General features: G+C 37.7%; 1 long non-coding RNA gene across 3 annotated transcripts; it reads left to right on the top strand.

Annotated features, from left to right (window-relative positions):
• The first annotated feature begins 13,265 nt into the window (after positions 1–13,265).
• Positions 13,266–44,843, top strand: LOC143658011 (uncharacterized). Of its 3 annotated transcripts, XR_013163066.1 has the most exons (5): positions 13,266–13,366; positions 15,443–15,575; positions 29,806–29,938; positions 35,313–35,384; positions 44,587–44,843. It is a non-coding gene; the product is annotated as an uncharacterized LOC143658011 (long non-coding RNA). The 3 variants fall into 3 exon arrangements; XR_013163065.1 differs by lacking the exon at positions 29,806–29,938; XR_013163064.1 differs by lacking the exons at positions 29,806–29,938; positions 35,313–35,384; positions 44,587–44,843 and adding an exon at positions 20,752–20,859.
• Positions 44,844–72,089: the final 27,246 nt, after the last annotated feature.

Raw genomic sequence — 72,089 nt, 5'->3', positions numbered from 1 at the left:
GGAAAACTCAAGAGAACAGAAGTTCTTAGGAAGAGGTGGTTATCTCAATTAGGCACAGAGTTTGACTATAATTTTCCTAGTCAGCAAAGAAAAAAAGTCATCTTGGATTACAAGGTCATATCATTACCATATTTTAAACCCTTAATCAGGTGCTTTGATTAAAAAATAACCCAAATACTGATTCATTTATATCATAAGAAACTTATGTTGCCTGATTATTGAAATTCAACTAAGAATGCTACCAAGTAAGCATGCTGACAAGGTTCTGTAGTATACCATGCATGTTGGATCATTTCAGTGGAACTGAAGGAAAAATTACTCCAGAGGCAGAACCATGGAAGGTAAGGTCTGGAAGCCAAGAACGGACCCACCCATACATGTAATGAGGGTGAGTTTGCCCCAGAAGCAGAAGGCAGGCCTCCCGCTTTGTTGCAATTATAAGATATTGCCTATTTATGTAGAAATTCTAATAAGGTATGTATAATTCCAAAAAGCATCTTTATATAATAATTAATAAATAATAGACTGATGATAAAAGATGACAGAACACAAAAATATTTAAAAATCTAAAATTGTTTCTTAGTCCATTTATATTACTTTTTTCTTCAAAATTCACTCAAATAAGATGCCTCTTGCAACCTTTTTAGGTCTGGATTAGAGACGTTTCCATGTTTCATTTTCTCTTCAACCTGATTAAGAATGTTTTATAGAAATTGAGGTAACCATGTTTTCTCTGCTTCCTCATTAATTTGTAGTATGGAGATCTATATTTTTTAACTAATATTTTGTGACTTATTTTACAGCTCTTTCTAAATTCTCCCCTTTTTTCCCTGGGTTTTCCCCATACCACCACTCCTTCTTTAGAATACTCACTGGATTTCAGAGTTGTGTTAAGGTTCAAGCAATTGGAGATATTTTATAACAAACCATATTCTCCTAAATCATCCTATAAAGCCTTATTTTTTCCCTTTTCTTTTCAAAACTATTTACATATGTGTTTTGCAATCACACTTGTTGAAACTGAAAACAAAAAAAAAAGTAACATTTCCTAACCTGGGAAAAATGATGTATTATATTCATCTGTAAATAAACCTTGACATTAAACATAACGACAGATTTATCATATGGATACTATTAATATGCAATGGACAATAGCTTGGCTTACACATTTTTAAAAGATGTATAAATATTGTTCAAACAACTGATTGTTCTAGTGGCATTATAAAAACATAGGTTATACCAGTAAATGTTACCTCAGTGAAAATATTCTAGGTGTGGCTGATAGCCTAACTTAATACAAGGATGAAACTTGATATATCTACAGGAACCTAGAAGGAAAAAAGATACATCTTATGCAAGCATTCAGCAGGTTGCAGTTAAATCATAATTAAATTCTTAAATAGGTGTCTATAGAGCCCAAAATCAGAATATTTAATAGAAGCTAGGCCCTCTTCTGAAATTATTACCAGAAAAGAATGTTATTGTTACTAATATCATGTCAGAGAGTTCATCTCTATGCATATATACATGTATATGTGGTATATTGGTTTGCTAATGCTGCCAGAAAGCAATATACCAAAAATGGAATGGCTTTTAAAAATGGAATTTAATAAGATACAAGTTTATAGTTCTAGTGCTGAGAAAATACCCAAACTAAGGCACTAATAAGAAGTTACCTTCACTCAAGAAAAGCTGACACAGTCCAGAAAATCTCCATCAGCTGGGAAGGCAGGTGGCTGGCAGTTGCTGTTCCCTTGCTCCTGGGCTGCATTGTTTCCACTTTTGATGCCAGTTGTTTCCTCTCTAAGCATCTGTGGGCCTTCACTTAGCTCCTCCCGGATACAAGTCTGGGTTCTGGCTTGCTTAGCATCTCATGGGAAGGTACATGGTGACATTTGCTGGGTCCTGCATCTCCAAATGTCTGGGTCTCGTGTTCGCTCTGTCAGCTCTGAATCAACTGCTATCCAAATGTCTGCATCAGCTCTGAGGTTTCTTCAAAATGTTTCCTCTTTTAAAGAACTCCAGTAAACTATTAAAGACCTACCTTGAATAGGCGGAGTCACATCTCTGTCTAGTCAAAAGGTCACACCCACAATTGAGTATGCCACATCTCCATGGAAATAATATAATCAAAAGTTCCCACCCCACAATATTGAATAAGGATTGAAAGAAATGGCTGCCCCATAAGATTGATTCAAGATTAAAACATGGCTTTTCTGGGGTACATATTAGCTTCAAACCAGCACATTCCACCCTAGGAGCCCCCCAAAAGACATCTTTCTTCCATATACAAAATATATTCACTCCATCACAATATCACAAAAGCCTTAAGCCATTTCAGCAATAGTAGAAATACCATTCAAAGTAAAAAACTGTACAAAATATCATCAAAGTCTGCTATAGTCAGGGTCTGTTCTAAGGCAAAAATTTTCCTCTGGCTGTTGACCTGTGAAACTCAGAAAAGGTTATTTGCTGCCGATATACAAAGGAGGGACAGTCATAGAATATATGTTTCCATTGACATAGGGAGAGATCAAAGGGTCACTAGAACCAAACAGTTCCAAAAACCTGCAGGGCATACTCCATTGGATTTCAGCATCTGAGAGTCATTTATCCTTGGGGCTTTAGAAAGCAGCAGTCCCACCCTTTCCAAGGCCCTGTGCTTCAGCCTTGCTCTCTCTCCAAACACTGGGGTGAGTTGCAACACTGGAGCATGTTGGGGAGACCAGCTTTTTCTCAGCTTCACCCTCTTCAAACATTGGGCCTGGGATCTGCCATCTCAAGGGCACATGCTCAACCTCTCCATAACAATGGGGTGGCAGCCAGTCTCCCCTCCCATCCCCATTTTATGTGCTCCACACTCTCTGAGGCCTGGGGTGGCACAACACTTCCTGAGCAATAAAGTGGGAGGCCTGCCCTCTGCTTCTGGGGCAAAGTCACCCTCTCCATGTATATGGGTGTTTCACCTCCAGGCTCAAGATTTCCAGGCTCCAGACCTTAGCTTCCATTGTTCTGTCTCTGAAGGCAATTTTCCTTCAATTTGTCCCTTTTCTGTTTCTTTTAGTCTAGACTTGCAGTGGGTCTGTTCAGACAGATACAAAAAAAAAAAGTGTTGATTTTCCATCTAGTACCCAAGGATCAAAGCCATTAGGCAGTAGGGTTTTCTACAAATCCTTTCTGGGAAACTCCATCTACAGTCCTCACTTATCCTGTGATGGCTGACTACTTTCATGTTTGGTTAATCTGCATGTGGGTTAATATTCACTGGGGTCTCCCTTTCTGCAAATCCAGAATTTTCCAGACCTTCAATTTCTGGTTTCTTTGTGCCCAAGAGTTCAGTTCTCAACCTACCTCTTTCCTGTCGCATTTTACTATAAGCTGCAAGGAGAAACCAGACTGCATTTAGTTTGGACATTTCTTCTGCTAAATATCCAAGTTCATTACTCTCAAAGTCTGCTTTCCATCCACAGAGAACACCTTCCTTTCAGTTTGCAATGACACATTCATCATTTCTGTCTAAAGCCTCATTGGAGTTATCTTTAGAATCCACATTTCTATCAACAGTCTCTTCAAAACATTCTAGGCTTTCTCTACCAAGATCTTCACAATTCTTCCAAAATTATCCCCTATTCATTTAAAAAGCTGTTCCAACATGTTTAATATTTGCAAACCATAGCAGCATCCGACTTCTCTGGAACCAAAATCTGTATTACTTTGCTAATGCTGCTGGAAAGCAATATACCAGAAACTGAATGGCTTTTAAAAAGCAAATTTAATAAGTACAAGTTTACAGTTCTAGTGCTGAGAAAAGGTCCAAATTAAGACACTAACAAGAGGTTACCTTCACTCAAGAAAGACTGACTGATGCCATTCAGAGAACCTCTGTCAGCTGGGAAGGCATGTGGCTGGCATCTGCTGGTCCCTTGTTCCTGGGCTCTGTTGCTTCCATTTCTGATGCCAGCTGTTTCCTCTATAAGCATCTCTGGGCCTTTATTTAGCTCCCCTGGGACACAATTCTGGGTTCTGACTTGCTTAGCATCTCATGGGAAGGCACATGGTGACATTTGCTGGGCCCTGTATCTCCAAACATCTGGTCTTGTGTTGTCTCTGTCAGCTCTGTAACAACTGTTCTCCAAGCATTTGCATCTACTCTGAGGTTTCTTCAAAATGTTTCCACTTGGGTGGTGCAATGGTAGCTCAGCGGCAGAATTCTTGCCTTCTGTGCTAGAGACCCGGGTTCAATTCCTGGAACCTGCCCATGCCAAAAAAAAAAGTTTTCTCTTTTAAAGAACTCCAGTAAACTAATCAAGACCCACCTTGAATGGGTGGAGTCATGTCTCCATCTAATCAAAAAGTCACATCCACAGTTTGGCAACATCTCTGTGGAGATGATATAATCAAAAGTTTCTGTCCTACAGTATTAAATCAGCATTAAAAGAAATGGCTACCCCCATGTGCCAGTTTGAAACTTAAGTATCCCATGTTTTAATCCTGATTCAATCTTGACCAGACAGGACTGCTTTTAATCCCAATTCAATATTGTAGGGCAGAAACTTTTGATAGATTATCTCCAAATTGCCTTACCATATTATCCATCTCTGTGTGTGAACTTTTAATTAGATAAGAACTTTTAATTAGATAAGATGAGCTTTTAATTAGACCCACCATTCAAAGTGGGTCTTGGTTAGTTTACTGGAATCCTTTCAAAGAGGAAACGTTTTGGAGAAAGTTCAGAGCCTAAGTGGCAGAGCTGATGCAAACACTTGGAAAGCAGAAGTGACAGAGCCCACACAGCCAGAGATCCTTGTAGATGAAGAAACAAAACACCCCTGGGGAAGCTGTTTGAAACCAGAAGCCAAAGACAGATGCCAGCCACGCAGATGCCAGCCGCTTATCTTCCTAACTGACAGAGGTGTTCCAGACTCATCAGCCTTTCTTGGATTAAGGTATCTTTCCCTGGATGTTTTAGTTTGGAATTTTTATAGGCATTGAAGTGTAAACTTGCAACTTTTTAAATTCTGTTTTTAAAAACCATTCCATTTCTTATATATTGTTGTCTATAGCTTTAACAAACTAATACACCCCATACGATTGGATCAAGATTAAAATATGGCATTTCTGGAGTACATAATGGCTTTAAACGTGGTAAGCACATAAATGTACATAAATGCCAATGTGGTAATTCAAGATGTAGTCCTGTCAAAATTAATGTAGCAAACAATGTCTTCACCTGAAACTAAAATGAGGACAAAATGAAGAGAGAAAAAAATTAAAATCTCCCTGGCAAGCTGAGATTAATAATGGGCCATTAAGAACAAGAAGACCTTTTTGAGAAAGCATCATGAACGTGAACCAAGCTAGTCTTTGATTGCTGATGATATATCCTTTGTAATCTTCTGTCTTCCATCGCCACCTGCAAAAGAGATCCTACAATTCCTGTACTCTCAGTATTGTTCAAGTCAGACAGAAAACTCTATAATTCCTTTTGACAGAACCAATTTTTTCCCTGTTCTTTCTTTCTCTGTAGGGGTCACAAATACGACAAACGATTATGAATCTTAAGGTGAAAACATAATATGCATGCAGAGCTGAGCATTTTTTACCCCAGGGGATTATTGATTTGTGCAGTGACTTTTGTCCTTGGTAAGTTTCAATTTTCAATAGCGTGCAATTCTTAAAATATAAGCCAAACTCCCTGGGTTTTTCTTCAATTATCAATGCTTTATCAGAAAGCTTATCTTTCTCCATATGATTTCATTTCAGACAAAATGAGAGTTAAAAAATATATATATACTAAGAATAGTGGGCTAATGTCAAAGTCAAATTAGCTTTAGATTAGTCTTACAATTAGTTCTTATAAAGTTTAAAGCCAAACTTTTAATATGGTCACACAATATCCTAAACCAAGTTTTCTCAACCTTGTTACTATTGCCATTTTGAGCTGGACAATTCTTCACTAGGGAGGGTTGTCCTGTGCATTATAGGATGTTTAGCAGTATCTTTGGCTCCCACCCAGTGCCACTGCTCTTAAGTATTCTGTGCCCTCTCTTACAAGTCCCACAGAAAACTAAAAATTCATATAGCTAGAAGTTCTCATCTGATCCAGGATCCTTCACTGGGCAAGATTGTTTATTGTTGTTGCTGTTTTTGTTTATTTTAGTTTAAGTCTTGTTTTCCTAATTTTAAAACACCTTAGTTATCCTCAGTTCTTCTGGCTCAACATTTATTTTTTCTGATCCTAAAGTCCAGTAGCACGATATGACAGTTCCTTCGGGAAAACTGCCATATGTCTCTCAAGCAGGGTTTCACCCTTTTGCCTGCCATTATTAACCCCTAGCATCCTTTCACCTTCAGCAGCTCAAACATGCCTCTCCCTCCCTCTACTCTGTTTCTAATCTGCTGGTTTTCCCAGAAGTGAACATGGGTTGCCAGTAGCTCATTATGTTAGTTAAGGTGATGGTAGCTGCTGTAATACATAGGCCACAAATCTCAGTGACTTATTACAGTGGAAGTTTACTTTTCACACACATCATAATCCATTCACATACATTTCTGGTTAGGCAGCTTCCATATGATCCTCTGGGATCAGACTCCTTCCATTCCATGGCTCTATCTTCTCCAGATCCCTAGAGTCCTTTCTTTACATTTGATGAATAGGCAAAGAGACCATGGGGAAAGCACATTCGTGTCTTAACAATCTCAGCTCCAATGTGGCATATTTAAAACGTGCTCTAATTCCATTTTCTAGAACTCAGTCACTGACTACACGTAACTACCAGTTGGATTGGAAAATGGAGCTGGCTGAGTAGCCATTGAAAATTGATAGAAATAGTGGTTTATAATGTTGGCTGAGCCCCCACTGCCACCTGATAATCTTGTATCCATTGTGGTTTATAGGAAGAAATCCCAGTTTCTGTCATAATTGATATAACGATTATCTCCATTATTCTTCACCCTTTTTAAACTAGGATCTTGATAGAATCTCCTTAAGCAACTTTTGACAGATGAGCACTCATCCTACTTTTACTTTTTATTAAGAAATACTTTCAAACCTACAAGACAGTGGCAAAATGAATACAAAATCCATTCAGAGAATTCCAACATACTCCCCACCCAGATACCCAGATACACCAACTTTTAGCATTTTGCTGCATTTGCCATATCATTCTGTGTCCATCTATTATTCGTCTATCTATCTATCTATCTATCTATCTATCTATCTATCTATCTATCTATCTAATCATCTATCTATTTATCTATTTTCTAAACATTTGAGAATAGGCTGTATACATCATACTCCTTGAACTCTTAATACTTCCATGCCTTTTATCTTAAATACACATATAACCCTCTTAAACATAGTTATCAAGTTCAAGAAATTTATTATAATATAAAATGTGTATTACTGTATTAAAATTAGTATATCTTCTAATTTTTCATATGTCTCAATAATGTCCTTCTGGGCATTTTCTCTTTCATTACTAGATCCAGTCCAGGATCACATATTGTAGTAGTTGTTATCATCTCTTTATTCTATCTCTCTCATTATTTAATTGTGGAAACGCATATATATATATTAACTTTCCCATCTCAGTCACTACCAAGTATACAGTTCAGTGGTATCAATCACACTGACCATGTTCTGCTACCCTCACCATTATTCATTAGCAAAATTTCCCATCACTACAAACAGAAACCATTATGCATTAACTCCCCACCCCCCACCCCTACCCCTGGAAACTTCTCATTTATTTTATTTCTCTATGAATTTGCATATTTTAGCAAAAGCCCTGCCCTCTTTTCCAATAAGCTCTACTACCCTCTAGCATGACCCTTTTACAGTATCTCTCCAGGCTAATGTACTATTCTCTTGGCACTCCTGACTAATCCTTCATTCTAGGCTTTTCCATTCCTAACTATCACTCTTTCAGTGTGCACTCTGTCCCAGTGGTAAGGTTTCTCCTTGATTAATCCTGTTCTGCCACTAATTTCCTACCTTATTAATAGCATCCAGTAGACTAAGCTTTTTATAGATAGAATTGAAATAACTGTATACTTCTCATTTTCCTAAACTCAATACCATGCACTCTAATCTACAGCCCATAAATGTGTTCAATACTTATTGAGCACCTATTATGTGCCAGTCCCTATATTAGATTTGGGGGATATAGTAATAACCTAGTTAGCTATGGTCTCTGCCTTCTTCATACACATAATTTAAGAGTTTACAATGTTTTTTACTTTCCAGATTTACCCATTTAAATATACCCTGGATGCCTATATTTTCTCTATTAGGGTTGGTTATGGGCTTCTGTCACTCTGCCCCTTTCTCAAGACTGCTTCCTGATAAACATGTTTCACAAACTGGTGACAAGCTGGTACATCAATGAATAAGCACAGTTCAGTGCATTATTTATGAAATTTAATTCTACTCCATTTGGCCTATCCAGTGTAATGAAAGGAATTATTTAAGGAATTTAAAAGATCGTGGAGCCCAATTTTACAGATAGCCTCTCAAAGTCAACTCTGTCGCAATCCATGTAAGAGTTACTGTATTTTAATGGAAAAACATATACAATATCTACTTATATTTTAATTTTCGAGTGATTGATAAGATTTGCTAAACAAAAGTAAACACAGATTGTGCAAAACTACAAAACTAAAGGGAACTAGATCACAGCTTTCAAGAGTTCGTGCACTGAACTGCAAAAGCAATGCAAATGTGATAGCTTTTATTTCTAGACCCTGAAATATTGGAATGAATTCAATTTAGATGGGTGTCTCAAATCTGACAAATCCTCTCACAGAGAAAAATGGAAATTCCCAGTATGATATTCTGTTTGGCATTGTGAAATGCCACCAATTTTTTGATAACATTAAATTTAAGCTTAAAGGAAATATATTAATAAAGGTTAAGTACTGAGGTCTCTGTGGGTTAGTATTTTCCTTAGGTATTAAACCCTCCAAGCACATGGGCAAGAAATGTTGGAGGTGGTTGAAGAGGTTTTAAATTTTCTTTTGCAACCAATAATTCATGGAGAAAGAAAGGGGAATCTCAGAAGTAAAGGGATTGAGTAAAAGTCCAACAAGGGATATAAATGATCAATATGTTTCCCGTGGCTAATCTAATAGTAAATTCAGGTCCAAGGAGTTAGACATGGTAAAAAAAAAAAAACAAAACAAAACTATGCTGTTAATAAAAAGAAGAAAGAAAGAAAAGAACCTACAATGATGATTTATTTACGAGTTCCCAGGGATTTAATGAAAAATATTCTTGTGCATAATTAGATGACTTTTATTACATTTATTCCTCAGCTTTTCCATTCAAGACCATCTAGGGAAAAGATAGAAGAATCCAAACAATTAATGAATGTGTTTCTTTTCAATACATTAAATCTGAAATTTTGACTGAAAATTTCAAATGGAGACAAGTAGGTTTTCTTCAGGTAAGATTATTATTTCTTCTTGATTTGATTTACTGGAAAGTTAAACAGAAAAGTTGATATTTCTGAGAATAGTTTCTGAAAGCACACACAGTGTTTAGTAATGTCTAATGGATAATTAAATATATTTATATAAATATTTTACATGTTTTTGAAAAAAATTAAAGGATTGGCCTAAATAATTAGACATAAGGACAACTTTGACTGATATAATTTGCTGCATTTCCATGTCTGCTCTCTCTGAACGTAACAAGTCCAGAATATCCCATCGTGTTACGAAGTTTTCAGAAATTTCCGTATACCTTTTATACTTTTGACATTCCTCAAGCATCAGTTTTACTTGCCTTCACAATTCAAGTGCTTCCAACCCTGCCTCTGCCTGCCCTGTGCCACGGGCACTGAATGGCTATTAGTAGACAATGAGTACAATGATGACCTACCACATCAGTTTATGTAGCTGATTTCTTTTTTCTTTTTTTGTATGCTGTATGGTGAGGGTGACATTTCATTCTTTTTCCATGTGACTATCCCATTATTGCAGCACCACCTGTTGAATTTTTATTATTATTTTTCGGGGGAAGTGCATGAGCCAGGAATTGAACCCCAACCTCCCGCATGGCACATGAGAATTCTACCACTGAACTACCCTTGCATTCCCGGCTGATTTGTTTTTTAAGTGGAGGCACAGCATTTTGCTGAGAACTTGCCGGTTATTGGGCCCACTGATCTTTTTTTTCAGCCTAAGATAGTGTCTTCATGGCAACAAAGCTTTTAGAAATATTACTGCAGAATTCAAAACCTCTACTAATGAGCACAAATGCAAGCCACTGGAACATGTAGGACTCCAAGAGGTAAGATTTTTCCTGGTCATAATGCTGGCCTTTGTGTGTTACTGCGGTTGAAGGTATTCAAAGAAAGACTGTATGACACTCTGTCAACTGGGTTGGTTAAAGGATGTTTCATGGTATAGATGTTGGAACTGTTTTACTTTATTTTATTTTAATTTTTTTATTTGGATCTCGGGTTCAGAGATTATTCACAGCACATGGACAGCATCATCCATTTAGTGGTCTACTTTTTTCTAATCTTATTTTATTTCTTTTCATTTTTTCTTTTATCCCCAATCCTCATCTCTATCTTATTCCCTCAAATAGCTACCCACTCCAGTGTATTTATGTCCTTAAATATGCATCCGTTCTTATAAAATGTGAAGACTTTGTGAGTATATATTTTAAATGTGCATAGTAGTATTATGTATCAATCTCATTTAGTTTCTGTGTTAGACATTGAACACTATTTATTTGAGACTGATCCATATTATACCTAGTCCTAATTGGTGGTTTAAAAACTTTTGCTTTTATCTATAAAACTGAAATTGCATAGACCATCAGGTATGACAAATAGATGCAAGCAAAGCTGTTTGGGTGGGGTAAATGTGTGGGGATCTGGAGCCCCACTCAGTCTGTTTGGTTTTCCCTTAGTCCCTAAAGTAGCCCCTTATACCTTACTTCTGACTCAGGGGTTCCTTGGAATACAGTATGGAGATTCTTTAAGAAGAAGCTTTCTCACTGTACTGTCTGCAAGCCCCTTTTCCAAGGTCTGTCCTTCAATGAAATCCAGTACAAATTTTAATTTATTTGAGCTTTCTGCTATATCAGTTGTGAGAAAATTCTTGTTTTGGAGTCTTCAATGGATCCACTTAACCTTCAATATACATTTTTAAGTTGTGGATTTAGATGGTCCTTAATTCAGTAGACACAGGGAGATGCTGTGGCACCTAGACAGACATTGTATCTATCAGGCTAATAAATAGAGGGCTTTGGAAAAGAGAAGACAGTGCTAGGTTTTCTATTTATCTACCCATCTATTTATCTGTCTGTCTATCTATCTATCTATCTATCTATCTATCTATCTATCTATCTATCTATCTATCTATCTATCTTTCTATCTAGAAGAGTTTTACCTTTCCTTCTCCAAGTAAGGCCAAATATGGAAAGTTAACTCTTGATGAGACATCATACAGAGAGAGATATTAATAAAATTTTATGAGAACTTGAACATCAAACAAATATTGTTTTTAATTTTAAAAAATTAATGAAAATCTTTCAAAAATGTATTCTACATTTTTCTTCCTTTTTGCATACAGAGTAGTGAAGAGAAAAGAATGAACAAACTTAACTTCCATGCTTTGAGAAATCCAAGGATTGTTTGCTTCTTCCCTAAATTGGCCCAAGCTGCTAAAATTTAGAATTAGAATGTTTACCTTTAGTATGCTAATGTCAATTTGTCTATCATTAGCAGCCGATCTTTTCTACCACTCCTAAATTGTCACTTCTAATGTGTTATGAATTGAGAAAACAGATAAGTGAGCTTTTAAAAATTGGCCCCAAATGACACAATTCTACTTGAAGGCATGGGTACCTTTCTGAATAAAATGTAAAATAGTTAATGTTTTAACTCTGTGACAACTCCATATTGGATGCTCAACTTTTTCATTTACTTTCTGGTTCTTATCTCTGCCTTTTGGACTTTATAGAGTTTGCTAGATGAGAGTTTGAGGGACCAAGTCAACTTTCATTATGTATGTTTTTGTAAAAAACACATATTTGAAGACAGTGTAGTCTCTTATCCTTCTACTTCCCTTTGATTGGGATTAATTTGACTTGAAGAGACATTGTTTTCAGCATCACTAAATTATTTTTGTTTTATTGGTTCTTGGATAGGTCTCAAATTCACTCACAAGAAGCTTCTTAGATAACAACTGGTTGTAAATTATTGCTTTTATCATGATATCTAAAAAAACACTAATATAAGAAATCTGTCTTTATTCATCCGCCCAAAGGCTCTCAGTCCAAATAAGGTAGATATTTTGTTGGTATTTTTCTTAATACTACTTGTACTAGAGAAATGTCTTTGGTGAATAAATACCTTTTTAAAAAAAAATTATTGACAAATCTTCATATGCATACAGTCCATACGTGGTGTGCAATCAATGGTTCACAATATCATCACATAGTTGCATAGTCATCACCATGATCATTTTTTAGAACATTTGCATCACTCCAGAAAAAGAAATAAAAAGGAAAAAGAAAATACTTATACATCCCATACCATTTACCCCTCCTTCTCATTGACCAGTACTATTTCCATCTATCCAATTTATTTTACCCCTTATCCTCCCTATTATTTATTTTTTATCCATATTGTTTTACTCATCTATCCATACCCTGGATAAAAGGAGCATCAGACGCAAGGTTTTCGCAATCACACAGTCACACTGTAAAAGTTATATCTTTATACAATGGTCTTCAAGAATCAAAGCTACCAGAACACAGCTCAACAGTTTCAGGTACTTCCCTCCAGCCACACTATAAACTAAAAAGGGATATCTATATAATGCACAGGAATAACCTCCAGGATAACCTAATAGATACCTTTTTGATGACTTTTACATATTGAGAGGTAGACTTAATTATTATTAGTATTTTGAATAACAGTAATGACAGTAAAATTGAACAACTGTCTTACTAGCATGTTTTTAATAGCAATGTTTTAGTTATGTTCAGTTCCATTTTGGAGAACGTAATTCAGCACATAGTCTGTCTCAATACAAGAGAATATCTATTAATTTTTGTGCTTTAATGGGATTCCACCACATTCATTTAAATAACAACTCTGCTGTGGTCTTAAATAAAAAGTATTCACATCAGTCTTATCTAATTCCAACTAAAACATGTTAATGCTAACATTAATATTGTCAGCATTCTGACAGTGTCATTCATTTTTCCTCCTCCTTACCTATGTAAACACTCACAGAGAATCCATCCCCCAATTGCTTCTTTGTTCTATTCCCAAACTACTTGTTCACTCTGCTTTGCAGTCCTTACTGATCCTATTCCAGGATGAGCCACTGAAATTAAAAGGTAAGCTCTTTTTTTCTAGTAATAACCCATAACTCACATCAGGAGGAAACAGGATAGTGGAGTTCTATATGGTTGTTATGAAAGGACAAATGAGGGTAGAAACACTTGTACCTATGGCAAGGGTTCCTGATCTTATGGTTAAGAGAAAACAGAAGGGTGGAAACTAATATTATGATCTCATGTTGTAAATCAATAATAAGATCAGCAGCAATGCATTGTAATAACAATTCAGAGGAATGCATTGTGGCCACCCATCCAACAACAAATAGGAATAACAATGCAACAATGTATAAGAATATGTCTGAAGGAAAAAAATCTACTGTTGAAAGTGTTATATTTGGAGAAGGGAGGAGCAAAGAGAGATGGATTATGAGGAAATATCAACTTTAAAATATATAATTGTGTATTGTTTGACTTCATAAAGCAAACATACATTGTATTTGTAATAAAATAATACCATTTTTTTGTTCTTATTTGTGTAGAAAGGATTGGTGATGCTGAGTGATGGCTTTATCTGGGTTCATATAGAAGGATAACACAGAAAGGATAGGTTTTTCTGGCCAAGATCACTGCACACTCTCTGTGCTGGGAACGCACTCTATTGGGTTGAGCACTGGGACTGTGGAAACTAGTATTATGATCTCATGTTGTAAATCAATAATAAGATCAACAGCAATTAAATGATAGCATTTAAATGATAGCATTGAAGTATAGACTTTATGTCACCATCCAAATCACTGCAAATAATTGGACCATCCTTCTGACTGGCCCAGAAGAAATTTTCACAGAGGTACATTGATCTAATTCCCTGTAGTCATTTTATGACAGTGGTTGGATTTGTTAGTATTTAATTGAATTGGAGAGATAAAGAAGTGGTGTTATATATTTAGAACCATGTTCACCTTGACATGAGCTCTTTTGACATGTGTGGCCCTGGGGACAGCCTCAGACTGACTGCTGGAAAATGATCCAGAGTCATTTCTCAAACATTTCTTTTGTATCATGTTATGCAAGCTTGGGGTCCCTGATAACCAGACAATACAATAGGTACAATTAGTATGAAGTGTTTTTACATTTTTTAAGTATAGAAAGGAAGTTCTCTAATTTATTTAAGAAAGGAAGTAGTCTACCTGATCCTGTCTGCACACTGAGTACAAGAAAAGCCACAACCTCTTCCTTACATGGAAATTATAAGTTCCTTTGGCTTTAGAGCCAAAGTAAAAAAGTCAGCTTAAAACAGGGTCTATGTACTTTTTCAGTATAAAAAAGGTTGTAGGGATATAGGAATCTTCATATACTGGCAGTAGGAGAGTAAATGTTGTAGCTATTTTGGAAGACAATTGGGGAGCACTTATTAAAAGTGTAAGTTAAAGGGGTGCAAGGGTAGTTTAGAGGTAGAATTCTTGCCAGCCGTGCCGAGACCTGGGTTCAATTTCCTGTCCATGCACTTCCCCAAAAAGCAAACAGGCAAAAAGAACTAAACAAACAAAAATTCAACAAATGGTGCTGCAATAATGGGATACTCACATGAAAAATAATGAAATGCGATACTGCCATTCAGTGTACAAAAATAAAAAATAAAAAGTGAAAGTTAGACTACTCCATTGTTACAGTTCTCAACTGCTGCATAGCAAACGATCTCAGAATTTAGTGGTTAAAAAAAATTGACTGTTTTTTCTCATGACTGGATGTCATGACTAGGTCCAGCTGGGTGGTTCCCACTAGGGGCTCTCCTGTGGCTGCCCCCCCTCAGCAGCTAGGGCTTGAGTTATCCAAAAACTCTACTGGGCTGGATATCCAAGATGGTGTTTTCAATTGTAAGATGCCTGGTACTTCTGCTAGGATAGCTGGAACATGTTACCTGGTTTCTCTTTCTACCCACATGGCATTTCCAGGCGGATAAGCATGGGCTTCCTCTAAGCATGGGAGTCTGAAATAGTTGTACTTCTTTACATAGTGATTAGATTTCCACAAAGCAAGTATTTCAAGGGGTGCATGTGTGAACTGTAAGGCTTCCTGTGGCCTGGCTTCAGAAGTCCCTGAACCTCATTTCCATTGCATTTTATTGCCAAACAGGTCACTAAAACCAGCACATTTTCAAGGCAGTGGGAATTAGGCTCTAAATATTGATGTGAGAAGCAGCATGAGTTTACAGAGAGGGAAGAGATTGGTGGTTGCCCTCTTCAGAGACTGTTTACCACATTTACAGGTGAGCAATCCCGTGTCTTTCTAATTGCCCTAAAAAATGAATGCACATGCACTCAAGAAGACACATAGAAAAGTTTTTATTATTACATTGTTTATATTCCCAAATAAAATCAATTAAGTACCCATCAATAGGTGATGAGTAAATAAACTGTGGTATATTCATGCCAATAATAAAAGGAATGTACTACCTCTATATGAAGTATCAATATAGCTCTAATACATATTATTGGGAAAAAAGAAATTGTAAAATTATATGTACAGTATAGCACTGTTTATCTACTACTACATAATTTCTAAGAAATTCATCTCTATAGAAATATATATGTATCAATACATATTCAAAGGCATGGACGAAAGGTCTGGAAGGAGATGTATCTCAAACAGAGGTGTTTGGTGAGGGGAGCAGGACTGGAGTTCATGGAGAGACTTCAGCTTTATATGTCATGTCTCAATTTCTTAAAAAGCCATCACTCTGTTGTTGTTAAGTAAAAGTTAATTAAGAATGTACAAAATATATCTGAATAACTTAGGTACTAAAGTCCTTTTCTACCCAAAGTCAGACATAGCTCAAAAATGAATTAACAACTTTTTTTGGCAAGGAATTTCTAAAACTTTAGACATGCAAGTAAATATACTGAGGTAGACACTAATAATGTCCCATTCACGTGCATAGCAGTGGATTATCTATTAAATAATGTGCTTTACTTTGTGAATAACTAGGTCAATATCCAGTTAATTCAGGATATTGGTTAATTTAGAGTGTTTTAAAAATTTTTTTCATAGCTTAGAGTTATGTAAGTCTTTTCCAACTCATCCCCCAAATTCAGTGTCATGGAGGGAGAGACATTGACTTCTTATTTTCCTTCACTTTTTCTGTTTCTGGTTGTGTCTTTCTCAGCATCTCTCACCCAAATCAAAATTTCTGTTAAGTTTGCAGAGGCCTAATGATTGGCCTGACCTATGGGAAGACCTAATATTCAAGCAAGCATAGAGTTAAGGGTGAAGGTGTTCTGATTCTGCTTTCTCTTTTCTCTGTCCCGTAAGTCCTCACCAGGCCTTGTGAAAGACACTATACAGAACTTTTCTCTGACTCAGTTCTTTTCTTCTCAACTAGCTCCATCTTGGACTTGGAGTATGCCTCTGCAGATGTGTGCTCCACCTTTCTTCCCCCTTCTCTGTCCCAGAGGCTGAGATGGATTGATTTCATCTATAGGCACCCCATATCATTTGGATTCTGATTAGATTTGGTCAAGGTCAGAAAAAGAGAAGAGAGTGAGGTCAAGGTATCCGATTCCTTTATGAAATAGTACCCTGGGCTGGCTGTGTCCTCAACTGAAAGTCACTTGCCTTTCCAGGGGCAGCATTCTGTACATTACTCAACTCTCCCCCATTTCCTTCTTCCTTCTGCCCCGGGGTAGTGGTAATGACTTGGACACTGCTGCCCCCATTACTACATTATCTCTTAGTGTTACCCTACTCTTCACCTTTGCCATGGCCTATTATAAACACTCTACAAATTATCTCATTTTATATACTATTTTTTTTATTTTTATTTTTTATTAATTAACGGAAAAAAATAAAAAAAAGAAATTAACCCAACATTTAGAAATCATACCATTCTACATATGCAATCAGTAATTCTTAACATCATCACATAGATGCATGATCATCGTTTCTTAGTACATTTGCATCGGTTTAAAAGAACTAGCAACACAACAGAAAAAGATATAGAATGTTAATATAGAGAAAAAAATAAAAGTAATAACAATAGTAAAAAAAAAAAGACAAACAACCAGACAGACAAAAAAAACAACAAAAAACAAACAAACAAAAAAACAAAAACAAAAACCTATAGCTCAGATGCAGCTTCATTCAGTGTTTTAACATGATTACTTTACAATTAGGTATTATTGTGCTGTCCATTTTTGAGTTTTTGTATCTAGTCCTGTTGCACAGTCTGTATCCCTTCAGCTTCAATTACCCATTATCTTACCCTGTTTCTAACTCCTGCTGGACTCTGTTACCAATGACATATTCCAAGTTTATTCTCAAATGTCGGTTCACATCAGTGGGACCATACAGTATTTGTCCTTTAGTTTTTGGCTAGACTCACTCAGCATAATGTTCTCTAGGTCCATCCATGTTATTACATGCTTCATAAGTTTATGCTGTCTTAAAGCTGCATAATATTCCATCGTATGTATATACCACAGTTTGTTTACCCACTCTTCTGTTGATGGACATTTTGGCTGTTTCCATCTCTTTGCAATTGTAAATAACACTGCTATAAACATTGGTGTGCAAATGTCCGTTTGTGTCTTTGCCCTTAAATCCTTTGAGTAGATACCCAGCAATGGTATTGCTGGGTCGTATAGCAATTCTATATTCAGCTTTTTGAGGAACCGCCAAACTGTCTTCCACAGTGGTTGCACCATTTGACATTCCCACCAACAGTGGATAAGTGTGCCTCTTTCTCCGCATCCTCTCCAGCACTTGTCATTTTCTGTTTTGTTGATAATGGCCATTCTGGTGGGTGTGAGATGATATCTCATTGTGGTTTTGATTTGTATTTCTCTAATGGCCAGGGACATTGAGCATCTCTTCATGTGCCTTTTGGCCATTTGTATTTCCTCTTCTGAGAGGTGTCTGTTCAAGTCTTTTTCCCATTTTGTAATTGGGTTGGCTGTCTTTTTGTTGTTGAGTTGAACAATCTCTTTATAAATTCTGGATACTAGACCTTTATCTGATATGTCATTTCCAAATATTGTCTCCCATTGTGTAGGCTGTCTTTCTACTTTCTTGATGAAGTTCTTTGATGCACAAAAGTGTTTAATTTTTTATATACTATTTTGACTGTGCCATTTGTTTTCTGTTGGAATCTGATTGATCCATGGGGTATGAATGTTGTAGAGGATACTCTCCCGCTTGCACACAAAAGATTTAAGAAGGAGAATGTCCATGTCCATCCATACTTTCATTTGTGTTTATTAACCATCATGATAAAGACATCCAATATGTATAACAATATTTGTATTTTTGTTCGTGTTGGGTATCTTTGATATGCTATGGTGGATGTTGTAAGAAAGATGAGAAGACTTGATGTGACACGGTAGGTACCTAAAAGTCTGAGAGTAAGTGGAAAACTCTGAAACACTGACAACCTAGTTGGAGTTTCATAGAACAAGAAATGTTAATAAATCTGAAGGAGAATATGAGAAATCGAAGACATTCTCCTAAAAGGCAAACGTCAACTTACCCTTATTGCTCTTATGACTAATGAACAAATTGTTTACTGTGGGATGTGAGCTGATGAGGTGTAGGGTAGGTGGAGGTGGGGAATTTAAATAAGAGATTGGATACAAGTTTATTGAATGAGATGAGTCAGTAGGAGTGAAATTTTCTGCATTGGGTTTGAAACAGAACACAATCTGCTTCAGTATTACATTAGGTCCCATAAATTCAATTAAATATTAAAATATTTTGTCATCAAACTTGATCTTTTTTTTGCTTTATGGTTCCCTGGAATTTTAGAGAGATAGTAAGGTAGTGGGTGGTGGTAGCGAGTAGCTGGTGTCTTGTTTACCTGCTTTTTAAATACCCTAGAAGTCTTGGCATATAAAATTCTTATTTTGGAAACAGTACCCAATGAAGTATTCTAGGCAAGATACTACTTCCTTGTGGTAGCACAGATTTGTCAGAGAACATTAGTCTTGGCTGGAACCATTAATAACTATAAATAGCAGGCATTAGTTGAGCATTCTATTATTTTGGATTTCTTTTCCCTTTCAAGTATCAGAATAGTCAATTAATGTGGCTTAACAATAAGGACATTTAATTATCTCACATACTAAAATCTACTGGGAGGTGATTTTAGGGTTGATTAATACAGCAACTCAAAGATGTTTGTCCATTGAGGTAGTTTATACATAATTCTCTTAGATTTCTCCTCAGGGTAGCAAGATGGAGGCAAAGGGGATAGTCTTTTTCCTCTTGAGTCTTTCTTTCATCAAAGAGGAAAATCCATAAACCTTCTGCAGAATTCCCTCAGTTTTCATTAACCAGAACTGAGCCCTGGGCCCACACCTAATCCAGCCATTGATAAGCCTCTGGGAGTGGGCGGGTTTTCCTTCTTTAAACACTCTGTTGCCTCCTACCAGGATAACATTTAGCATCTATTAGTAAGAAGAATGGCCTTAGGGTAGGTTATAATAGTGTCTGCCACAGATTCCTTCTATGGGCCAGGCATGCTGATAAACATTTTGCCTAATTTTCATTTAATCCTGTCCACAATCCAATAAAACTTGCGTTATTAGCCACAGATGAAGAAACTGAGGCATGTGGAGACCAAGTTAACTCATCCAAGATCACATAACTAGTAAATAATAGACTGAAGAATTATTTGTTCAGTAGACATTTATTAGACACCTGCTGGGTGAGGAGAGAAATAAAGGACAGTCCCTGTCTTCAAGTTGTTCAAAGAGTGATGGGGGGCTTCTTCGAAGTTAATAGTGGCTCTACAGGAGGTAAGGGCACTTCAAACCAAAAGAGAGGTCTGCATGAGTGGGTCTGGAGAGATTTCTCTACAGGGATTTCCCAGAAAAGCTGATCCTGTCAGGACAGAGCAAAGAAAGCCCACTCAGCAAGGAAGACTAGGGTATAAAGGGCACTTCAGGCCAAGCAATAGCACTGAAGGTGCTGCTCCCCAGGGAAAGGATTCCTTTTCCATCTGTCAATCTTTCTCACGTTAATCGGAAACTGAGTCTCTTAGGGAATTAGAGCAGAAATGAGATGTGATGATCCTAAACCAATTTAGAAATGCAGTCCTGCACCTTTAGTGATACGATTGCTTCCAAAATAGCATTAAAGGTAACCTTTCTCATTTTCACATCCCAAAAGAAATTCAAAGAAAGGGAAATTTTCTTTCCTAGATAACTCTTTAGACAGTTCCAGTCTGTTTTCAGAAAACTAATTAGTTGTAAATTCTAAATGGTACAAAATCTTAGTATCTTACCTATAATGTTGATTTCTTTAAAAAGGAAAATTCAGATTTTTTCTTGCCGATTGGAGATGGATTATGTGAAAGTGTTTCTAGGGAGTAGGAAGAAAGGTAATGGAGAGGTGAGAATTAATTTAGAAAAATCAAGAAGACTTTTCCTTTTTCTTTTCTTTTTGGGCAGGCATGGGAAATTGAACCCGGGTCTCTGGCATGGCAGGCGAACAAGAAGACCTTTTCAACTAAGATAATTCAAAAGCATTAAATAAATCATCTTCAGCAGAACCTAAAAGACTATTGTATTTCTTTCATATGAATAATACTTCTCAAAGATAAAAATCATTTAGTTGAACACCACAAGTTACGAGGAACAATAGCATTTCCCCTTTCACCTTTACGTTCTGCAGATTGTTCTGTGTGATAAACTTTGCCTTTTTTATACTAGAGTTAATGACTTCTAAATGATGCCATAGCACTGTGTCCCCTTTGCCAGCCCTTCCTACCATTTTCTTGTCCCAACCCATCCTGTGGAAAGGCCAAGAACATCTAGTGTATATTGGTTGGTGGCCCAAAATTGGAGAGTATTTTTTGTTTGTTTGGTAATAGATTTGGAGCTGGCTAATGAGAATCAGCTCCTTACATCCTTCTGGAGCATTCTATCCTTACTGAGATGCCCACCAGCTAAGGATGCCTGAAGCCATCACCAAATAGCTATACAACCTGACTTCCTTAGTGAATCATTCCTAACAGTATCATAGATTCAGGTGAAATTCACATGCTTTTTTTATGCAACTGGAAAATACTCATGAAGAAGGATGTAGAGGTGATGTAAAGATCAAAGAAGAAAGTAAGAGTTGTAGTTTCAGTACGTCCTAACCTCATCAGGATGCAAATTATTTAAGAGAACATTCATAATTCACCAGCAATATAACCATTGGGGATCCTGGGAATATAAATTCAATTTCCTTCAATGGAAATGACAATGACACCTAATCAGTTTTTTCAATTCATCACAAAACGCTTTACTTGGAAATATGGTAACTATCAGGTGTGGGCAGGTCTGTACTGGTTTATCCTGTGTGTTATATAGTTTGAATAAAGGTGATAGACCCAACTGCAAAAATGAAGTTAATTATCATGCCACTCAATGATGAGCATCATGATACTTCCTCAATAAATATGGGGATTAGTATGACTGATGATTTTAGAATAAATGTTGTCATATCCAGGGTGCTCTGGCACAATTAGTTTTGGCCAGATGTATTCAAAGCGTTAGCAGTGGCAATGGATGTGGCACTCTGTTGCTTATGCCACACACCTCTACAGAATTTAGTTCACCCTAAATTAACCAGGGTTTTGGGTTAATGATGTATAGCCACTGGAAATACTTTTCTGCAATCCCCCGCCTGATCCCTTCTGTTTGTCTTTGCCGCAATCCATGAGCAGTCAGTTTCTGCAACCTGACACCATCCCTGCCAGTGTTTAGGCACCACAGAAGACCGGATATCAAAATCGTACTCACTGTTCTCATGGAACTCTGATCTCATTGTGCAAACAAGACCTAAGATAAAAAACGTTTAGTGACCAAAATAGTATGTAAGTCCAAATACAGATTGCACAGAACTTTAGAATTCAGAGAAGGAGAAATTCATGTAAGCTGAAGCAGCTACAGATGGCTTCTTAGAGAAGGGAGTATTAACTTACACTTTTAAGTGTGATGAGAAATTGGAAGAGTAGAGAGAATGTGGAATCTTGTTTAGGGAAAAAGACTGCAGTAAACACAAATAGGGCATGGTGAGACATGACTTACTTGAGACTGAACTGAGCCTCTGAATCCCAACACCAAAGTCTCCAAGGCCCCACAACAACATCCTAGGGTATTCATACTTTATAGATTGAGTCACTCTAGGCTACCTGCTGGTTACTTCTTTGGAGCTGTGGCCATGATAAAGATAAAAGGTCCCTGCTTCTCTGGAAGGACAACTCTTCCACTGTGCTCTAGTTCCCAACCCCCTCACATTCTCAAAGATGTCACTTCCTCAGCAATACCTTCTTCCTCCCTTGTAACCAGTGTTTTCTTCTCTACTGAATTTGTCTTAGAGTTATACAAGCATGTCTTAGTTTGCTACTGCTGCTGGAATGCAATATATCATAAATGAGTTGGCTTTTATAAAGGGAATTTATTAAGTTACAAGTTTACAGTTCTACGGCCATAAAGATGTCCAAACTAAGGCATCAAGAGAAAGATAACTTGACTCTGAAGATAAGACTGATGGTGTTAGGGGTTTCTTTGTCACATGGGAAGGCACATGGCAATGTCTGCTGGCTTTTTGTCCCAGCTTCTTGACTTCAAACATCTTCTCTGGATGTGTTTTCTTTCTGCATCACCAAATATCTCTGTCTGTATCAGCTCTGAGTTTTTTCCAAAATGGTTCCCTCTTAAAGTATTCCAGTATGTGGATTAAGACCCAACCTGAATGGGTGGAGACACATCTCCATGGAAGCAACCTAATCAAAATGTCCCACACACAACTGGATGGGTCACATCTCCATGGAAACAACTTAATCAAAAAGAGCCCACCCAACAATAGGTCTGTGCACACAAGACTGAATTAAAATAAAGAACATGGCTTCTCTGGAGTATATAACAGCTTCAAACCAGCCCACATCCCATCTCCAAATAATAGCAGCAAAACCCCTAAGCCATGGCTCCTCCCCTATCTACGACACCTTCTGTGTGCTCTCTTCCACAGAAAAACTCATTGAAAGAATAATATTACACTTCTTTCCTTTTTCTCCTTGACTCACTTTGACTGAGCTTCTGTTCCTACCAGTCCTCTAAAGTTTCTTTTGTGCAGGTCATAGATATCCTGCATATTACCAAATGCAGTGGTCATTGGCTGCCCTCATCCTTCTTAGTCTTTAGTGGACTAGAATACAGTTCACTACACTTGCCTTCTAGGAACACTTTGTTCTCTTGCCTAATGTGACATCATACACTTGGTTATTTTTCTTCTGTGTTGTTCTCTATATTAAGTTTTCTTTTCTGTCTCCTTCTCCTCATTCTCTTTTGGACTGTTGCACAGCAGTTATAAGCTCTCCATTTTATTCTTCAGTGTCTCTATTCTTGGATGGCCTAATCTAGTCTCATGACTTTATATATATGTATACCTGACCCAACCTTTCTCTTGAGTTACAGATTTATTTATCAACTGTCTAGTGGATATTTTTATTTATTAATATGAGCCCAAATTTTAGCATGACTAAGTCAGAACTCTTGACTGAATTTCTCTTCTCTTCCCACTTCTCTGGTCCCTGCCTTGGTATAAAGTACCACCATCTCCCTATATGTGCTAGAGCCAAAGCCTAGGAGTTATTCTTCATTTCTTAATTTGTCTTGCACCCACAACCTAGGAGTTATTTCTCATTTCTTACTTTGTCTCACACCCACAGCCAATCAAAAGTAGCTCTTTTAGGCTCTACCTCCAAATCATAACTGAAACCCATCTACTTCTCTTTATTTCCACAGTTACCACCCTAGTACAAGCCACATTAGCTCTCACCTCAATTGATTATTACACTGTCTGGTTTTCCTAAGACTATCTGGTCTCTCCATTATCAATTCTATATACAACAGTGATTTTTAAAAAATGTCAATTAGCTCATGCCATTCTCCTGCTTAACATGCTGAAAATGAGCGGCCAATTGCAACAGAATAAAAGTGAGTTCCTGACTGTAACCAGAAGTTCTCTGTGCTATTCCGCAACTCCCTATGGCTTTCCTCTTGCTTACCCTGCTCCTGCCATGTGCCTTCATTATTGAACACTCCATCCTCATGTCCTTTGTATTGGTGCTGAATATTCCGGACACATGGCTGGCTCCTTCTTATCTTGTAGACATCTGCTCATAAGTTACCACCTCAATATTGACTTCCCCAAATGACTGATTTTCAGTAAGCTCCTTTTGTTTCAATTTCCCAATCAACTAAACTAGTTACTGCCTCACATACCCTTTTAAAAAAATTATTCAGACAATAAGTTCAACAAGAAAGAGGAAGAAGATTACCAATGGCATAAAAGAAAATAAGTCCACACCCTGCTTTGGTTTAGTTCATTTTTATTATACATAAGTGAAAAAATAGGAAATGCCGAGTCCACAAATGTTAAGTGGCCCCTCACCTTGGAAGGAAGTGATAAAAGACGGAATTGACGTGCTTTTCTCCCATCCAAAAGTAAGCTAGGAATTGGTAATGCAAAATCAGCCTTTCTCAAAACCACCTTTTTGATTCAATTTTCACAATCTGTTTTCTTTCCCTCTTGAATTTTCCAATTTTACTAAATTATGACAAATAATAATTGAGATATACAAAGAAGTTTGGAGCCAGAGGCAGAGGAAACAATTTATAAAGTGTTATCTAAGGACCTTACTAAGTTCATAAATACTTTCCATGAATGTAACATGTTTCTTATAATACAACGATTCCTGAAACTCAACTAACGGGTCTTTGTTGTTGTTGTCGTAATGGTTTTCCAAAATCAATCATCGTGGCACAATTTGAGTTTATTTTCAATTTGAGATATAAAAGATAAACCTTGCTATGAAATCAGTTAATGTCAGGAGCAATACCATGAGACTGATGATTTGGTTACTGCTAAAGCCTAGACCAGGAGCCAGCTGCTATCTGTCTTCTGAAAACAATAAAAAGCAATCCTGGACTTTAAACGTAATCACACCGGACAGGCTACACAAAGTTGAATACTACTGCTGAATCCTTCAGAAGAGAAGAGGGAAAGCTTATGGAACAAAGCAGACCTAACCTAACTGTGGGTAGTCTAGAATGAAACCTAGGTTTATTTCAACACTTGGAAGAAGCGTCTTTTAAAATAGTTCATAGACATTGAGCAAAATAAGGTTGTATGCTAAAAGAAGTATGTTCACTAAAACCCTGTTAGATAATATGTAACATTCATAGACCTTTTGATTACAGTTACTCATTACAAAAATCAATGTAAACTAGACAAAGTTTAGCACCAATAAGTAAACAGTTATTGGTAAACCAATAAGTTTTAGCACCAATAAGTAAACAGTTAAGACATTAATGAACATCCACTCATTAGTTTCTATAAATATGTTCACAAAGATAAATAAACATTGAATAAGTGCTATGAGTATAAAATTATAGAAACTATGCCGAGTGTGAGTGTAACTTTATAAAACTTTCAACAAAACTGTCACAGAAAAACCTGAAAGAAGCATGCATAGAAAAAACAAACTGGGAGAAAATACATTGATTCATTTCACAAATGCTTACATAGTATTTCTGTATTAGTTTTAGATAGAGTAGGCAATAGTAACACCCAAAGTATACAATGGGTCAATGTTGGTGTTTTCTGATTGGTGGGAAGCATTTCTCCACGTGGTGATCAAAGTTCTTATCAATTTGAGGGCTTGCCACCATAAGGACTCCAGACTGGCTGTAGCCAGTGCTGATAAGGAAGAAAGTATATATATAAAAAAAGCAACTTGCCTCTGAAGAGTCTTGGCCTAGAAATAATGCCCATCATTTCTCACATTTCATTGGGGAGAAAAAGTCAAATGGTCCCTTCCACTTAGATGCAAGGGTACTAGGCCACTCTACTGTTGCCCAAATACTGGTTATAAAACTCAGATTCCTAGCCGAAAGGAAATCTATTAGGCAGTATCTGAGGAATTACAAGACATTAAAGTCCAGGAGATTGGTTTGAAAACTAGTAGAAATCTAGGAAGCTACAGAAGGCCGTGCTTTAGAAAGTCATAAAAGTTCTGCCACCAGTATAGTATTAATTAAATAGAAGCCCAGAAGTTTCTGCTCCAGAGCCCTTCAATGGCTATAAAGGCTGACAAAGTTGCTTTCCTGGAAGCAGAATCCTCACAGTTTTGGAGTCCCCAGATCCCAGGTCAAGGAATCAAGGAGCCACTCTTGAGTGGAGCAATTCACTGAGATGATTATTGTATCTGAGCTAAAAACCATTCACAAGCCTCATTTATAGCATCTCAACCTTTCCTGAGAACCAAGTGAAGGTTGAGTTGCCTTCACTTAGAGAGACACCCAGAGGATGTTCAATACTTGACTCTGAAGCACAAGATGGGATGGGGTTTCTCTTCTGAAACCCAATCCTCGGATTAAGGCTTGCAGGGGGTATCTGACTGTCGTGTATTTGCTCAGAGCATCCTCCTGAACATTGCTATTAAAGCCTTGGGTCTTTAAAGAACAATAATGTAACTAGAGAAGTGGTTGTTCCATCAGATATCTCCCATCTCTTCTGGAAATATTGAGAATGATACTGATGATGATGGTACTGATGATCCACAGCTACTGTTTGGTGATTTTTGTACTAACAATTTTTTTTAATACATCAGTTAAAAAAACCGATCTTGGAAAGAATTCTGTGAAAACAGATGTGATTTTCATCATCATGATCATCATTCTTTTATAGTATGAAAACCTGAAATTTGGAAAGGAGAAGTAATTCACTCAAGATCAAACACCTAATAAATGGAGGGAGATGATGACAATATGAGTCTAACTTCAAAGGCCATGCTCTTTTGCTAGATCATTTGCTATTTTAATTTACCCAGCATCCATACCCATTTCTCTTAACATTCCAACTCAGTTGGGGGTTGCCTGTTTAATATCCCCTTGAAATGAGTTTGCTCATTTCCCAGGATGAAAACAAAGGGAGCCAGATCTTTCTATTCCTTGCAGCTCCCTGCATACCCTGGGGTGGACTTTGGACCTAAGTCACATAGCCACCCAGATAATGAATCTGAAGAGAAGGAGCCAAGAAGAATGGAATCATTTAACTGAAGCATTCGTATGGATTTCTAAATAATGACCCTCCGCAGCTTCCTAGGTTTCTGCTGATTTCTAAACCTGAACTTTCAGACTCTAATCAGTCCTATGACCCCTCAGATATTAGCCTAATACATTTCCTTTTGATTAGGTCATCTGGAGTGGATTCTTTTGCTTAGCAGTCAGAGCACTATACTGGGATGCTATTGGCTGCAAGTAATAGGAATCTCATATTTAAACTGGCTTAAACAAAAAGACAAATACTATCTCGTATAAAGAGATGTGTTCTAGTTCGTTACCTGCCGGAATGCAATATACCAGGAATGGAATGGCTTTTAAAAAAGGGAATTTAATAAGTTGCTAGTTTACAGTTCTAAGGCCAAAAAAATGTCCCAATTAAAGCAAGTTTATAGAAACATCCAATCAAAGGCATCCAGGGAAAGACATCTTGATTCGAGAAGGCCGATGAAGTTCAGGGTTTCTCGTTCAAGTGGAAAGATACACGGCGAACATAGTCAGGGTTTCTTTCCTGGCTGGAAGGGCACATGGTGAACATGGCATCATCTGCTAGCTTCCTGTTCAGCTCCCTGGGAGGCGTTTTCCTTCTTCATCTCCCAAAGTCACTGGCTGGTGACTCTGCATTGTGCTTCTGTTGTATTTTGTGTTGTGGCTTTCTTTTGGCTCTGTGGTTCTTCTCTTCTCTCTCTGAATCTCCTTTATCTCCAAAATCTTTCCTCTTTTACAAAATTCCAGTAAACTAATAAAGACCCACCCGAATGGGTGGAGACATATCTCCACCTAATCCAGTTTAACAGCCACTCTTGACTGAGTCACATCTCCAGGGAGATGATCTAATTACAGTTTCAAACACAAAGTACTGAATAGGGATTAGAAGAAACAACTGCCTTTACATAATGGGATTAAGATTAGCACATGACTTTTCTAGGGTACATCTTCTCAAACCAGCACAAGATGTTAGGAAATCTTCAGGGTTTTGTCCGATTCTAGCGGATTGACCCAATCTACGATTGCCCAAATACTGGTTATAAAACTCTTCTCCTCAGCTTCTTCTTTTTTTGTTTTACATCTCATAGGAATGAGTCATGTTTGGAGACAGTGCTGATAATTAAAAAGTCATTTGTTATGCAAAACACATATCATGTTAATAAGATTGAGTTATTTTCATTGTTTTGTGTTCTCCAAAACCATAGGCCCTGTTAAATCTGAGTTGCACATTTGTACAGTCTTCCAGAGGGAGAGCACATTAGGGTTTAGAAATGGAAACATTTCAGAGAATTTTACACTATTCCTCTTTCTTAAGCATTGAATTATAAATATTCAGGGAATGAGCATTTATTCAAAATGCAGAAAGAGAAAAGAATTAGTCCAATAGAGTTGGTAAAATGCAAACTTAAACTTCATAATTAACCAAATATGTGTAAATAGCCTTCGTTTCCCAGGTTCTCCCAGCAAGAGGTATTTGATGACTGCTAAAAGCATGTTCTCCCTCAAGGCACTAAATGTCCTTTCCAGCAGGGGGAGGAGTTCTTTTTTTTCTTGTTTATTTTTCCCTTCCCTTCCCTTCCCTTCCTTTCACTTTCCCTTTCCCTTCCCTTTCCTTCTTCCTTCCCTTCCCCTTCCCTTCCCATTTCTTTTCTTTCTTTTTTTTCTTCTGTAATAAGGACCCTTGGAAAAGAAATAAGTTGAAGTAAATGAAAGCAACTATTTCTTTTCTTTTCTTGGAAAAGGAGAAATATAAACCCATCTTCCCTTTCCAAATTAGGATCCAAAAACAACTATGTAAGAAAGAAAATATGTAAGAAAAATAAATATAGATGTAAGAAACCTAATGCTTTCATTCAAAAGTTTTGTTAGTTACAGGAAGACATTGTAGAGGAATTACAGGAGGAAATATGACACTAAGAGAAATGACAGCAGAGAAAGTTTCAAAAGAACTCCTTCTACTGATTTTTCAACCCCCCCCCCCAAAGAAACACACACCAGGAATATCTGAGAAGGCAGACAGTATACACAGATCTAAAAGCACAGCCACCATGACCCATGTCAATAGACAGATATTCTCTGCAGTAGCCATCTGTTCTAGTTTGTAAGCTGCAGGAATGCAATATACCAGAAATGGAACAGCTTTTAAAGGGGGAATTTAATAAGTTAGAAGTTTACAGTTCTAAGGAAGTAAAAGTGTCCAAATTAAGGCACCAACCAACCTTCACAGGAAAAAGGCCACTGTATCTGGAGGCCCTCTGTCACCTGCGAAGGCATGTGGCTGACATCTGCTGGTCCCTTGCTCCTGGGCTCCATTGCTCTCAGCCTCTGTTCCTGTGGGGGTTCCTCACTTTGCTTCTCTGGGGCTGCCTTTCATCTCTTGTTTCCCTTGGTTCTCTCCAGGTTCTGGCTTGCTTAGCATCTCATGGTGGACTCCAAGCACCTCCAAACACCCGTGCCTCTGCTCTCTGGACCAACTGTTCTCCAAGCATCTCCATCAGCTCTCTCAGCCAGCTCTGATGCTTCTGTCATTTCTGTAAGCTCTGTTCCGAAGTTTTTGTTGGCTCTGTTGTTTTTGTTATTTCTGACAGTTCTCTCTCCAAAATATTTCTCCTATTTAAAGCATTCCAGTAAACTAATCAAGACCCACCTGGATTGGGTGGAGTCACGTCTCCCTCTAATCAACTGTGTCTGTCACATCTCTGTGGAGAAAATCTAATCAAAAGATTCCAAGCTACAATATTGAATCAAGATTAATAGAAATGGCTGTCCTTGTAAAATCGAATTAGGAGTAAAACATGGCTCTTCTGGGGTACCTGATACTTTCAAACTGGCACACCATCCTATCTGGATTATTTTCAGGCTATTGCTGATATTTACTTTCTGAAACTGGGTTGTGTCTTTGCAACCTTATGTGTATATAAGGAATAATGATACTGAATTTCATGCTATCCCCTTTACAAATATTTGTGTGAGGCCTGAAGAAGCTTATACCAAAATTAATGCCTCTTTTTCATTCATCTCTTTCCATCAGAGTTCATCAATGAGAAGAAGCAAACAATACCTCCAATTGATGATTCACAGGTTGACAGAAGTATTTACAATCAATTAAGGCTAAAATAGATCCCAAATTTCTTCAAAACAAAATTAAAGTTACTATGCTTTGAATAAAGACCTGTTTTTTTCTGGCTGAATCAACAAAGGATTAAGTTGTGACCATGTAACAGGGATGCAAGTCTGGGGAGCAGAGAAGTAGAATACAACACAATACCAGGATGAAATAATCATTTATATTTGATTTGCAAGAAAGAGCAATTTTATCTTCTTCAATGTGCTTTGCTTACGATATGAGTAAAATCTGTTAGAGATATGACATGATTCAGAAAGATATTCAGTCTCCCAGGAAACTAATAATCCTTTTAAAAATTACTTCCAGAAAGCCTAAAGTGGTTAATTTACTCAAAAAGAATTGAAAACTGTAGACTTTTCCCATGTTGGCGTTCCTTTTTCTATTTCCATTTCTCTATTATTTATGCTAACTAGGATAATTTACAGATACATAGCAGAGTATGATTTGTGTATGTGTGTGTGTGTGAAGAAAACATAAAGTGCAACAGAGTTTCTTAAATAACAGAATCCCTGTTCTATAATAAATACACAGCAATCTCCGTGCCAGAAAATATACATCTACTCCTGAGGTTGCCTTACACAAAGCAGGCTTTGAAAAACACAGTATTGCATCATTAATTTAGACGAGCTGTAAATGTGAACGCTTAAAAGCAGTCATTTCTTCTTATATCGACACAATGGGAAAATATCTTAATGGAAAAGGCTCAAAGGAGTGACTAGGGCACAGTAGGCCACAGAAATCACATGAGAAGGCGAAATGGAAGATGTTTTCATTGAAATTTGAGTTGGCACTGACATTTTCTCCAATTATTAGTTGTCACTTTTCCCTCTATTCAGCTCTGCTTCCACTTTTATTCCACACTGACCTCTCCCATCCACATACCCTGATAAAAACAAAATAATTTAGAAATCCTGACTTCACCATGGCATGTTCAAAATTGATAGAATCATCTCAAGAATGACACAAACAACATTCTCTAAAAGGCACACGTGATTATTGTTCATTATCAAACAAATGAATAAGGTATAAGAGGATTTATGGTGCCACTTTCCTTTAAAGCTTTTGAAATGCATTTAGTCTTAGGAGGAGAGGCTTAAGGAATTAGCCTTATTTAGAAAGAAGTGTGCTAAGGAGATAGCTTAGCAAGCTCTCACTTACTAAGGGATACTGTAAGAGCAAAACAAGCCTTGCCAGGGGACATCTGTCTATCTGGTGTCATTTCAGAAGAGGTTTGAAAAAGATAATTCCCCTTATATTTCCCTATCAGCTATGAATTTCTCTAGCTGTTCTTCCTTTTGAATTTTGAAGCCTTTTTCCATTTTTCAGATGTGTCTTATCTTAGCAGGCATTCTTTATCAGATGATCTTTCCACTAAAAATACTTTCTGTATAAATAACCTTGGTTTATTATTAAAGCATTTTCTTATACCTTACCTCATCTTGTCTCTACCATAATCCTATAATGTGGTGAGGCAGGTATTGTTATTCCAGTTTTACAGTTGAGAAAACTGAGACCCAGAGTGGTTGGGAATTGCTTCCAGTCCAAAGCCTGATATAAAGTCTTCTGGTTTAGTTCAGACTTCTTTCCTTAAGCAATTCATGATCAAAGCCTGCATGAAGGAGATGCAGATTAGGCATACTGGATTAATCAGAAAAAGAAGAAAAAAGAGAAGGGGAGAGAACTGAGAGGACAGAGAGGACAAAGGTGGAAGTAGAAGCAGATACATTATCCTCCACACACTTGTCTTCAGCCGTCCTTTTGTTTGAACTTATTGTGACTATTGCCCATTAATGAAAAATCCTGATTTTTTTTGTCTTTAGTTTATAGTTCTCTATAATTATGAGTTGGAATCTGATCTCTACCATCCCCAAGTGTGTGACCTTGGGCAAGCCACATAACCTCTTGAAGCCTCAATTCTTATAGCCTTGAACCTTTAGTTTCAATAAATGAAATTAACAGCAAAAGCTAGGTCACAGAGTCAATTCAATGAGATAAGACAAATAAAGGAATTCGACGATGGCAATGCTTAGAACATGGTAATCACTCAATAGATGTTTACTATCATTAATATGTAGCAGATGTGTTAATTTTTGGTTGTCTAACGTGTGAATCCCTTTTATGTATTTAGGGACTCACCAATGTGCTATTTGCTAGTACCAACCACCAAATATTTCAGCTCTTTTTCTGAACACATGGTAGGATTGTTACTTCCCTGATTTCTGCTCCCCATTAAATTGGGGTATGGCTATGTGACTCGCCTTTGCCACTAAAGTAGGAGCAAAAGTGACATTCCGCCTTCGGCTAGAAGCTTCAAGGCCTGAAGCATCATTCACCACACTCGTTTGCCATGATGATACACAGCATTCCATATAGGATTGCTCTGTCACCCTGCGTCCTAGAAGGAGAGTGAGAAAATGATACAGAACAGAGACCCTAGCTAACTTGTTACAGATATGACTGAGAAGAACCAAAAGTGTGCCATGAGCCAAACCTCTTGTGTTAAGCCACTAAGATTTTTTTTCCATCTTTTCAAATGTTTATTGGCCATTTGTATTTCTCTTACTGGAAATTGCTTAATTTTTCTTAATTAGGCAAGAAACTTGAGTTGTTTTTCATATCGACATAAATTTTATTTATATCATAAGCAAACTAGTCTTATGTCTATCACAGGTATGGAAACAAATTTTCCATAACTTGTCTACTTTCTTTTGACTTTACGTTTTTTTTAATTTATTTTTTATTGTGAAATATAACATAGGTACAAAAAAGCAATAAATTTCAAAGCATACCACAACAATTAGTTATAGAACAGTTTTCAGAGTTTGGTATGGGTTACAGTTCCACAATTTTAGGTTTTTCCTTCTAACTGCTCCAAGACACTAGAGACTAAAAGAAATATCAATATAATGATTCAGCAGCCATACTCACTTGTTATATCCTGTCTTCTCTGTTATAACTCCAACTTCTCCTTTAATCTTTCTCCCAATCTTTAGGGGCATTTGGGCTATACCCATTCTAACTTTTTCATATTGGAAAGGGCTGTCAATAATATGGGACAGAAGGACAGAACTAGTTGATGTTCTGGAGTGTTTGGCCCCTCTGGATTTCAGGACTTATCTAGCCTAAGAACCCATCCGGAAGCTGTAGGTTTCATCATAGTGAAAGTAATCATAGTGCATGGAACCTTTGTAGACTCTCAAATAAAGCCCTAGGTGTTCATTAGGGTCGGCAAGGATGGTTTTGGTAGGGGTTTGGAAAATCATGCTGTTCTAGTTTGCTAGCTGCTGGAATGCAATATACCAGAAACAGAATGGCTTTCAAAAAGGGGAATTTAATCAGATGCTAGTTTACAGTTCCAAGGCCAAGAAAATGTCCCAATTACAAGTCTATAGAAATGTCCAATCAAAGGCGTCTGGAGAAAGATACCTTGGTTCAAAAAGGCTGATGACGTTCAATGTTTCTCTCTCAGCTGGAAAGGCACATGGCGAACATGGTGGCATCTGCTGGCTTTCTCGTGGCTCTACCAAAAAGGACTCTCTCCAAAATGTTTCCTCTTTCAAAGGATTCCAGCAAGCAACTCCACCTCTGGTGGTGGAGACACACCTCCATGGAAATCATCTAATCAAAAGTTACCACCCACAGTTGGGTGGGCCACATCTCCATGGAAACAATCAAAATGCTCCCACCCAGCAATATTGAATGTGGATTAAAGGGCATGGCTTTTCTGGGGTCCGTCACAGATTCAGACTGGCACACATAGTAAATAAGCCACTAAGAGTTTGGAATTGTTGGTTACTGTAGCATAACCTGACCTATCCTCACTATTACACCCACCCTTTAAGTCTTGGTGTGAGGAAAAGCCTTTTCTTAACTATAGAAGTACAACAGTCCAGATAGTTGCTTTCACAACTTCCCTTGCAGACACTTGATTAAAGTTGGCCAATCAGCAAACCCACCTAAATTGGAAACTAGTAATGCAAAGATGTTAGAACAGTGGAAATTTCATTCTTATTTATTCCAGGGCTGCAGCAGAGGTAAAAACATACATTTCTAGGAAAATCAGAGGTAGCAGGGACAATATTAACATCTGGGGTCTGAGGTCACTGGTGAAAATTCAAAGACCTCAGCAGCAGAGTGCTCACTGAACAGGCCCTGTGGAAGAATTCTATGGCATAATTCTGGCCCTGTTTCTGGGTGTTGTCCAGTCTCCCTTGTTCCTGCACATTTGCCAGTGTTTCTAGCAATTCTGCAAGGAGCTGATATAATTCCAATTCACTCATTTTCTGATTAAATCAGCCCAAGTATGATGTTTGAATCCTGAGTAACTCAATATACAAATTAATTTTAAAATTGTCTTTGTTCATGTGCAAGGTTGTGATAGTTTATTTCTGACAATGTGAATTAAGTGTTATGAAAACCCATGCCAACTGTATTCTGTGTTAGAGATGCCCACACTTCCTTTTGGCAATTTCTTTTTTAAGGCCATGGTTTTCTAAAAGACTTTCAGTGGATTAATGCACCTGTTTACCTTAGGGTTTAAATGATATTAAAATCTGATAGTCAATACTATATTTCTTTTACTCTTTCCCTCTAAAAAATATAAATGAGTGCTTTTCATATATTAATCTAGTGAAAATAAGCCCTGCATTACCTGGAAAATATTCATGAATCATTTTTTGACTGGTTTGAAGTAGAGAAAAGATTGCTCTCTTCATTTTGAACTTGGTTCTGTCTTTCTATATTGAAGATAATCTAAAATACCTTTGAAATTTCTTTCCAGCCCCATGATTCCTGAGACCGTGATTTAGCTACAAAAGTCAACATTCCCTCTAAGGGAGATTCATTCACTTAGGTAGGTAAAATTGCTCCTCTTCTAAAGGATTATTAATCTTGACATGATTTGATGACTAAACTGAACTGGAACATGTGTACTGGGAGATTCTGGAAGAGAGAGATTTATTGTGAGTGCCCAAATTTTAAATATTCTGAGTTTACTTTCTGGACATGCTAGGAAAAAATAGGAAGGGCCATTCTACTCCTAAGGGGTGTACCAACACTGTAATTTTCCTGCTGAAGTCCAAACCCAAGAGCAACTCTGATTTGCTTCTCTGCCACCCCTTCACTCTGTAATGTACCAAGTCTAAAAAAGGGAATTAAGCTAAAAATAACAAAAAAGATAGGAAATGCAAGCAGTTGTAGAAGCTATTCCAGATGATCCAAAAGAGAGAGGAGATTTACAATTATTCCCTCTGTTCTGAACTGCAAGCTTCTGGGAAGGTAGAGAAGGAAACATGCGGTTGGAAAAGGGTCTTTTCCATGAAAAAAATCAAACAAGTGGAAGCTTATAAAATATGAAACTTGGAGCAATAGCATAAGCTAGGGCTAGGCACCAAATGTAGGGTAAGATGATCGTTATTTTAAGACAAAGGCTTTTGATTTTTGCAATATTCTGCCTGAGGTCTTTCAATATTCTAACCCAATGCCCATGACTACATCTTCTTCTGTCATCCCCTCTCTTGCCTTGAATCCTTCTCCCTTTGACAGCTGCTGACAAACAAAGACAGCAGCTGGAGCTACTTAAAAAGTTCCTCCTCCAAACAGGAAACATTTCCGTTTTAGAAGACTTTTCCAAATGATGGAACAAGGTACTGGGGTGGGGGGAGGAATTAGGAGGGCAAATCCCAGCCAACCACCAAGGCAGGCAAACACTGCCACCACCACATCCTTTATTTGCTAACTAGCGAGGGATCTAGGAATCTTCGCTTTTTTAAGACCTTAAAGCTATAAATCAAATGGGGATTTGATTTACAGCTTTGCCAAGTCTTCACTGCAAAGTCTCATTCCCCATTGCACCTCATTATCTACGAAATGGCAACAGCTACTCAATTAGTGGTGGCGGGCTTTCTATGAAAAGTTGTCTACTTCATTTTTATTTCAAAATTTTTGTTTTATGGCTCCTGGAACCAGGTGTGTCTCTGGGTCCCACCAGCAAAGATATGATATAAGTAGAATTTGCTTTAGATCAGTGGCTTTCAAATTTTAGTGTGTGTCAGAACCACCTTGTTAGAACTGAAATTGTTGAACCCACTCCTAGAGTTTCTGATTCAGCGGGTTCAAATGGGACTGAAGATTTGGATTTCTAACAAGTTCCCAGATGATGCTGCCGAGGCTGGACCACAGACCACACTTTAAGAGCCACTGCTACCAGAGAAACAAACCTGTCTTCCTCCACCCTCCACCCTAATTTCATGCCTCAGCCGTACTTTTGTTTTTGTCATCAGTTGCTCAGGCCTTCTTCCTTGTGGAAATCTGCCTGCCAATCCTCTTTCTATGCTCAAACACCAAAGGTTGTTGCAGCCTTAACATCTCACCTCTGTCCATGCATTTATTCTGTAACAGAGCATTTGAAGTAGCTGATCTGGGTCTTAGATATTGCAAGTGTAGAGCACATCTCCTGATTCTTTCCAGTATCTCTTTGCATACATTGCTAAACATTGATTTGTATAACTGAAGAAGGTGGGTGAATGAATTTTATTGAAGGTAGACTTCTCAAAAGGAAGAGGGTATGGCATGGAAAAAGATATTTTGTCTCCTCCAACTGGCTCCATATGTAGAGAAATGAGGGAAGAAGGTTGAAACCTTCGTGGGATTTTAGTGTAAGCAGATTTGTTTGGGCATGTAGGCAAAGAGGGTGGGTCTCTCATACGCTGACATGAATAAGTCATTGATTAATGGCAGTGCAAAGGAGTGCATGAATTTTCAAAGTGATTAAGTCTCTCCCTTGCAGTAGTTTGAGGGAAGTTCTGGTAAAAAGGATGCTGATTTTTAGAATCTAAGGCAACCAAAAGGAGGAGGCGCATGCACACACACCATAAACAGATATTCCAGGGGTGGAGTCCTGATGGTGTTTAATACAACAGTGAGCTCTTAAGCACTTGGGTAAAGCCAGTTGGGAAGGAGGGACATGGGAGTTCTTGAAGTCATATATATATTCGACTTTGACAACGGCTCATTCTGATTGCATCTGGAAGCTAGGTTCATGAATCTCTGAAGTGGTGTGGCTGTTGTGTCCAGAACTGTCCTCAGAAGAGGCACTTTTTCTTGGGCTGAACAGTGGCACAGGATGCCTGGCTTTTTGCTAAGCCCCAGAATCTTGATGAGGACTGTCAACCGAAGGTGCCTTTAGGCTGAGGTTAGTGAATGAACATTTAGTCTTACTATGTTGCTTGAGTCTTTCAGGCAGGGCACCCAAGGGTAGTGTGTTTACTGGGACAACCTGCCAGCTGCTTTTCATGCTTACTTTCTTTTATTCTGGGTAGCCAGGTGCCCACCTAAATCAGCTGACTGGAAATTCAGATGGATCTACAAGTAATGAATTTTGCAGCATCATTTGCATGCTTAACTTTCCTCTGCTTCTCTTTATTCTCAAACAGATGCAGGCAATGCCATTTCTTTAGGAATTCCCATGCTGCTGAAACAGATGGGGGTTTAGATGATGTAAATAATTGGTAAGGCTACTTGAGTCTTACCCCCTTAGGTCTCTTCTACGAAGGACATTTTGAGCAACTGTATTATAAAGATGTTTCATCAGTGAATATATCCTGGATTTTAATTTTACTGAGGAGTTACTCCTGTGTAACGATGACTCAAGAACTTTATCATCGTTATCTTCCATGCTCACAAAGAAGTAGTGAAGCAGTCCTTTTTCATTTCATGGTAACTGTATTGGCCATGAAAGCAGAAGACCTGGCTTTCAGTTGTAGTTTCCTACTTATAGGCTACATGATCTTCTCTGTCATGTAGGTAATGCTTGTTTTGCTAATTAATATGGTCATCGTGAGGGTCAAAAGGTGATAGACTTTATTTTGGGGACTGTTAAAGGCAATAGAAAATAAATTATTCCTAGGATAGAATACATCATATAATAATTGATTATACTGGGTCATTATGATCAATATTATTGCACCAATCTAAGAGGGTTTTTGGTTTTTGAATTTAGATAGGCCTGCACTCAAATCCTGGCTCTTTCCCTCACAAGCTACTTAATCTTGGAAAAGTTGTTATAGCTCTTTGAATCTTAGTTTTCATACATTTGCCTTTTAGGACTTGCTGAGGATTATAGCAAACCTATAAAAATGCTTGGAAGAGTTCCTGCTACCCAGTCAATTATATTTTATTATCATTTTAATCTTCTACTTTTGCCAACTATAAAGGAACTCTTTGGTATTAATGTAGAACAGTCTTGTCTGGCAAGCTGATGGCTATTACCAAGATTCACATTTCAAAGCTGTGGAACCTTCCTCTTTGGATCAAATGTTCTGGCTCCAGAAGGAGATGCTGAGTTGCCCCGAGGAAAAAAGTGCATCAGAGTCAAACCATCACTGATCCTCAACTGCTGACATCTCTTTCTCAGGTTTTGTCAACAGGGGCCAAATTGTATGCCCCTAGGCCTGTTTTCTGTCAAACTAAGCTTTCCTGGTCTTGAGCTCCCTACACATTTGCTGCTACACTAGTGCTATGAATGAAAATACAATTTTTTTGCAGCAATGTCTGCATCAGACAGGACAAAATGCCATCCCTCCTGGGAAACCTTTCCTTGGCAATGAACGTGCATCAGGCTCCTTTCTCCATGCCTCATTTTGCAATTATTGTCTGTAATTCAAGTAATGTCTTTTTTCCCCCCTCTGATCATCTAAACCATACCACACTGTTAACAATGCATATATGTCTTGAATTTTCTTTTGTATACTAACCTTGCCAGATACATTATAGGTGCCTTCTGGGTGTGGCCATGTCTTTCCTACCCCAAAATACTAACCCAGAGCTGAGAACTCTGTTGGGTTTGGCAAATAGTAGGTATTCAACTGATTAGTGGCTGGTGGAAAAGCACTGTGATTTCCATAGTGATGATATGCCAATTTCATGCTATAGGAGGCTGCTAAATTTTAGAGAGTTTTCTTCAAGGTAGATGAATTGTTTGTTCTGCTGAATGCTTTTTAAAGGTACTTACAGATGTTTTATGGAGGTCTGGTATCCTGGGAGAGCATAAGGAAAGAGATAGGTATGTATATATTAAAAGTACATGCTGTGAAAGATACTAGACACAAAAGGGTACATACAACATGATCTCATTTATATAAGGTTCAAAAGCTGGCACAACAATGGCTTGCCCTTTACCCCAGGAGGTGCTGTGACTGAAGGAATGCAGGAGAAGGCTTCAGGGATACTGGGGCTATTTTGTTTCTTGACCTGGATGTTACTTAGAGAGGTGAATCAAACTTCGTGAAAACTCATCCAGCTGTATATTTAAAATCTGTGCACTTTTCTTTATGTATATACTCATCAATAAATCTTAAACAACATTTTTGTATATTTTCTTATTCATACATGTAGAGTAAAATGAAGGCAAACCAGTTTGAGTTCAGCATAGAAATGACATTATTCCAACCTCTTCTAGATGCTGATTGTCCTACATACCCCGCAAGAGAGAAATCTTGCTATTTTGGTACTATCTATAAGTCTTAGAAACAAAGTTTTTAGAGAAGTGAAAGTCGTTTGCCTGTTTGAGAGGGGGCAACTTTGAACTCATCTTGTGTAGGACAACATGGAACCGCTAATGAGAAGAGGCAGGAAACTCTCTGTCTTCTGCTGTGAACATAGTCATCAATTGGACAAACCAACTCAGCTCCCCACTTAAGTCTTCAAGGGCGGGACTGCCTCACAGTGCTCACAGATGGACAGCGAGTTTTTGGAGAATGTTGGTGAGGCATCTGCATATCCACTCAAATAGCCAAATCTCATGGCTTATTTAGAGAGATAAAATATATACTCATGGCCTGCCCTTTTTTAAATTTATTATTATTAAAGAAATCTTATAATATACAGAAGCTAAGGCTCAATATTCTAACAACATATTCTTGCTAAAGCCACATTTTCTGGTGAGGACCAGGTCATTTTACAGTTTCTTCACTTTTTGGAAAGGTTTGCATATAAGCATCAATAACACTATTTTATACTGCTTTTCTGCCAGTTCTGCCCTCAGAAAGGGAAGTATTAAACACCATGATAAAGTGAATTTCGTCACATGTGACCAAGCCCCAGTATCTGAATTTTCCTAGTTTCACCCTGGGACATGTGGGATGTGGCATCTCAACTTTGCATCAGATTCACCTGGGGTATTTGTTAAAAGTGCGAATTCCTGGGTCCCACACCACATGTGAAAAATCTTTCGGGTGGGCAGGTCCCAGGATTCTACATTTTAAATAAGCTTTCCTGAGGATTCTCACACACACTAAAGTTTGAAAAGTATTGGCCAAGTTTTACACTGGAAGGTGTAAAACATACTTTGGGATTGGCCCAGGTAGCTTTCCAGAAATCTCTGGGAAAGAATTTATGTTGGTCACTTTTACAAAGTTGAAATCATGGTTACACAAAGAAAGAAGACTCTCTGAACTTTGGTGGTAAAGACATGCAAAACTTTCAGTGCTGTCTTTCCAGAGTGACAAGATAAGGAGCTCTTTGTGCTTGAATAAGAGTCTGGCAAGCTTGCCCACCCAGTGTTTTGCACCTCAGTCCTTCTATGTTGGCAGGCATTCTGGCTTTTGCATTTCCTCTGAATCACAACAGCAGGCTATTTCTAAAGGAACATCGTTGCCATTCTTTTTGTGGATTGTTTTCTTTCTCTCTAAAAGACATTTGAAAGAATCCTCCCCTCTGGGTTTTGCTCAGTTGACTTTATTACAAGGACACATCACTAAAAGTACATCTAGTGATGTGCTAGTAGAGGGAAAAAAATAACTTTGTTGCAAAAGTAGACAGAAATAAACCAAGAGAAAACAGTTTGTTGAAGACAGAAAGATTACCTCTGATATCCTATCAGCATTTTTTGCAAGGAACAACCCAAGGCAAACTTGTTGGTTTCTTCCATTCCCAGATTCAGTGGGGGTGCCGGAATTAGAAGCACTTGCATCTTCACAGTGTTGTCTTATGATTTCATGATTTTCATCTTAACTTTACAATCTGATAAATTCTGGGGGTACATTCAGCTTTTCCTTTGGTAGAAAAAGAAAATGGCAAATTTGCAAATGAGATAAGGGAGATGTCAGATTAAAGAAGTTCCTAAGAACTATAGATATAGTAGCTTGGGTCCCCCGGAGGAGAACTTCAACATATAATCCAACTGCAAGGAGATATTAACAGCCAAAGTAAGTATGAACCCACCTAGGGACACCAAAAGGCACATGCCATGGAAGATTATTTTAATTGAAAAAAATGTGATACATGATTGTGAAAATTTCAAAAAAAACCCGAGGACCTCAATCATGGACAACTTTTTCATCCAGGGCGCACATGGCAATGTCTGGAAACATTTTTGATTGTCACAACTGGGAGAAAGTGTTTCAGGCATCCAGTGGGCAGAGATCAGGGATGCTGCCAAGCATCTTATATACACAGCTCAGCTCCCCGCAACAAATACATAACTGGCCCCAAATGTCAGTAGTACTGAGGTCAGGAAAACAGGATTCAGATCAGTAAATTCAAATTTTGTAAAGTAGTCAACAGTCAAGACTGAATTTGAAAGTGGGGCACTGTACTGTAAAAGTACTTTGGGAAGAAAATTCCTAGAATTATAGAGGCTCAGAAAGTGGTTTCAGCTATATTTGGAACTCAGAGGTACCTACTACTGGAGGAGACATCAAACCTTCAGCCTGGAAAAGAGATCTGTGAGTTAGCATGATGGAAAGAAGAGGGAACTCATGATTCCTGTTTTTGTTTCCATAGTCTAGAAAGGAAAAGTATTTTCTGACTGAAAAGAAAACTAAAAACAAAATGAGGAGGTATTGTGGCCTAAGATATATGAAGAGACAGTAAAAGGAAATCTAGAAGATTAAAAATAATTCAGATATCAGGGACTAAAAGGAGTCATGCCTCTAAAATGTTAACAGAACTTAGAAATGTGATTTTCTAGTCTCAGAGTCATTGTTAGTAATCTCTGAGGACCTGTGAAGTGGCAAAGAAATGGAGACATTAAATAATTCCCTTGTTCTCACAAAGGTTAGTTTCTGGTTTATATAGACTGGTAAGCTTGGCATTTATAGTCTTACAAAATTCTGAAATAGATTATCACATCGTTTATGTATGTTTAGAAAAGTCAAGGACCCATAGTTACTTTTATGTGTTCATTAAGAGGAAGCCATTACAATCGATTTTAGTTCCTTGATAGGTACCTCTATGTGGTTGCTAGACACAAGAAACTCTACAATTAGAATTTTCTTGAGGTCAGTAAAGTATTCTTGAGGTCAGTCTTGTAGGTGTTTGTGTGGGTCTAGGTAAACCCAGATGGAGGTCTCTAGTGGAGTTTTACCACCCTCGATCCTTTGTCCTATACTGTATAGTGTGCGTGTGTGTGTGTGTCTTCAACCAATGACTGAATGAGATAGCTCAAAGCAAGGAGAATAATGCATATGTCAATACAGTAAAAATTCTATGTATCATCTCAACAAATTAGAATGATGGGTCAAAGTCTCAAAAGGAAATTTAAGAGTAGTGAATATATGATCCTAAATTTGCTACAAAACAGTTAAACACAGAGGTAAAAAATAAGGAAGAGTTGGTTTGGCAAAATTTTCTGAAGAATATCCAGGTTGTGATGGACTGCAGCCTGAACAATGTGAGATAGCTGTGGAAATATAGAAACTAACTCATGAAACATTAGGCTAGTAGGATATCATGATAGTGATCTTTCTGTGCATGAGCTAATTAGGCCACCCACAGAGAACTGTTGAGTTCTGGTATGATCTTTTAAGGGAGAATATTTTAAATTGAGTTAGCATCAAGATGAAGACGAGTTTAATGTTGAGTTGCTTTAGAAGCCATATTCTAGAAGATATCTTTGAAGACACTTGAGGGGGGAGAAAGAAAAGATGTAATGTAGTCCCGATGAATGGCATCCTTCCAGATTTTGGAAAAATTATTACATGGAAGGTAATTCCATACTAAGAACTACTATGGGTGTAGAATTATAAGATTTTTGCACTTCATGGTGCAAAAAACAGGCAATGCCAACTCTGAAATTGTACAACAGAACTCCTGACTACTGCAAATATTGAAGTGCCTGAATAGGTTGAAGCAAAGATGTTGAAGAAGGGATTCCTTCATTTGGTGGAAGGTGGATTAAATCAGAAAATCCCATATCTGGTTGCTTACCAGAATTACCTGGGAACTCATTATTTTTTTTAATGTTGGGAATCCACACCCCAGAGATTTTAATACAAAGATGTGGGGAAGGTCCCTAGAAGGAATATAGATTTTGAAACAGAAAATTGCTCAGATGATTCAGATGTATAGCCAAATTTGAGAAACACTAGATTAAAAGATCTCTAAATTCCACCCTAACATTAAACTTCATGATTCTAAGTGTAGATAAGTTTTATGTAAGGAAGTACTTGACAGTGCCAAGAGATAGTCCTCTGTGGACTTGGGTGAACTTGCACTTGCTCTTGATCTACTTCATTGCCATGTGAACAGTGTCTTTCAAAGCCAGGTACCTTGGTGAGCTGTGCGCTCAGATGATCTCATTGAATCTTCACAATGAACAAAGGAGCAAAGCCTTATTTTTATCAATCATTTTATATTTACTTGAGGAAACAGAAATTTAGAGACATTAGATAACGCCTTAGTAGCAGAATTGGGATTCAAGTACAGATTTTCTCATGGCAAAGTTAGTTCTTTCCACTGATTCCCTCTTTTGCCTCCCAACCATGTTATTTTGGAAACAAAATAGTGCTCAGGCCTAAGATATGTCTGGAGATGTATCCTGAGAAAGGTAGGAAAATGACAAATCTGACAGATATTTCTCCTTCTTTACCACCCCCTCCTCAGACTCATGCCAGTTCTACAGGATTTTCATATTCTTTTCTTCTCTAGAGTGCTCATGAAGTGTATGTTTCTTTCAATAAGATAGGATTTCTTTTTTTTTTAAACTGTCAAAACACTCATGAATCTTTGATTTTTTTTCAAAAGAGTGCTAACAGTATTTTTTTGTCCTTTGACAGTTGTATTTGTTTGTGCAGAGCTTGCCTAAATGGATTGGAAAGGAAAGTTGTTTCACAGAATTGCCTCATAGTCATGGCCACAATGCCTCTGTTCTCACAAGCATCCTGTTGCAGTAGAAGATGGGATGTGAATGCATTTGGGAATGTGTAGGAAGAATGTCCCACTCTCAACCACCACCATAATGGGAACATTCTGTCTGAAGATTCACCTACAAATTAAGCAGAGTATGCCTGGATGCATATTCTCCCACTGAGCTTTAGAGAAATAAATGATTTATATCATCAAACAATTGCTTGGAGAACAATTTTTTCAGCTACAACTACACTGTACCAGAAAATCTATGCCCTACTCATCTATCTGTGTATGCATGTACATGTGTATTTATGCATGTGTCTATCTATCTATATCTATCTGTCTATCTATCCACTTACCCACCTACCTATCTAATTTCCATGGATTTAGCTTGCTTCATTAAAACACCTGAGTTAGGATTTTACTTCCCACAAGGCACAAGTGCTGGAGGAGAAGATATTCTTTAAGTATTTATTATTAAAATGCTTTTGAATAAAGTTTCATGAACACAGAGGGAAAACTGCTTCAGGCTTAGCTGCTTCTCAACTCCTCCCATCCCAGTCTACCTGACCAGGTTTCATATAGGCAATGACTTTAAAAACACAAATCACAAAAAATCAAATGGCTTCTTCATTACAAGCATAAGGTGAGTATTTCAATAAAAAGTCATCTTAAAAAAAAAACAGTAAATTTAAATAAAATCTCCAAACAGGCTGTTGAGTATGTCTGACCTTTTTGTAAATGTAATGAGCCAAGTTCCAATGTAAACATTACAGCTCTGCTAAAAAGTTCCACATGTGAAATGGTGGGTCTCCAAACACTGAACTGTTTCAAAAGGAAGTCTGAAGTGCGGGCCAATAGTCAAGTGAGTACAGCCTTGCCAGAGGTTTTCAATAATTCATTACTAGGCAGCAGAAGGCTTTTCAGGATTTCAGCTCCACTCGCATTTCACTGATCTTACTCCTGCTCTGCAGCTACTCCCTGTATATCATACTCAAAGCACTTGCATGAGACAGAGGGAAGTTTGAACCTCATCCAAGCATTGGATTTCCATGGAATTAAAGTAGGAGCAAAAAAGCAGGAGGGGAAAGGTATATTTAATGGAAATTGGGCGTGCTGTCTGATTTCCATGTTCTTGGAGAAATTCTGTTTGTCGCTTAAACAGCTGTTGAGCGCCTACTGAGGAGAAGCCTGGTGCAGTGCTGCATAGAGGCTCAGGAGGCTGGTCCTGCTGCTTCTGGGTAAACTGTAGCTTGGTAGAACCTTGTCTTTCTCTGGGCTTTGGTGACCTCATCTGCATAATCAGGATGCTGAATAGAGATTTTTTTCTGGATGCTCTGGGGTCCATGATTCTATTCAAAATTGAAGATAGTAAGTAGTTACTCATACAAGAACAGAGAGAAGAAATTACCTATAAATTTTTATTGAGGAAATTCAAAATGGAATATGATTTTGTTTTGCAATACAAATCTTCTAAGTGAAGAGAATGACTTTTTTTGGGGGGGGAGGGTAATATTTTGTTTAATTGGAATTCAAAGTTAATGTTTTCCATCATCAAATCAATTGCACATGTTCATGTTCAGGAACTATTCTTAGTTCATGGTTATACCAAATGAACTGTAGGCCAGATTTGGCCCATGGGCTGTACTTTGTGAACACAGACCCTTGAAAGGGGTAACTTAGAAACTTCCTTTGAACTGAAGTAGCAAGTGGGGTATTCCACATAGAAAAATTAATAATAACAGAACACAGAGATGAACATCTGGAAGGGAAGTTTTGGGGACCATAAGTAGGCTGGTCTATGTTGAATGAGTTCTGACTAGTTTCCTTATGCTGTGTGTGACTTCAAACAATTTGAAAAGGAAGATGTTCCAGGCAGATGAAAAAGCTTGAACAAAAGTTTGGCAACAATTTGTGATTAATAGCATAGGTCAAAGGGCAATGGAAGTTCAGAGAAGGGTGAAGGGATTTGTACAAGGTGAACTAATCCTTGGGCAAATGTTACACAAGAGGTAAAATGCATTCTGCTAAAGTCAACCAATTAAAAAATATTTTTATCTATGTGAATCAAATTTCCCATCCTTGTCAAATTCTCTCTATGGTCATTTTTATGATTATTTTACTGTTAGTCATTATCCATGACCAATTTAACTTTTTTAGTTGATTTCTATTCGTTATGAAATTCTACATAACCTGTTGTCAAAATTTTGTCATTGAATTCTAATGGATGATATGAAAAGGTAACTCTGGGAGTTCAAGGCACCTCTGACTTCTAATTATTTGAATTAACATGCCTCAAGATTTGTTTAAATGTCAGTCTGTCAACCAGTGTTGTGCATTCAGAAGTGTGGCTGTTTCTCCTGCTATGAAGAAATGTTATATGCTTTATAGATTTTACATATTGTAGAATAATTCTACATCTTTGTAAGCAAACATTTATGTCTGGATTAATGAATTACACTGTTGTTACATCATCAAACAAAATAAAATCTTCCTCCCAAAATGGCTGTAAATATGCATCTTTTTCTAGTGCATAGTTTATGCAAACTTCACTGGTGTGACGGCAGCAACTGGTTTTCCACATTGCATTTTAGGCAATGTTTGGTTGTCCAAAGAGGCATGTATCCCATGGTTCTCTGTGAGGTCTGTTATAATCTGGGTTTCCTAGAAAGCAGAGACTGAGGCAAGGTTGGAAGTCCTAAGGTTTTATTTTAAAGGTGCAATCCAGGCATGAGCATGAGGGAGATAGAAAGGCAAGAAAGATGTGAAGCAATGTGAAGTGCTGCATTATCACGCTGGTTATTGCTTGATAAAGAGCTATGAAGAGGCACTCTAGATTGCTCAACTAGTATATCCACCGAATCTATAGTACATCTCCATGTAGGCTTTTTGGAGAAATTGTGATTCAGAAAAGTCTACCAGAGGGATACAGGAGGAGAAAGTTACCTGCTTGACTCCCTCTTAGCTCCTGTTTCCCATTGGTCCAATTTCATATCATGGGCAATTAGCTCCCTCATACTTTTGGCTTGCATCATTTGGCTCCTTTGATGACTTCCTCAGATGCCAGACCTTATCATCTGCAGTGTGATATTTCACTCAAGTCCGCAGCAGTAGGAGAGCCAGAAATTCCAGGCATGTAGTTGGTACTCACCAAGGGATTGGGTCTGCATTCCTGGAGTAAGCGACAGGTCAGCTCCTGGTGGAAGTTGGACAGGCCGATGGCATTTATTTCTGATACAGGGTTTTTATTTGTGTGCCAAGTAGCATTACAGGGGTGTGGAGAGAGAGAGAGATCTATAAGCTAGAGTAATTAGGAATGGCTTTAAAGAGAAGGTGAGATTGGAAAGACCTAAAATGTTGTGTAATTCAAATTTCCAGAAAAGTAGCAAATGAGGCATTCCATATAAAACAATTGATGACAACAGGACACAGAAATGAAATTCTGAAAGGCAAGTGCTGGGAATCACCATTAGAATGGTCTGGTCAGAGTGATCTTGGACTTATTTCCTTATAGTGAATATTTAGCACTGTAGGTTGTCCACCCACCATCTCCTCTCCCATCATTTCTCTTATTTATATCATACCCAAAAATTAGCTCAAGACTCCTGCCTTTAGGAGAAGCTTCCCCCAAAACAACTTTTGAGACTGGATCTTGATTAGTCTGAACCACTCAAGATCCCATATCTCTTGCTGGTGATTGCTTGAGAGATGGACATGTGACTCAATTATGAGAAGAAGTCTTCTGGGGACTTTTGGAAGAGTTCCTTTGTTCCTTAAAAAGAGAGGTTTTTAAGGCTGAATGTAATGCCTGGCTCACCTGCAATCATCCTGGCACCATGAGGGAAGCCAGATTGAGGGCAAAGGTGAGGAGCAGGGATGGCGTCTGATAGAGAAGTAAAGAACTTTGGTCCTTGATGACATATGGCCCATATGGCACTCAAACCAGAGTCAGCCTTGCTTCTGGACTCCACTTTATATGAAATAATATATTTTTCTTATTGTTTAAGAAATTTTTAGTCAGGTCTTGGTTATTTGAAGCCAAAATCATGCTAACAGATAAAGAATTAAATGCCCAGGAGATGGCAAATCATTTTGAGGAGCAATTGAATTGTTCTTTGCTCAAAATGCACCTGTAGGCTGCAAAAGAAAAGATGCAGTTAGGTCTTTATTTTTACACGTTAGGAGCCACAGAAGGATTCCTCTGTAGCAGCTGGATGCAGCAAAAACAGTAAGTAATAGGACAAAATTAAAAAAAAATCCATCCTTATTGCCAATTTTTCTTTCCCTACTGCAGGTAGAGAAGTGATAATTGCCTTAGAGGTTTGTTCAAATCACACAATGAGGTGTTATATATAAAGTCTCTAAAACAGCTCATTCAACAAATGTCTCCTTTTCCCTACAGCATACTTGTTGAAGTTCCTCAGATTAACAAAAATAGTATTACTTTTTCTTCCATGGAAGCAATTTTGACTTTTTCTAACTAAACAAATGTGAGAATATTATAGACAAGGTGCTAACTTCACCTGGTTATGACTATACTAGATTGCCAGTAAAGTACTTTCCAATAATCAATTTCTGTATTTCTGTGATCTTTTAAATTAAATAGTATTGTTCAACAGTAATAAGATCTCAACTGTCTGAGATGTTCCCTTATTTATTTAATTTAATTAATTAATTAATTAATTAATTTTTTGCGTGGCAGGCACCGGGAATTGAACCCGGGTCTCTGGCATGGCAGGCGAGAACTCTGCCTGCTGAGCTACCATGGCCCGCCCTCCCCTATTTATTTTATAGAATTTTTGTGATTGATGAAGATTAAATCCAGAGTATGGATAGTACTTCTTGGCAAGTATCTACTCATCTGATCAGGCTCATTTCTAAAAGCAGAGAACTTCTGCAAATGCTACTATCTTAGAGTTAACCATTAAGTATCTTCTCTCATGAAAATTTAATTTTAAGACTTGTACTAGGTTATATGAACATGGTCTGAATAATTTCCATGAAACATAGGTGGCACGTGTTAGATTGAAGTATTTCAAGTATTTGGAATGCCCTCTGCTTAATCAGTCTGGCTGGCCCTACTCCACAGTGGAAGTGACTTCATGGTGAGACTCCCCTGTATTGATGCTTCAGACTGTACACTGCCCAGCTTCTCTCTTTTATGATACTCTCTGAGAACCCTCCATTACTATTTGCTCTTGCATTCTCCACTCCAATGGATGAGCTTCATTCAGGTAGTTTACGCACTCATCTCCCAACAATGCTCGGCCAGGCATGCTCTACAGATGCCAGTAACACAGAGGGCATGACATGCCTCAGAAAACGGTGGTTGTGGATAGTAGCTAGGAAAGTGCATTGGAAAATAATCTTTATAATTTTCTTCTTATTGCAAATGTGATACATTGTTATTGTAGGCCTGTTAGAAAACAAAACAAAGCAAGCACCACCCCACTTGGAGACAATGATTTTAAACATTTGGTTGTATAACTGTCTAAACTTTTTCATTTCTTCTTTTTCTGCACACTCACACAAATGCGTATGTAAAGAATTTTTTTGTAACAATGAAGAAGATAGCTCACACTGATTATACTCCTGTAGCCTTCTTTTGTTTCCTTACATCTGTGGATTTCTTTCCACGTATGTTTATTTCCAAAAGTTGTATGGTGGTCCATCATCTGGATGCATCCTACTTGTTTAATCTATTTCTTAATTTCCTATCGATGGAGATTCATATTATTTTTTATTTTCTTCATTATAAACAACAGTGAAATGAAAATTCTGGTACACACAGTGCACATTGTCCTATGATCATCTTCCTGGCAAGTCTAGTAGAATCAATTGAAAAGCCATTAGAAAAAATAAAAGTGCTCAGCAAGGTGTTCAGTTACAAAATGAATATATCAAAATCAATAGCTTTCCTAATATACCATCAGGGATGTGTTAGAAGTTTTAATGGAAAAGGAGATTCTGTTCACAATAGCAACAAAAGCATAAACTACCTAAGAATAAATAATAAAATGTGTTTAAGACCTATGTGAATAGAATTGTAACATTGTGAGGACAAAACATACAGAGAAAAAGAAATACCTGTTCATGTGTGAAAAAAAGCAACATTGTAAGGTCTCCTTAAATTCGTTGTACTATCCACCTAATTTCGGAAATCCCAAGTGGATTCTAATATGGGAGGTTGCAGGAAGGGACAGAATGGAAGGATTTCTACAGTGCACCTGTGGAGACGGATCCTGGGAGGGAGCTGAGCATACCACCTGACTCGCATTTCCACTCCAAATGACACAAAGAATAATGTTTTTAAAAAATCGGTGACAAGGTTGGAAAACCAGAAGGGATCCTCCTGATGGATGTAATACTCTAAGAAATCCCTGAAGTAATTAGTTCAGATTGGATTGAAATGGGAAACCCACAACCTAAAATATGATCAGGGTCATTTTTAAACACAAACAAGAGCAGCTTCAGGAGAGATTCAGGGTCAGAAGAGGAAGATATAGGAGGAGGAAAAAGCTCTGAAATAACCCTCCAGATGACTGTACAAAGTACTATTGTGTGAGAAGCCAGGCAATGCAGCAAAACTCTTTCTCCCAACTTGTGCCAAGCAGTAGACAGCAGAAATAGCTGCCCCTCTCTTTTGCAGAGGCCACAAATGGGGTCACTTGGGCTTGAAAGAAAAAGCAGTGTCCCAGGTAGCTGGTGATGGACAGAAAGGAGGGGAAAGCCCGTGAGACAAGCTTCAGACCTTATCAGGCAGCACATCCCCTTCTTCCCACAATGAATGGGGATAAAAGCAGTATTCTTAGGCCAATAGAGAATTTCAAAATCAAAGATGTTCACACACTGAAGAATCAATAAACTGTTTGGAAAAATAACAGTATAAAATAAAGCTTCCAGAATCAACAAATAGAAGAATGAAAACCAAAGAACAAAATTAAGAGAGCAAACAATAAAAGAATATGAACATGTGTTGGAATTTTCCAGTATAAGTCCGTTTAATTCTACCTTATTCTTTTTAACATGTACACAGTATTATAGGATATGCCACACCTTATCTCACCATTTGTTTATCGAAAGATACTTAAGTACTTTGTAGAGTATTGCATTATTATACACACTGTGCATATTATCAACACAAAGATATTCTCTGTGCAAGTCTCTTTGGACACAGTATGAATATAGTTGATAACTTCAGAGAAATGGGATAAGATACTGAAACCTGAACAAAAGATCAACTAGCTAAACATACTTCTAAAAGAGGAGGCAGATCAATGATTATGATGGTCAATTTCATGTGTCAACCTGTGTAGGTTATGGTGTTCCACTGTTTGGGCAAACAAGCACTGGCCTGTTTGATACTATGAGGGTATTTTGTAGATGGATTTACATCATCAGTCAATTGATTGCATCTACAAACAACAAGGGAGATTGCCCTCAGCAATGAGGAGAGTCACTTCATTCAACCAGAGAGTAAGAACTGAGAATTCAGAAGTCAGAAAGGAGAATTTCTGCCTTTTTTTTTCAGCCAGCTTTTCCTAGAGAATACAACTTCGCCTTCATTGGAATTTCTAGCGTGCAGCCTGCCCTGTAAAGTATGGGCACACCAGATTTCAGGATCCTCTTTTTCAAAGTTTCCAGTTGCAGCCTGTCTTACAGAATTCAGACTGACTTGCTCCCCGTGATCATGATATTCTCTGTCTATCCATCCTATAAAGTCTGTTTTTTTGGAGACCCCTAATACATCTATTCTAAACTTAAAAAAAAAATTTATCATGATGCTTCTTTTCTTTTTTTTTTTGGTGCATGGTCTGGGAATCGAACCCTGGTCTCCCACATGGAAGGCAGCTCCTTAAGTTTTGATTATCACATACTACTCCCATACAACAGAGGCCTCCAATTTCTTAGAGTAACTGGTGTTACTAAAAGTTAGGCATTCTTTGTTGAAATTTTATTCTGATAAAGGCAGGTGCCCTGTTGTACCTACCTCAACATTTTTAAAGCTTCAACAATTATAATCATTCTTCCTGGAACAGAATTTGGATTCTCATTCACCCAGTCACCTGTGATATAGAACTGATCTAAAACAATTTTTGGAGGGTAAGCTTGACTGGCTTTGTCTACGGACTAATGGGAAAAAGGAAACCCTGTAAGTTACACGATTCTTCTGTGTAGCTGATTGGCTTCCTTCCTTATGGACATTGTGAATTGTGTAGCTGACCTGGTTTCCCTTTTCCCCTTGGCTACCAGCCATTCTGTGGGCCACAAGTTCACACTATGATGTGCTCCTTAAGTTTCATTCCCGTTCCTTTTTTATGTCCTTGATATATTTTTCTTTATAATCCTTCATTTACTTCACTTTTAATTTATGCTACTTGTTTTACAATCTCCTTATAAGCTGTTTTGAATTTTTTCTGAAACAGATGTGGTAAAGATGAGTAAATAGTAAATAAACATAAAACAGTCAAACCAGAAGTTATACTTGCTGATGAGTACTGACACCTTCAAAATATTTTTTGTTGGGAGACCATAAACTTGTTGCAACTGATCTTATCACAGATGAAATCCTTGAAGCTTCTCTTTTAAAATTTCTTCTTAAGTCCTTGGTGTAATGTACAAATGATTTTCATGGTAGTAAGATTCTGTGGGTCATTTTGGTTTTTGGAGAAAGCCTAAAATGTTTCCGATAAAGCTTGGTAAACTAGATGGCTCACTGAGCTGATAATAAGGTTTTGTTTTGTTAGGATTATTTTTTTTTTCAAATATAAAGTGCAATATAATGATGAGACATTTTTAAAATGTGGTTAATAAATTGCATTAAAGGCATTTCCCAAAGAATAGCTTCAGAGGAGTTTTCATGATTGGCAGACATTGTTTGGCAAAGGGCATGTCCTTTGTAGAAGCACATCAAGTTTGACGCATATATTCTGATGTGTTTCTTCTAAAGCATCTCACCACCTCCAACTGCACCCCCACAATGAGAAGAAAAAGAGAAGGTTCAGTAAACATTAATCATGATGAGTAACATATCACAAGGAAAGGAAATACAGGTTCCCACTAATTTTTAGGGAATAGAGAAAACTGCTCTGGTTTCCTGGACATGTCCTAACCATTCTGAAATTCACCTGGGTGCCATGTGAGAGCTCTGAATTCTTTTGTACATGCTGGAAGCATAGCTCTTTGTACTGTTGTCAATCTTTTGATATCTGACAATGGTATCATGCAATGATTTATGAATGAATAATCTGAAACCATTGCCCCTATTAAAGAATTGTTATTGAAAGTCTACTCATGTCCTAGTCCTTAACAGCTGTCTATGCACTATGAATCACTTTTGCTGTATATTATGTGTTTACTATCACTGCTGTGTCATTCATAGCACCATAAAATGTTAGAAACAGTAGGGGCTTTAGGGATTATCAGTTGGGCAGTAGATAGGTATTAGACCATTGGGACATTGTGTGTACTTGAGGGTATGCTTTGCATTGCATTTGTTTGCTTGTGTTGAACTTGCTTCAAAACCCGCTAACCAAAATCAAAATAATTAGTATCAGAAAGAGTGCTAACAGATGAGGATTTCACTTTTATGTAGAATTACTCTGGGGGCTCCTGTAGGGGCCAGATCAGGCAGGGGACAGAGAGATTAACAGATAGAACAAAGAACTGTGGCAAGTGACAAAATGGTGATGTGTGCATTGTGGCCCACTGAGAATTTTGATGTCTGCAATGAAGAATAAGAAGATAACTAAGAAAACATAGGGATTTAAGATGAAGTCATGCAACAGCAGTTCTTGTGAACAATGAGTGATAGGGAGGGGCTCTGCCGATATATAACCTTTTTAATGAACAAAGACGGTTGAATTATATTAAGAGTTTCTCCAGACCAGGTTGAGTTATCAGGAGAAGTGCTCAGCATCTATTTGGATTAGACTAAGTAGGATAAAGAAATGTTCTTTGGCACCAACTCCACAGTTTCTTAACCCTGGACTGTAGAATAGATGATGAGAAAAGTAAGTGGGCAAACTAACCTAACCACTAATTTTAGTGTTGAGGACACTGAGATGAATAATTCAAATTAATCACAGTAGTTAGGGATAGAACTTAGATTTTGAGCTGGACTTTCTCTGTTCAAATCAGAAAAATCCTCTTTGGTAACTATTCTGAGGTTCAAAACTTCCAGTTCAAGTTCAAAACTTCCTGGCCACAGAATTTCCTTATAACAATCTGAAATACAGTTAATAACTACTTTTTCTAATCTTCTGTTAAAGAATTCTGCCTGTCCTAATGCGGGTATCCTGGGGAATATATTACAGAGCAGTTATCCAGCCCACCCTTTGCCTTATTGCTGCAGAAACATCAACTGAAATGAGCTATAAGTGATAGGGATGAATGCTGATTAACCTCAACCTACCCCATTTGGGGTGTTTAGTTTTTGAGTTAATTGATTGTTTCTACTTATTATCAGTTTGCTTTTGAAATGTATCTCAGCAGCTTTCTCTGTATTCCTGAAAGGGTGAGGTGGTGGTGGTGCTGAGGACTGGGCTGTAGAAATAGGAAACAAAGAACCACATTTTCTTCTACTGTTTCTTTCCTGGCTATTCAATTTTGAGTCCTACAAAGTCATTTGTAGTATATGTTTTTGGGTAAGAGCATCAACTTTAGAATTGGACAAACATATATGGAAATACCAGCTTGGTAAACTTGGGTGAGCCAATTAAGCTCTTTAAGAGTTCATTCTCCTGTAAAATGGGAATAGCCATAGGGCCTGTTTCATAGGGCTATTGTGAGGATTGATGGGGATAAATACAAGATGTAGAGATCAGTTCCTGGAACATAGTAGATGATCAAGAGTTAGCTATTATTATAATTTTGTGCCCTGAGCAAGTGAATTTGCATGCAAATTTTTAAAATGTGCTTGGAGAATGGCAGTTGGGAAAAAGGAAAGAGAGAACATATGTGTAAATATTCAATTAGATTTATTAGAATATAGAAAGTTATATTGAATATAATGGTAAATGTGGGCATCTGGCCACGAAAGATCACTGGGCTCTATTTGTATCAGGTAAAGAAGCTCATTTGTTTTAGCTTTATGCTATGAACTGCATGGAGTTAATGCAAATTAGGGTAGTATTCAGTTCCCAGTCACTCTTGAGTGATCATATCCGCACTCTGCTCTCCTCTTCTTAATGAGCTTTACCTCCCACACTCTACAGTAATGCAATCTGAATTGGAGTTGTCATCTTTTAAAATTATCCCACTTTTCTAGCCACCATGACTTGTGGAAGGATGGGTGCTTGAATCAAGCCAGGCAAGTCATATTTCTCGCTCTCTGTGATGGTTAGGTCTGGTGTTAACTTGGCCAAGTGATGATGCACAGTGGTGTGGTCAGGCAAGCACTGACCTGACCATTGCTTCAAGGATAGTTCATGACTGGCTGTTAAACTGGGAGGCTGGTATATTAAATCAGTCAGTTGATTGCGTCTATGGCTGATTACATTTGTAATCAACTAAGGCACACCTCCCACCAATGAGATAATTCAATCATTTGAAGACGTTTAAGCGAGAAGAGCAACTTCTTCAGCCAGTGAGCTTCTCCTGTGGAGTCTATCCAGACCCGTCATTGGAGCTGCTAGCTTCACAGCCTGCCCTATGGATTTTGGACTCTTCCATTCCCATAGTTGCGTGAGACACCTTTATAAATCTCATATTTATAGAAATCTCCTGTTGGTTCTGCTTCTCTAGAGAACCCTGAATTATACACTCTCTCTCTTCTCAACAGGAGGAGGTTTGCTCACCACCTCCCCTCACCCCAAGCAGAGTTTTGGCAATGTCTAGAGTCTTTTGTGACTGCCATGATTTGGGAATGCTTTTTGCATCTAGTGATTAGAGGCCAGGGATACTACAATAGTTGGGACAGGCCCTCCCAATAAAGAATTATCCAGTCCCAAATTCAGCATTGCTTTTAAGAAACCCTGCTCTAAAGAATTCTTCACTGGCAGCTGGTAGAAGAGGTTCTTATATCTCAAAACTGTAAGATTAGAGAGTAATGTTCCTGGGACCATGTCCTTCGCTATGTGGAGAAGTCAGTGTAGAGAGAAGGAGAAATAGGGTCCTGACTTCATTCAGGTTCCAATATCATTTACCCCTAAAGCCAGTTCCAACTCTTTTCTCTTAGAGTTTGCTTATGTGAGTTAATAATTTCTATTTTGGTTAAACTACTACAACTTGGACTTCTGTAACTTGTAAGCTAAAAGCTCTAATATATGGAATTTGTGAACTGAGTACAACTCTGCATCTAATTAAGTGAGGATAATGTATTCAAATTTAAGTCACTTTGCATGCAAGGGATTGCTTCGGCAACTACCAACTATTAGCTCTTCATTAGATGGGCTACTCTATTTCTCCAAACTTCAATTTCCTATTGTAAAGTGGATACAGTAATGTCATGTATGATAAAGACTGAGATACATCTAAAATGTCTAGCATGGTTGAGTAGAATATGGTAGGTTTATAAAGGTAAATTCTGCTCCTTTGCATTAGGTAAATACTTCATTTAGAGCACTTTTTTTTTTGGTATTCTGTATTGTCACATTTTATTATTTTTCCATGTGAGTATCCTGTTATTGCAGCACCTTTTGTTGAATTTTTTTTGCGTGTTTGTTTGTTTGCTTTGCTTGTTTTTTTAGGGAGGGTGGGGTGGGGGAAGTGCATGGACTTGGAATTGATCCCAGGTCTCTCACAGGGCAGGCGAGAATTCTACCACTGAACTACCCTTGCATCCCCTATAGAGTACTTCTTGGTTACTTATTGCTTGGTATTCTTGGCATTTGGGTCTTCAGGTACAAGTTTTGACATATGAAAGGGGGTCTAACATTAAATATCAGAAATTGGGATAATATGGACTGAAAATGTTGCAAATATGAACACCTTTGAAAGGGTAAAAATAAGAAAATTTACAAAGCCTGTGTCTAGTTGTAACCAAACAAATCTTGTTTTCTGAAGATAGGTTAGGGGCAGGGAGAAAGAGAATTGAGTAAAGTATACTGGATAACTCTTAATTTTCAATATGCTGATACAAACCTCTATTTTCCATGGGATGCTTAGTTTATGAGTACATAAAATAGGCAATTTAATTTTTTTCTAAAATTTTATTTAGTCAACAGAATACCTATGTGGTTCACATTTAACAAAATTACCGTATCTTTTTTTGGGAGGCCAGGAACCTAGGGGACTTTCTTTTTTTTTTTTTAACATGGGCAGGCACCGGGAATCGAACCCGGGTTCGATGCTGAGGCATCGTGGCCCACCCTATCTTTTTTTTTTTAATGGCACAGTGTCTCTTTCCTAGCACTTTTTTATGAATCTTACTATAAGGCAAGATCAGACAAAGTTAAATATTTTCCCAGAAGTGAATCATGGAGCTTTGTAACACTCATTCTTGTAACACTTGAATGAGAGACAAAAACTTGTTGAGAGTAAGTAAGAGTGACATGCTTTGGTTTGGATATAATGACTTCACCAAGTTTACCTCAATATGTAAGACCATAAATATATGGAATTTCCATAAATGACTCTCATGAATTTCAGTGTTTGATAGAATAAGATTAACTGGGTATATTTAACTTAAGATATAAAGCAACATGGTTCAAAATTTGATGTCCAAAGGAAAAAAAAATGTTCTATTCATTTTGAATGTGGAGATAATTTCTGTCCAAACTGACCAATTACTTGTAGGTATTCTTTCCTGGAGACTTGCTCATTTTGTGAATTTTAAAAATGTAGCTCAGGATCCTAAAATGTGAATTTCTTGGAAGAGTTAGCTTGATATGATACAGCAATTTAAGAAAATTTTTTTCTTTTTTCAAAACTGTGAAGGATTTGTATTTTGAAAGACTTCTTTTTTCTTCACTAAACTGTGTTCAATAAATACTACTTAATTTGGTCCATCTGGGTTATTACTATTTTTCCATTTAAACATGAATCTAGATTTAAACCAATGATTCAAGTTTATTATAATAATGTTATGAATTGGCATAAGTCTTTGCCTCAGTTGTAATACATTGTAATGAAATTAAGTAAATAAGCAGGCAGTAAACACCATTCATTGCTCTGGGTAACTTCATTTTAGCTATCTCTGTGCATTCTGATGTGAATAAACAGGTTCTATCTGTGTAGAGGTGTCTTTTGGACTTAGATCTCTTGTATCAGGGTAAAGTCCATCAATCCTGTCCCCAAAAAATCCTACAAGGTGGTAGCTTGTTATAGTGCAGCCATTTTTGGAATATTTTTCAGAATCTTTTTGGAATTTCTAAGCAATCATTGATGCCATACTGAGTTTATATCACACCAGGTAAAAGTAATATTATGAACCTGATTATGAGCAAATTTCCATTAGGTCATTAGGAATACTGAAAATAACTAATAAGCCTACATTTTTTCTCATTCACTAACCTAGAGACCCTAGGCTGGAAGTCACAGGTTTAGCAGCAAGAACAAAAAATAAACAAGTTGAAAACTGTGGTTCTGATCCAAACCAATTATTTTAAAAACTGGGTGGTCTGTGGTGTCACTTCTTATCAGAGCAACTTTAGTTCTACTAAATGTAAACATGAGAACCCTGAACTGGATGTCATCACTGGGTCACTGGAACTAAACCACTTCACTTCCTAAGAGGTTATTCTCTAGGGCTGTAACTCCATTGTGAAAGTTCTCTTTTGTTATCATTTTCCAGGAAGAGCCATTTGTAGGCATTTTGCTAGCTCCAGATTATCCTCATTTATTTCACTACATTATGGTACATCACATGGAGAAAATGAGATGTCCCGAATTTCTTAAAGAACTGGCTGTAGGAGAGGACCATTTCTTCGCTTATGAATAGAATATCCTGAAAGAAAACGAAAATCCATTTTCATTTACAAAGCTATTTTAATCTTTTTGGAAATAACTATCTTGGAGCTGACTGATGGACTACTGAAGTATTTGAAAATATTTTAATCTTTTTTTCACTCAGGAGCCCACAGAATATACTGTTTTAATTTTTTTCTCAAAATATAGAGCATCTATCTCGGAGCAACCCAGACAGGTGAAAAAAATAGATTCCACAAAGTGACCTAATGAAATGCTTGAGAATCTGTATCTTCAATGATCTATATTGAAACTGCTAATGAGAAGTGCAAAAATTTTGTTTATTGAAATTGATCTTGGATGAATTTCTAATAAACTCATTATTTACTATTCAAAAGGTAAGTATGTATTGTATAGAATGGAAGGGGAAAGACAATTCATCCATTTTTCAAGAAACATTTATTACTTTCTCCAAGTATGGTAGAAATTTAGAACACAATAGCTAATAAAAATGACTTTAGCTACTGTTCTAGTTTGCTAGATGCTGGAATGCAATATATCAGAAATGGAATAGCTTTTAAAAAAGGGAATTTATTATGTTGCTAATTTACAGTTCTAAGGCCATGAAAATGTCCCAATCAAAGCAAGTCTACAAGAATGTCCAAATTAAGTGACTAACAAGAGGTTACCTTCACTCAAGAAAGGCCGATGAAGTTCAGGGTCTCTCTCTTAACTGGAAAGGTACACGGCGAACATGGCAACATCTGCTAGCTTGCTCTCCAGGCTTCTTGCTTCATGAGGTTTCCCCAGGGGCATTTTCATCTCCAAAGGTCTCTGGCTGCTTGGGTTCCTGTAGTTCTCATGGCTGTCTCGCGGCTCTAAAAGAGACTCTCTCCCAAATGTTTCTTCTTTTAAAGGATTCCAGTCAAGGCCCACCTGGAATGGGTAGAGTCACATCTCCCTCTAATCAAAAGTTAATACCCACAATTGGGTAAGTCGCATCTCCATGAGAACGATTAAAAAGCTCCCAGACAGCAATACTGAATGAGGATTAAAGGACATGGCTTTTCTGGGGTCCACAAATTCAAACTAGCGCATTCCAACCTTTGACCCCCCCAAAGACATGTTCTTTCCAAATGCAAAATGCATTCATTCCATCGCAATAACAGAAAACCTTAAATCATTTCAGTAGCAATACAAATACAATACAAGTCAGAAACAGTACAAAATCTCATCAAAGTCTGTTACAGGCATGGTCTGTGTAAGGCAAAATTATCCTCTGGCTCTGGATCTGTACAACTCAGAACAAATTATTTGCTGCCAACACACAAAGGATAGTTAGGATAAATAACCCCATTTCATAGGGAGGAATTGGAAGGAACACACAGGTCACCAGATGAAGCAATTTCGAAAACCTACAGGGCAAACTCCATTAGATTTCAAAGTCTGAGAGTCATTTATCTCTGGGACTTTAGAAAGTGGCAGTCCCACCTTTTCCAAGGGTCTACACGGTGACCCATCTCTTTCTGGGTGCAACCTTGAGGGACATTGGGGAGACCACTTTTTTCTCAGCTCCATCCTCTCCAAGCATCGGGGCTGCACCCGGGCTCTCTGTAATCTCCAGGGAACACGCTCAACCCCTCCATGTGGTGGCAGCCAGACTCTCCCCATCCCACAAAGAATGTGCTCGACCCTCTCCAAGGCCTGAGGTGGCACCATTCTTCCACTGTAATGAGGTGGAAGGCCCATACTCTGTCTTTGGGCCAAACTTATCCTCTTTATGTTCTTGGGTGGTGTGCTTGTTTGAAAAGAAGTATGCCCCCTAAGAAAAGCCATGTTTTAATATAAATCCCATTTCATAAAGGTAGAATAATCCCTATTCAATACTGTATATTTGAAACTGTAATGAGATCATCTCCCTGGTTGATGTGATTTAGTTAAGAATGGTTGTTAAAGAATGGATTAGGGGATGACATGTCTCCACCCATTTGAGTGGGTCTTGATTAGTTTCTTAAGTCCTATAAAAGAGGAAACATTTTGGAGAATGAGAGACTCAGAGAGAGCAGAGAATGCTGTAGCACCACAAAGCAGAGAGTCCATGAAACCAGAAGCCAGGAGAGTAAGCTAGCAGATGACGCCGTGTCTGCCATGTGCCCTTCCAGCTGAGAGAGAAGCCCTGACTGCGTTCACCATGTGCCTTTCCAGATGAGAGAGAAACCCTGAACTTCATCGGCCTTCTTGAACCAAGGTATCTTTCCCTGGATGCCTTTGATTGGATATTTCTATAGACTTGTTATAATTGGGACATTTTCTTGGCCTTAGAACTGTAAACTAGCAACTCATTAAATTCCCCTTGTTAAAAGCCATTCCATTTCTGGTATATTGCATTCCAGCAGCTAGCAAACTAGAACAGGTGGGTCTGCTCTTCTGATCTGAGGTTTCTTAACTCTAGACTTTAGCTTTCATAGTTCTGCCTCTGAAGTTATTTTCCTCCAATGTGTCCCCTTCCTGAGCCCCCCAGTCCAGACTGGCAGTGGCTCCATTTTAAACAGGTCCCACAGCACTCTTGTTGACTTTCTATGTAGTAAGCAAGAATTGTGCCCATCAGACAGCAGAAGTTTCCACAAATCTTTCCTGGATAGCACCATTTCCATTCCTGGCTTTCTGTGAAGTGGCTGACTGGTTCCACATTTGGCCAGATCCTCATGTGGGGCACTATTCTCTGAGGTCTCCCTTCCTTGAAGCCCAGAATTTTCCAGATCATCAATCTCTGGTTTCTTTGTACCCAAGGGTTCGGTTCTCAGCTTGTCTCTTTCCTATTGCATTTCATTATAAGCTTCGAGGAGAAACCAGGCTGTATTTTCCACATTTAATTTGGAAATCTCCTCTGCTAAATATCCAAGTTCATGGTTTTTAAAAACTGTCTTCCAGCCAAAGCCACTAGTCAATTTTGCCAGAGAAAAGCACCATTGCCATTTTAAAGTAAGGATCACCTTCCATCCAGTTTGCAGTAACACATGCCTCATTTCTATGTAGAGCTTTGTCAGAAGTATATTTCGAGTCCACATTTCTATGAACAGTCTTTTCTAAGCATTCTAGGCCTTCTCCATCAAGCTCCTCACAACTCCTTCAAAATTTTCCCTTTACCCATTTAAAAATCTGTTCCAACATATTTGGTATTTGCAAACCACAGCAACACTCCACTCCTCAGGTACCAAAATCTGTTCTAGTTTGCTAGCTGATGGAATGCGATATATCAGAAATGGAATGGCTTTTAAAAGGGGGAATTTATTAAGTTGCTAGTTTACAGTTCTAAGGCCATTAAAATGTCCCAATTAAAGTAAGTCTATAAAAATGTCCAAATTAAGGGACCAGTAAGAAGTTACCTTCACACAAGAAAGGCTGATGAAATTCAGGGTTTCTCTCTCAACTGGAAAGGCACATGTGAACATGGAAACATCTGCTAGCTTGCTCTCCAGGCTCCTTTGTTTCATGAAGTCCCCCCGGGCAGATTTTTCTTCTTCATCTCTAAAGGTCTCCGGCTGCTTGGGCTTTCGTGGTTCTCATGGTTGTCTCACGGCTCTAAAAAGGACTCTCTCCAAAAATGTTTCTTCTTTTAAAGGATTCCAGTCAAGGCTCACCTGGAATGGGTGGAGTCACATCTCCCTCTAATCAAAAGTTAATACCCACAGTTGGATGAGTCACATTTCCATGGGAACAATCAAAAAGCTCCCAGCCAGCAATATTGAGTGAAGATTAAAGGACATGGCTTTTCTGGGGTCCACAAATTCAAACCAGCACAGCTACTATTTATGAATCTTTGCCATTTGCTAAGCCATGCTAATTGCTCAACATATAGTTGTATTAATGTAGGTGTTACAACAACCTTAAGAAATAAGTATTATTCATTTCTCCATTTTACAGATGAGAAGGCTGAGACTTTTGTAGGTTAATTGAAGAGATTTGCCGAAATCTTCCACAACTAGTTAAGTAAAGTTAAGGTTCAGACTTATTACTATGAGAGTGCCCAGATTTGAATCCAGATTCTATTGCATTCTATAACTTGCCACCCCCTTAGTGCTGCTCTGTCCCCTGTCCCTGCAGCTTACCTATTTGTCAGATGTGGCTTTAGTGTTTCCCATGACACTAAAATACACACCTGCCATCCCAACCCTGCTTTTTGTAAACCCACTCTGTTTGCTCCACCAAAGTTGTCTGAGGCTTGCTCATTACTTCCTTGAACAGCCCTCCTACAAACCCTTTGTCCATGAGCATTAGTTAGGGGAGAGGATCAAAAGTGGCTGGCATTTTGAAAATGTGGACAAAGCAAGTACAATTTTATTTCTGGCCCAAAAGTAAATACAATGGCCCTGATGAAATTTGAAAATTCATTTGCAATTTCAATGAAATAAATGGCTTTTGGGAATTGGGGAAAGGGATTTTACTCATCTGCCATTGGTAAAGTCTTTTAATTATAACCCACAAATTTGTGTTCAACTCTATACCTTTCAAATTAGATCCTGGATGGAGTTTCATTGGCATCAGGATTATCTAGGTTAATTTGCCTGGATGAGAGAACTGTGATTTAATATCTAATGAGAAATTTATGGCATTAATTCTCATCTCATGCTAAATAAATGAATTCGATTCAGATGAGCAGTTTGCTTTGTAGTCATTACCGAGGGCATTGCACAACTGCAAAACCTTGGTGCTTTTCTCTTCATAACAAACCTCATTTGTGTTTTGTTGACTTTACCTTAGGAAGTATATATTTTTACTTAATGCTCTCCTGTCTGTTTGCATTTGTAGTAGACTGAATTATTGAATTCAGACCCACATTTTTGCCCTTTGCTTGTAACTTTGCATTTCCTTCCCCTTGACTTTGGACTTAGCCATGTGACTCGTCTTGGTCAATGGGATGTTAGGACATGTAATACAAGGAGGGAACTTGAAATTTGCTTGTGCAGTAGACCATCTCTTTTGCACTCTTTCCACCATCATGAGAAGAACATGCTCTGGCAAGCCTAGCATCTAAGGAAGATGAGAGGCATATGGAGAAACCTCACAGTTCTGCAGCCTGAAGTGGAGTCAGCCCTGCTTACCCACAGATTTATGAGAATAAGTAACAGTTTTAAGACACCAAATTTTGGTATGATTTGTTATGTAGCAATATCTGACAGATACAACATTTTTCTAATCTCTTCATGGTATACTCAGGAGTAAACTGGATAAGGAATCCAGAATTTTTGACTTTTATTACTGTTCTTCGCTATAAGGGTTAAGTTACTCACCTGTTGGATTTCAGTGTGTCCTCATCAATGAAATAGTTGCACTGAAGCAAGGGAAGAAAACATTTCTGTTCAGTTGTGGGACTAGCAGCAGCTTGATATGGAGTGATTTTTTTTTTAATAACAAACTAGAACAAATGAATCAATGGAACCTATCATTCTGATAGAAATAAATTTGTATTTCCTATTGGTAGGTGTCATGATCAGGTTCATGTTTCAACATGGCCAGGTGGTGTTGCCATGTTGTCTTGTTGGGCAAGTGCTGGCCTGTCTGTTGCTATGAAGACATTTCATAGATTTAAATCATGATCATGTTGGCTGCATCTATAGTTGAATGTGTTTACAATCAACTAAGGCGAGGGTTCTCTGCAATGAGTGATGCTTAATCTAATCATCAGAAGGCTTTTAAGGAGAATTCAGAAGAGACAATCATTCTTCCTGCTTCAACCAACCAGCTTCTCCCGAGAGTTTGTTGAGGACCTTCACTGGAGCTGCCAGCTCATGGCCTGCCCTACAGACCTTGGACTCTATGTCCCCACAGTTACATGGGACACTTTTATAAATTTTATATTTACAGGTATCTCCTGCTGATTCTGTTTCTCTGGGAACCTTAGCCAATACAGTAGGAAAACAGAGATGTTTGAAAGATTTAATTGAAGTCAAAGGAGATGTTCCATTTTATCATTCACTTTGACAAGTCAGAATCACTGAATGATGTGATGACAGAGACATGAATATTTCTCTTTATGCCTTATTCCATTGATTATTTATGATTTATTGACCATTATGAGAATCTGAATAAGTATTACCAATTTATATAGATAGGACAGCCTCTTCATTGTCTTTCTTTTTACTTCAATTCATCTGATTCCACATTGCTGGTGTCAAAATCTGAATGCTAAAATGCATTCAGTTCAAATTCATGAACAAATTGGGTTTGTGGTTCATTAATGGAAAATTTCAGAGATGTGACACCCTGGGCATATGCCTCTGGGCATAGTTAAACTGGGGTTCTCTGTAATATCTTTGCTCTACTCTCCCTGTATATTCAGGTCATTCCTAGGTTGGCTTCCTCATGGTCATAAAATGGCTGCTAACAACAGCTCAGGATATGTGCACCTATCTTTATCAGGGGTTGGGAGAGCATCATTTCCTTCAATCATTGGAACAAAAGTCTTGATCCTCTTTCTGGTTGTACCCCTTCTCACTCAATCACTGTTGTAAGAATTGGAATTTTCTTAATTTGCTTAGACCAACTATGATGCACTTTGGATCTTGGGTTGGTTCCATTCTACCCAAAATCATATGGTTGGTACATAATGAGGAAGTGGTGAAATGGATGCTGGGGAGAGAACCAATACTTTTTCCAAAGCAAAATATGCATGTTTAATTTATTTCAATGTATGATACAACTGAATATACATGTTGTAAGCATTCATTGAAATGGTTAACTGAATTAAGTTGTCAAACAAAAAACATTTTGGAATGCAAAGGCTGCAAGAGTCCAAATTTGCTGGATTGCCTAGTACTTTATAAGGGTGAACTTTTTTCATTAATTTGACACACCAGATTCCATTTTCACAACTTCTGTTTAATATTCCAATGAATGACAATACCATGATTTAGTTACTATCCCATTTCTGAGCATTTAGATTGTTTACAGATGTTGAAATGCTGCTTAGGATATCCTTGAATAAGGTTCTGGTGCACATATGTAGATGTTTCTCCTTGATATATAAAGTACACAAATGCTCAACTTTATAATACCATAATTTCTCAAAGTTGATTTACCAATAAGAAATTTATGAGATCCCATTGAGTCACTTGCTCTCCAACAATTTTATTGCCAAAATCTTTAATTTTTGTCAATTGTTGATTCCCAAAGTGTCCCATGTGTTCTAGAGGTTCATCTTCCTGATTACTAATGAAATTCAATAGTTTTTAATAGTTATATGTATTTCCTCTTCTGGAAATACCTAGTCATATCTTTCCCCCATTTATATTACTGAGTTGCTTCCTTCATCTTACTGTTTGTAGAAGTTCTTTATATATTCTGTATCACAATCATTTGATAGTTATATATGCTGCAAATGTCTTGCAATTTTTAGCTTGATTTTTTTGCTCTTTAGGGTTGTATTCTAACAAACAGAACTTGTTCATTTTTTTTTTTTTTTTTTGGGTGCATGGTCCAGGAATCAAACCCAGATCTCCTGCATGAAAGGCAGACATTCTAACCACTGAACCAGCTGTGCACCCTGAACTTGTTCATTTTAATGTAGTTGAGTGTACCAATCTTTTTATTTATGGAAAACACTTTTTTTGTGTCTTGTTTAAGGAATCTCCCTTTACACATGGTCAAAAACACGTTTGCATATATTCTCTTCTATGAGTTTTAAAGATTTGTTTTTGGTAACTGTCCAATACATATTTCTTTAAATGAATAATAAACTTTTCTAGCTCCATTTATTGAGAAAAATGTTTCAATTTTTCCATTGATCTGCTATTCACCCTCAAAATTCTGTTTGTGCATGAGTCTATTGCTAAACTCTCTGCTCTGTTTTATCATTTTGCTCATGCCTGTCCGAGGCTCACGATGCTTTAAACATTATTGATTTATAATAAGCCTTAATATCTGATAGGTTAATTCATCAAAGTTTACTTTTGTCTTTAGAAGTGTCTTGACGACTCTTGGTCTTTTGCTTTTCTGTATATATTTTGAATGAAGTTTTTAAATTCTGTGAAAATAAATTGGAGAATTGATTGAAGTTGCATTGAACCTGTCATCAATTTGGGGATAAATGAAATTTTTACAATATCAGATTTTTTCTAACCATACCTATTTACTTGAATCTTCCTTAGTGTCTTTCAGTAACATTGAAGAATTTTGTGCTTAAAGATATTGCATATTTTTGTTAGTCATATTCATAAGTTTCTTAAAGTTTTTCTTACTGTTTCTAAGCTTTAAAATTGTTTTAAATAGTTTAAATTGTTTTATGTTAGTGAATAGAAATGTAATTGACTTTTAGATATCTATTATACATTGAACATGACTAAACTCCCTTATTATTTCTAATATTTATTCTGAAGATTTTTTCTTGTATTTTCTATGTAAATAATCATAGTATCTGTGAATAATTCCAGTTTTATTTTTTCTTTTGTCATCCTTATGCCTTCTCTTTTCTTATTTGCTGTCTAGAGTTTCAGGTAAAATAGTGATAGAAGAGATGATAGAAGGCATTCTTTCTGATTTTAGAAGCAATTCTTATAACATTTCCCAAAATGATTTTTCTGCATTTATTTTGACAACTTGATTATTATCTTTTAATATCTAAGGTTGTAAATAATACTTGTATATCCTAATATTGAGTCATCTTTGATATCTGAGATAAAGTCAATTTGGTGGGATACGTGTTTATTAAGTTACTATTTCAGTTTCTGGTATATAATGGGTTCTCATTAAATACTTTTTGAGAAAAAATGTAGCTGACCAATGTTGTTGGCATTATCAACTCCTAGATTTCAATGCCATTTGAAATACTGCTGAGGCTTACCTTTCCATAATATAATGAAAGTAATTGATGGTGAAATACATGGACATGGTTATGGAGTTTATTGTGAGGGTAGGTATTGTGACAGGAGAGGGTGGGGGGAAACTTAAAGGAAGAGAAAGATCAGAAGGAGAGGGATGTGGTGCTATGAAAAAGTTTGCCTAATTCACCTGTTGTCTTGGGCTCATGACCCTATTGGGCTTCATAATAATCAGCAGCATCATGACTATCATCTTCATAGCAGCTACTTTGGGGGGCACCAAATAAATGCAAGCTTCTGTATTAAAATGATTTATTTGTATTTTTACTTGATTCTCACATTTCATCAGGAATAGAATTATATTTCTCCTTGTTTACAGATGGAAAAGGTATGACTCAGACAAATTAAGTAACTTTCCTAAACCCAAATAAGTAAATGGAAAACCTGGGATTTAAACCCAGGCAGTGGGACCCAAAAACTTGTCCTTAGAGGATAGAAATACATAAAACAGATCACAGAAATCACTTAGAAGCATGTCTTCGTTCCTACCCATCAACACACCTTGATGGGGAGACTATCCAAGTGAGGGCCCATCTGATATTTGGCTTGGAAGAGGTAGCTTAGCAGACAAAGCCCTAGACTGGGAGTCAGATCTAATCCCAGTTTATTAATCAGATTTTTTACTTCAGCAAGTAACTCAACCCTTTATAACACAGTTCCCCTACCTTTAACACAGGAATGAGGATATCTGTCCAGCCTAATTTTAATGGGTAGTTTTTAGAATCAAATGATATAATATAATGCAATATATGGGGAATATATATTCATGTGAAATCCATTATGAAATATAAAACTACCTGCAAATATTAAGTTGAGAGGGACTTGGGGTATAAATTATTTATGTTGAGAGAACCAAGCTCTTTCATTAGGATAACGGCAGATGCAATGTGACCTTTGCCCTCTCACACCTTCTTTTCCATCGACTTTAATTTTTAATCCCTTGCCTTGTGGTTTCTTGCCTTTTATTTCTACCAACCAGTAAGTTAAGGGATTTTCTAAAAAATTCTAAGAATATTAACAGACAAGGTAGGAACTCAAGCCTTTACTGAGATCATTCATTCAGATCAGAATGTAGGTTGAAAGAGTGTATAAAGTGGGTCTCCAATCAGCATCTTTTGTGATTTTAGTGAAAAGCAAAGACACCTGAAATTCCAAGAGCTTTTTTAAGCCCTCAAATGCCTATGAAGGTTTCCAGCTGTCTTCAAATCTTATCATGAAGTGATTGGAATTTCAAGTGCTTTTCCAGACCCTCCTACCTTAAAAGTTCTGGGCAACCTCCTCTTGGCACTACATCAGTACAATTTGTATATCCTGATCTCCTGGCACATGGGGAGTGAATGATGAAATATTCATGCTGGTGGCCACTCATTTTTCCTTCATTGAAAAGCCGCTGCTATCATTCTCTTGAAAGGAAATTATGAAATGTGCTTGCTACTAAATGTCTGTGCTTTTGTAAAGCCCAAGTAGTGTTCACAAATTCAAGTTTCAGTTTGAATCAGATGCTTGGAGTGGATTCTAAAAGAAACTGAGGGTCTTTCCTGAGACCCTCTTTTGTTGCTGTCAACACTTCCAGCTGAGGAAATACTGAATATTTTAAGAATCAGAGAATCTCTCCAGTATCTGGGCCATTCTAAATAATCAGTTGAATTGAATACAGTGGCTAGAGCCCAGGTCTATACACTGGCTCTTAGAGTAATGAACCTTTAAAATACAAAGACACAAGTAACAAAGGACCCTTCCAAATACCAAAAGAATAAAACTTTCATCTATGAGGCAGTTGGAAGGTTGGGGCCTTCTCAGGGAATTTGCTACAGAAGCATATAAGCAGAAGCAGCAGCTCTGCTGGCCAAAGCATGCTAAAAGCTGCTCCTCTGTCCACTTCCCCAAGTAAAGGTCCCGGGACCACAGGCCTGTCATGCCTGTGAATGACAAGGTGCACATGGATCAGGACTTCCCTTGAGCTCTTTGTGCACTGCCAACCATTGGGGGTTCAGTTCAGACAGGGTAAAAGAAGGTGTCTTTCGAGGAGTTTCCATCTTAAATCTATGCCTGAGTCATTCCTTAGATAGGGGTCAGGCCCTTTGGGCAACTGCATCAACACTGTTGGTGGCAACTCAAATGCAAAAGCTTGGCAACATATTCCAGTAAAGTTCAGGTTTTCACAAACCACCCTCATTGTCTCCCTAAAAATAAGGTCTGGCCCTGTGGGACTTCTTTAGTTTGTATCTCTTTTTGCACGTTTGGCTTCACTATCCCTTTGTAGCAGGTACTGAGAAACACAGACCCTTTCAGACCTTCACATCATTTATGAGTCATTTTGCGAAGTACATCACAAAGGTTCTAAAATTACTGGATAACTGGGGAAATTCCAAGTAACCTTTATAGTTTGATGGGGGCAAAGGCCAGGGAAGAAAATGAACTTTCCCCTGAGTCACAGCCAGGGAGAAGCTTTTGCCATAGCAGAATCTGCCTCGGGGCTCAGCATTTGTGGCTACACTGGAGTCATAATGATATCTTTTTGGAAAATATACAACAGTGCTGGCAGGAGGAATACCCTGTGGCGAAAATTGTTGCTCTCTTGGTCACGATTCTTGGCATCTGGCCTCAGAATGGAATCATAGCAATCTGTAATCATTTGCAGAGGCCGTTCCATCCTCTGCCTTCTAAGGGGTTTCCATCAAATGGCATTAGTTTTCCAGTGTAGGCAGGTGGTTAAATCTTGCTTTCTTCCAGGTTATGCAGGTGGTTAAATCTTGCTTTCTCACCAAAATGCCTGATGAGGCCAAGGGTGGGAAAAGATAAAGTCATGAAGAGGCAAACTTGTTTTACTCTGCCATCCCCCATATAAAAATACTCTAGCATCCTCTTCAGTTCCTCATCTCTGGACTCCCTCACACTGCCAACTGCCAGTTTAACCAATCTGTCACATTTGAGGTTGGCAAAAGAAGAGAAATTAATCTTTATTAAAGATGCACCCAATGACATACTCTCCCAAGTTGGTTCAACAAGAATTGTTGGAATCAATGTTTTTCAAACTTCTGTGTACAAAAGAGCTAATTTCAGCATGGAGAAGAAAACTTAAAATTGTAAATGAACAGGGTCTGCTTCAACATACTGAAACTGAATTTGGATGGGGTGGTAGGGGCAGGGAGCTTACAAGCCTGACATTGTTAACGTAAGTCCAGGTGATTGCAATGTGTTCTTCTTACTACACCGTGAGAAGCACTGTACCAAATGAGAATCATTTTGATAGTCGGTCTTCTGAATCTAAGAGAAAGACTTAGCATGAAATATTAAAAAATTGTGGCAGGAGAATAGGAGCATTTAATGAACTTGTCCATTTGAGACTAAGTCTATCTGGAAACAGGGAAGCAGAATAGCATACGCCTTATGAAAATGACTTGGGTACTAGTCCTGTTCTGACATTACCTAGATATGTATCCTTTGACAAGTTGCTTAGTCTTTCTGAGACTCAATTTCTCCATCTGTAAAATGATGATGAGATAATCCATGCAAAGTGCATGGCACATTCCTTATTAATATATAAGTGTGGACTTGAGATGAGTGTTAAGAGTCAGACTGGTCACCTCTTATGACCCATCACAGCCTGAAAGTCTCAGGGTAAACACACGGCAACTGAAAGATGGAGGTGAACAGCAAAACTCCAAATAGGGAACTGAGCTTAGTTATTAGAGTAGAATCCTAAC

Source organism: Tamandua tetradactyla, chromosome 15, assembly GCF_023851605.1.
Source record: "Tamandua tetradactyla isolate mTamTet1 chromosome 15, mTamTet1.pri, whole genome shotgun sequence".
NCBI classification, from domain to species: Eukaryota; Metazoa; Chordata; class Mammalia; order Pilosa; family Myrmecophagidae; genus Tamandua; species Tamandua tetradactyla.
Note: the sequence above shows the minus strand (reverse complement) of the source record. Positions and strands in the feature narration are given on the sequence as shown.